This window comes from Dendrobates tinctorius, unplaced genomic scaffold, assembly GCF_039654945.1.
Source record: "Dendrobates tinctorius isolate UK_male_01 unplaced genomic scaffold, ASM3965494v1 ptg000039l, whole genome shotgun sequence".
Taxonomy (NCBI): domain Eukaryota; kingdom Metazoa; phylum Chordata; class Amphibia; order Anura; family Dendrobatidae; genus Dendrobates; species Dendrobates tinctorius.
The window spans coordinates 47,643,362-47,715,450 of NW_027361707.1; positions in this window are offsets into that span (position 1 = coordinate 47,643,362).

The following is a 72,089-nucleotide window of genomic DNA, read 5'->3' on the forward strand; positions in this document are numbered from 1 at the left end:
TTGCAAGAGATGACAAAAGCAATAATAAAGGATTTTGGGGATATGTCAAAAGTAAAAGAAAAGTCAAAGATGCTATAGGATTTTTACAGGATGAAAATGATGAAATGGTAAGACAGGATGTTGAGAAGGCTGAACTTTTAAATTCCTATTTTGCATCTGTTTTCTCTCAGAAAGGAAATGTAACATCAACTGTTATTCACTGTCCTATTAAGGGAATAGAAGAATCCAGGATATCTATAAACAGAAAGATAGTGAGGAAACACTTAGCTAACCTAAATGAATTCAAGTCTCCAGGTCCAGATGAATTACACCCCAGAGTACTGAAGGAGATAGCAGAAGAAATTTTTGAACCCCTCTCCATAATCTTTGAAAATTCTTGGAGAACAGGAGAAGTGCCAGAAGACTGGAGAAAAGCAAATGTTGTTCCTATCTTCAAAAAGGGCAAGAAGGTGGACCCAGGCAACTATAGGCCGGTGAGTCTGACTTCTATACCAGGAAAGATCTTTGAACAAATTATTAAACAACATGTATGTCAATACCTGGATAAGAATGAAGTGATTAAACAGAGTCAGCATGGGTTTGTAACTAATAAGTCATGTCAGACTAACTTAATTTCCTTCTATGACGGTATCACTGATTGGGTGGATCAAGGAAATGCTGTAGATATAGTATATCTTGACTTCAGCAAAGCATGTGACAAAGTCTCTCATACAATCCTTATTGAAAAAATGACTAAGTATGGAATGGACAAGGCAACTGTTAGGTGGATTCATAACTGGCTTAGTGATCGGACCCAAAGAGTGGTCGTAAATGGCTGCACATCCAGTTGGAAGAATGTCTCAAGTGGGGTACCACAGGGCTCTGTCCTGGGCCCTGTATTGTTCAACATCTTTATCAACGATTTAGATGAAGGAATTGAGGGTAAACTGATGACACAAAGCTAGGAGGGATAGCTAATACTAGAGAAGAGAGAGAGAGGATTCAAAAAGATTTAAATAAACTGGAGAAGTGGGCAGCAACTAACAGAATGGTTTTTAACAGGGAGAAATGCAAAGTACTACATCTGGGCAATAAAAATGAAAAAAGCATATATAGAATGGGAGGAATAGGGCTAAGTGACAGCACATGTGAAAAAGACTTGGGTATACTAATAGATCACAGACTGAATATGAGTCAACAGTGTGATGCAGCAGCAAAAAAGGCAAATGCAATTCTAGGATGTATTAACAGAAGCATACAGTCTAGATCACGTGAAGTCATTATTTCCCTCTACTCCTTTTTGGTCAGACCTCATCTGGAATATTGTGTCCAGTTTTGGGCACCACATTCTAAAAAAGCCATCAACAAACTAGAGCAAGTTCAGAAAAGAGTGACCAGAATGGTGACCGGTCTGTAAACCCTGTCTTATGAGGAAAGGATGCAGGATTTGGGATTGTTTAGTTTGCAAAAGAGAAGACTGAGAGGAGACTTAATAGCTGTCTACAAATATCTAAAGGGCTGTCACATTGTAGAAGGATCAACTTTATTCTCATTTGCACAAGGAAAGACTAGAAGCAATGGGATGAAACTGAATGGGAGGAGACACAGATTAGATATTAGAAAAAACTTTTTGACAGTTAGAGTGATCAATGAGTGGAACAGGCTGCCACAAGAAGTGGTGAGTTCTCCTTCAATGGAAGTCTTCAAACAGAGGCTGGACAGACATCTGACTGGGATGATTTAGCAAATCCTGCTTTGAGCAGGGGGTTGGACCAGATGGCCCAAGAGGTCCCTTCCAACTCTATGATTCTATGATTCTATGATTCTATGTATAATACATTGCAATGCTCCAGCATTGCAATGTATTATACCTATGGGGAAAGCTTCTGAGGCCATGCCAAAAGCCACACCAAAAGCAGAACCAGGAAAATTACTGGTAAATAGTGACATTTGCTTATCTCTGCATGCTTTGAGCCAGTCACCCAACTGCTAGATAAATATGCACTATTTATTTAACCAACAGAATTTTTTTTTACATAGCCTTTATGACACACATCAACAGCAGACTCAGGAAACTTAGATGAGATAGCACGACAGTACCAAAGGATTAGACAGAACGGATAGTCAGGACGAAGCAATAGATCAGAAAACCAGAGCGGGCAATAGACGGAACAATAGGGGCAAACGGTAACGGAGTAACGATAGCTGAGCCAGGAGGTCAGAACCGGAGAAGACAATGGTACCAAAACGTGAGACAGAGAACAGAGTGAGGGGTCAGACCGGGTCATACACGAGAAGCAAACAAGCATTGCAGTATACACGCACACCAGGGGGGTCAGACACACAGCCAGAATAACAGTATAGCTGACAGGGAATCCTAGTCTGGAGTGAGTATAAATACCCCTCCCAGATCCAAAGGGAGGCCAGCAAAAGTTAACCCTGCGAGAACAGGACATTAACCATGTCCTATACCATGACAGTACCCCCCCTTAATGGGGGGCCACTGGATCCCCAGGCTCCTCAGGGTATCTGGCTTGAAAAGTCCACACCAGTCGATCAGCGTGCGCCAAACTGGCCGGAACCCATGATCGATCCTCAGCGGAATATCCCTTCCAATGAATAAGGTACTGAAGTCTCCTACACACCCACCATGAATCAATGATGCACTCTACCTCGTACTCCAGTTGACCCTCTACCAATATTGGTGGAACCACGGTGAAGCACACACCCCACAAGTATTTACAAACCTTTTGATATCCATACCCATAGAGGGCCACCAAAAACCCTGGCCACTGCCCCTCGGGTAGCTGCAATAACAGGGTGTGCACTTAACACAGAATCATGAAATTCTTGAAGGAGTGTGTGCTCGCTCTAAAAGCTCTCAGGTCTGGCCAGCCGGGGAATTGGTGCCTTTGCCAATTCCGGATAAACTATGGACACACCTGTCCATGGACTTTATCACTAATCTTCCCCCCTTCCAAGGGCAACTCGGTGGTATGGGTAGTAGTTGATAGATTTTCTAAGCAAGCCCACTTTGTGCCATTACCTGCATTACCATCTGCTGAAACCTTGGCCCGCTTGTTTATACAGCACATAGTTCGGTTGCATGGAGTACCTGTGAACGTGGTGTCGGACAGGGGTGTGCAATTTGTGGCCAGGTTTTGGAGAGCATTTTGTAAGAAGTTGGGGGTCACGTTATCATTCTCCTCTGCCTATCACCCGGAATCCAACGGAAAGACTGAATGCACCAACCAGTCGTTGGAGCAGATTCTGAGATGCCTGGACTCCTCCAGACAGGTGTGAGGTATTACCCATGGCAGAATTTGCATTCAACTGTCGTATTAATCAGTCTACTGGAAAGTCTCCCTTTCAGGTCAATTATGGGTTTGTTCCGCTGTTTGGGGAATTTTCCCATATGGATTCGGGTTGCCCTGGTGCCGAGGGGATGGTACAACAGTTAAAAGACCTCTGGAGGGAGGTGCAGGGGAACATCTCCAAAGCCCAGAAGAAGTTCAAACATTTTGCGGACAGAAGGAGGGGGGAGGTTCCTGCTTTGACAGAGGGGGAAAAAGTCTGGTTGTCCACCCGTAACATCAAACTTAAGATACCCTCTATGAAGTTGGGCCCCAAATTTATTGGCCCATACAAGATTGTAGAGGTGATCAACCCAGTGGCATACAGATTACAGTTGCCCACCTCCATCAAAATATCTAACGTCTTCCACAGGTCCCTATTAAAACCTGTGGGGACAGTTAGAGAAGATCCCTCATCCGTGGTTCCACAAGTATTGGTAGAGGGTCAACTGGAGTACAAGGTAAGGCACATCATTGATTCACGGTGGGTGCGTCGGAGACTTCAGTACCTTATTCATTGGAAGGGATATTCCGTTGAGGATCGATCATGGGTTCCGGCCAGTTTGGTGCATGTTGATCGACTGGTGCAGGCTTTTCATGCCAGATACCCTGAGAAGCCTGGGGGTCCAGTGGCCCCCCATTAAGGGAGGGTACTGTCATGGTATAGGGCATGGTTAATGTCCTGTTCTCGCAGGGTTAACTTTTGCTGGCCTCCTTTTGGATCTGGGTGGGATATTTATACTCACTCCAGACTAGGATTCCCTGTCAGCTATCCTGTTAGGAACACCGCACTGTACTTGCTCACTGAGCCAGTGCGCGTGTCCTGAGTACAAAAACTGTGCCCAAAGATACCTGTGGAGCAGGGCAGCAGTGGTGACGATGCATGCTCCAGACTAACAGGACCTAGAGCACGTGACTGCGGAGGGCGCGGACTAAACTCCAGAGGGCTAGGAGCTGAAGGAAAACTCCTAAAAGGGTAACTACGGGACAATGATACCAAGGGGCATAGACAGACGTAAACCAGATCAAGCCGGGGTCAAAGCACGAGATAGCACGACAGTACCAAAGGGTTAGACAGAACGGATAGTCAGGACGAAGCAATAGATCAGAAAACCAGAGCGGACAATAGACGGTACAATAGGGGCAAACGGTAACGGAGTAACGATAGCCAAGCCAGGACGTCAGAACTGGAGAAGACAATGGTACCAAAATGTGAGACAGAGAACAGAGTGAGGGGACAGACCGGGTCATACACGAGAAGCAAACAAGCAATGCAGTATACACGCACACCAGGGAGGTCAGACACACAGCCAGAACAACAGTATAGCTGACAGGGAATCCTAGTCTGGAGTGAGTATAAATACCCCTCCCAGATCCAAAGGGAGGCAAGCAAAAGTTAACCCTGAGAGAACAGGACATTAACCATGTCCTATACCATGACAATGATGCTGTAAGGCCAGCCAATCACAGTAATGACACACCAATGATTGTGCCGGCATTACTGTGCTTGACATGCAAGCAAGCCCAGCATGTTCATTGGCAGCAAATAAAGCGCAAAACATGCTGGTGGGTCACTCGAATATACCGAGGCGGATAGATAATTACTCGCCGAGTAATGAATAGCCCGAATACCATACTATTCGTGCGAGTAACGAATAGTGCCGAATGTATTCGCTCATCACTAGTAAAACCCCTTTAATAATTTTCTGTCCCCATTCAATTGACCTCAGCTGCTATAAAATGGCCTTTAATCAAGTGCTAATCAAAACTTGAAGGGTAAACTGACCTATTTTGCCCCAAAGAAATATTTTAGTTTGTAGAAATTACATATTTCCATTTGTTGTAGAAACATCCTCATTAGAATTGAAATAACCATTTCTTGCTTCAATTTTATGCTATATCCATGGTAGCACTACTAGGTAGAAGTCTCATAAATCATCAGAAATTAGATACAATTTGGATTTGAGATGGCAAACTCTATACTGACCACCTGGTCACGCTTGTTGGTCCTCAGGGTCCTGGGTGAATTATGTAGTTAAAATTGGCATAAGTCTCCATTCTGTACTTTCTGCATTGTTTCTCCTTGGTTCCAGTTGATAAAGTGATGAAAAGGTTGATGAGAAAAAATTCATAGTCAAATCTACAACTGTCAGGGGTCAAAATATGAGAAATTTGCTATAAGGGGTATGTTGGCGTGCAATGATGAATTTGGAACAATTCTCACCAATCTTCTTATTTTGATTATTGTAAAGTACACTGGTCTTAGAAAACTTTGGCTATTATAATTTTCCTATAATATAGATATAGATAATATAGAGATCCCAATACTTACATTGCTGCCCTGCAATACCATGTACCTCAACTCCTTGGGCCCAAAATGGTGTAACAGACATGGAATGACTCAAAACCATTAGTTAGGGGCGGGCACTAAAATTTTTGGTCTGGTGGTCCAGAAAATTGCTGAAATGGATAGAAGCACCTATGAAATGGAATGGGAATAGCATGGGGAAACCCAGGGCCGGACTGGGACTAAAATTCAGCCCTGGCATTTGAAGTTACACAGGCCCACTAGTCACATTGTGACTATATAATATCTTTGTACACTTGTAGTTTACAAGAAGTGAGAGGAGATTAACACGACTATATAACATGTAGTCACAGCTGTGTCCAGTATTTCAGCTCAGTCCTATTTATTGCTTTTAGGTACAGTACTCCTCCCAAATCTCTGTCCCCTTTTGTATGCACGGTGACAGAATTCCTGGCAGAACTGCTCTCTATTGGGCAACCAGACCCCCTGGTCATAGCCGCCCCTATCATACCTCCCAACTTTTGAAGAAGGGAAAGATGGAGAAAGACTGTGGCGCACGCAGCGCGCCGCTGCAAATTTTGGCCACGCCCAGCCACACCCATTTCACAACTAGTCACACCCATGTCCACACCTAATCGCACCCATTTAGCACTGCTGATCACACTGACTGGTACTGAGGGCACAGTGGCTGGCATTATGGGCACACTGACTGGCACTAAGGAAGAGAGAAAACAGAGAGAGAGAGAAAAAAGAAAACAGAGAGAGCGAGAAAGAAAGGGGAAAGAAAGAACAGTGAGAGACAAAAAGAACAGTGAGAGACAGAGAAAGAACAGAGAGAGAAAGAAAGAGGGGAAAGAAAGAAAGAACAGAGAGAGACAGAGAAAGAACAGAGGGAGAAAGAAAGAGGGGAAAGAAAGAAAGAACAGAGAGAGACAGAGAAAGAACAGAGAGAGAAAGAAAGAAGTAAAGAAAAGAAAGAAAGAACAGAGAGAAAGAGAGGAAAGAAAAAGAAAGAAAGAAAGAGGGGAAGAAAGAACAGAGAGAGAAAAAAGAAAGATTAGAGAGAGAAAGAAAGAACAGAGAGAGAAAGAAAATGAGGGAAAGACAGAACAGAGAATGAAAGAACAGAGAAAGAGAGAAAGAAATAAAGAAAGATTCTATAAAGATACTATAGCAGCCCGGCTCCCATTGTAGTGCCCACCTGAGCCTCCCGGTGCAGGACATATCATGATCCGCTCACATGGCCGGCATCCCCGATTCCAAGGTGATCCTGCTGTCTGCGCTGTCGGAGGAGGACACGGTGATGGATCTGAAGCATTCCTGGTTCCGTCAGAATCTCCTCAAGAAATTATCTCATTTCCGGTCAGCTTCCAGCACATCACTTCAGGTGGAACGTCATGTGTGTGCTTTAAAATGCTCCTCGGGGCTCCGCCGTGTACTCCTGTGTCCGTGGGAAAAGCCCGCTTTGTATGCTTTGTACACACTTGGCTCCGCTCCGTACATCCCGTACACATATGGCTCCACTCCATACACACACGGCTCCACTCTGTCCACCTCGTACACGCGCGGCTCCACCTCGTACACGCACATGGCTCCGCTCCGTACACCTCGTACACACGGCTCCTCTCCGCACACGCGTGGCTCCGCTCCGTACACCTCATACACACGGCTCCTCTCCGTACACCTCGTACACACACGGCCCCGCTCCGTACACCTCGTACACACGCGGCTCCGCTCCGTACACCTCGTACACACGCGGCTCCGCTCCGTACACCTCGTACACACGCGGCCCCGCTTCGTACACACGCGGCTCCGCTCCGTACACCTTGTACACACGCGGCTCCGCTCCGTACACCTCGTACACACGCGGCTCCGCTCCGTACACCTCGTACACACGCGGCTCCGCTCCGTACACCTCGTACACACACGGCTCTGCTCCGTACATCTCATACACACACAGCTCTTCTACATCCACACTGTAAATCCTGACCCCACGCATACTTACCTCAACCAGCACCATGACAACAGCAAAGCAGAGTCTTGCAGACGGTAGAGGCAAGGCTGAGCGCACAGGACCTGTGATGAGGTCACAGGAGGGGCGGAGTCAGGGGCGACATGTCAGGGGTCTGGACAAAGGCTCCTGATCATGTGACCCCCTGACTCCTCCCCTCCTGTGACCTCATCACAGGTCCTGCGAACAGAGCGAGCAGGCAAGCGAGTGCGACACTGTGAGTGGCTGCGGGGGGGAGTCTCATCTCATGCTAAGGCGAGGATGGGGTGCGTGGGGGGGCGTGGCGGCTTATCTCCCTGCAGTGCAGGAGGAACTTGGAAACTATCACCGCCGTGCCCGCAGAGGGCCGGCGGCAGGAGCAACAGTGGCCGCAGCGGCCGGCAAGCGGCCAGATGATCGGGCGCTGCCGCCCGCGGCCCACGTGACAGCGGCCCAGCGGGAAAATGCCCGGTTGGTTATATTGCCAATCCGGGCCTGGGGAAACCCCTGGACACATCTCTGACTTCCAGGTCACTGCTGGGAACAATGTTATCAGAGTATTACACCATTTTTACGATGACACAGCCAGGCATGCTGCTCCGAGAGTCCGGCTGGCTATGAACTGATGTAACTTCAGTGACATCAGTGAGGTTACAACAGTTTTCAGCCACCTTGGTCTCACAGAGCACCGGGATCAGCAGTCTGGCAATCTGTGTGACCTGGTGGAATCACTGAAGTATGTCAGACTGCTCTCTGTATGACCCAGTGACTATGAGGCCTAGTAACCTTAAAGGAGCCTTTTAGGGAGTGTCAGGAACACTGCACTTGCTCACTGAGCCAATGCGCGTGTCCTGAGTAAGACAAACTATGCTCAGAGATACCTGTGGAGCGGGCAGCAGCAGAGAAGATGCGTGCTTCAGACTCACAGGACCTGAAGCACATGACTGCTGGGGGCATGGCCTAAACTCCAGAGCGCTAGGAGCTGCAGGAAAACTCCTAGAATGGTAACTACAGAACAAAGTTACTAATTGGCATAGACAGGGACTTAAACCAGATCAGGCCGGGGTCAAAGCACGAGATAACACAACAATTACCAAAGGGCAAGACAGAACGGATAGTCAAGACGTAGCCAAGAAGTCAGAAACCAGAGAAGCAGATATACAGTACAGAATCAACAGGCAAACTCACAACGGGGGACAGAACCGGATCAGAACCATATAACAAGCTATAAGACAATGAACAGGCACACAGGGGTCACAACACTTGGCCAAAGGCAAAAGTATAACTGACAGGGATTGGAGTTTCTCAGGGCTATAAAAAGCTCTGCCTGAACCAAAGAAAGGCCACAATAATTAACCCCACTTGTGCAGGTCAAAGCCTGCACTGAGCTCAAGACATTAAGCCCTGACGTGCAGGTCAAAACCTGCACTGGGATCATGACAGGGAGACTGGAGTTCCAGCTGGTGGAAAACTTGGAGGCTGTGAACTCTGGTAACCTTAGTTCACAGCCTCCAGATGTGACAGCAGCTGGGAAATCTAGTAACCTTAAAATCTCACAACTGCCTTAAGTTTACCAGATTTCACAGCCCCTGAGTCTCCTGGCAGCTGTGAAGCCCAAAAATCTTAAGGAAGCCTTTAAAGAAGACTGTAAGGTTACTAGGGTTCGCAGCTGGTGGAACACCTAAGGGCTGTGAACTCTAATAGGAATGTGGACTGCCTTGCCCTTTTCCTGTCCCTGACATCAACAAATGCACAATGTGAATGCTGTCATGCAGTTTTATATGTAATAGTAAAGTAGGTCTTTTGTAATGTATTATAGTAATGTACATCATGTAAAGTGTAAGGGTGTGTGCACACGCTGCGGATTCTGCTGCGGATTGATCCCCGTGGATTTAGCAAAATCTGCGGATTAGCCTGTGGTTTATCACCTCTACAATGGAGGAGATGGTAAACCGCAGCGGAATCCGCAGCGGAATCCGCAGAAAGTATTGACATGTCAATTCTTTCTGTGGATTTGAAACTGCAGGCAAAACCACGCGGAAAAATCCGCACCATGTGCACTGCGGTTTTCATTTTGCATAGGTTATAATGGTACTGTACACCGCAGCAAAAACTGCTGCGGATCCGCAGGACCAAAACCACTGCGGATCCGCAGCAGAATACGCAGCGTGTGCACACACCCTTAATGCATAATGTGAGTAATGTACAATGTAGGATAAGTATAATGTAGGATAAGTATAGGATTAGGCTTGACATAGCAAGATAGCATAAGTATGGTTTATACAGTGCTTGTAGATTGTAAGCTTGCGAGCAGGGACCTCACTCCTAATGTCACTGTTTGAATTGTCTTAACTTGTATTGAATTTATTGTCTGGACATGTCCCCGCTTAATTGTAAAGTGCTGCGGAATATGTTGGCGCTATATAAATAAAAATTATTATTATTATTATTATACAGTAAGTGGTTTAGCAACAGCATAGCCTATAAGATAGGAAGTAGTTTATGATAGAACTAGCCCAGTGGAAGGACACTTGTGTTAATATAAAGAGGGACACTTCCTGATATTAGTGATTATTGAGTAGTTAGAGAAGTGCATAATGAAGGTCAAGTTCAGGTATGCTGGGTTACTAGGGGCAGCATGTGTTGCTTGTTCCAGCCAGTGGGAGGCAATACTGGGATCCCGAGTGGTCGCTCCTGTCATGTCCGGGCCTCAGGTGTGGCATAGGGGCTGCCGGGACACATTGTGTCCTCTGATGTACAGTGGAAGATGGACAGGGACCCGCATAGGCAGGGGGTGATGGCCGGTCCCAGGTGCACTGCTGAGGTGGACGAGAAATCGCTGTGGTTGAAGAGGCTATTAAGCAGAGGGATAGTTCGGGATAGTTCAGGCTGAACAAACAGAGAATAGGAAAGTGTATTTTGTTATGGACTTAAGTGGAAAAGAAGGTTGTGCCCAATATTGCATGCATATTCTCTTCTATTGAACTTGGACTGTTAAGTACAGTTGAGCTAGTTAAGGCCTCTTTCACACATCAGGTTTTCGCCGTCAGGCGCGATCCGGCGCTTTTGACAGAAACCGGATCCGGCGAAATGCAATGCCGGATCCGGTTTCCCCCCCATTGACTTGCATTTGCGCCGGATCGCGCCGGATGGCCATGCGTTTCATCCGGTTATCGCCGGATCCGGCAATGTGTCGCAATGTGTCGCGATCCGGCGTCTGGAAAAAACGTCTACTGTAACGTTTTTTGTCTCCGGCGAAAAAGCCGGACACGCCGGATCCGGCGCGTCCGGCTTTTTCACACAATGAAAGCCTATGAGCGCCGCAATGCGCCGGATCCGGCGAAAGCCTGATCCGGCGGTCGGATCCGGTTTTTTGGTCTGAGCATGCTCAGTAGCTCTGCCCACAAGACATATATAAAAGCAAGACAGTGGGACCCACAGCCACACCCAACATGCCACCCAAGACAGCAACCAGGCGCAGGAGAAGGCAGGAGACCACTGCAGCACCATCCACACCACCACCACCCCAAATGGAGCAGCAAATAGAACATGCTGAGGAGGGGAGGCCAGCAGCAGAGGAGAGACGGTAATTATCAAATAACCCATTCCTCCAAACTAGGGCTATTGAATATCAAGATATTCATTGGCCCTTTGTTTCTCTTTATTCAACAGCCGCCCAATAGATGCAGCAGCAGCAGCAGCAATGGCAGCAGCTTCAACATCACCCACAGGCATGGAGTATGGCCACCAGGAAGACAGCACATCTTCTTCTGGGAGCCCTCCCTCGCATCGTCAGCGTTTGACGGTAAGTTTTTATTTCCAAAATCCATCTTCTCTGTAATATATGTCTATTCATGGCCTTTTATTTCAAAACAGGAATCACAAGATGAAGAGGAGCTCCCAGAAGAAGAAGGAAGGGGTGGACAGACACCTGGAGTGGGCTCACAATTGGTAAGTTTTTTGCATCAAATGCAGAAACACAACATCACACTACACACAACACATAGAAAACAATGTTCTGCAGACCACACACAGCAAACAAATGCCTACATCCAAAGACATAACTTTTTTTGTTTTCTTCTCTAGTCTTCCCAATCTGGTGCTTGGCCAAGAGGTGCTCGCAGTGCCTCCCAGGGTCGTCGGCGACAGCAACGCGGCGGTCACCAGCGTGTAAGTATAAATATTTTTGCTTTGTTTTTTTGCACTTTTTATTTCATTTCTTTTGTGGAGGCTAATTATGTTATTTTTGTCTTTTTCTTTAACAGCCTTCACAGCGTGCTCCCGACTCTGACGTTGAGGATGGAGGGATTGATATGGACCGCCTCATCGATCTTGTGAGAGAAAGGGAGCCGCTCTGGAATATGGCTGACCGCCGCCACGCTGACCTGATCGTTACCCGACGACTCTGGGAGGAAATCTGTTCGCTCCTTGTGGGCCGCTGGGAGGACCTCGATGTTCGGGCCCAGATTACAGAGCGTAAGTATATACAGTACCGGTTGCTTGATGTAAACCAGTGTTTCCCGAACTCCAGTCCTCGTGGTCCCCATGGATCATGTGTTCAGGATTTCTATTTACTATGGAAATCCTGAAAACATGACCCCTGGGGACCATGAGGACTGGAGTTTGGGAAACACTGATGTTGTATACTAACCACTCCTTTCTCGTTTCAGGGAACAGAATTGTGAATCGGTGGCGGTCTGTGAGGGATCGTTTCAAGAAGGAGTTCAATAAAGAGATGCGGGCCCCGAGTGGATCTGGAGGACGCAGGAGCAAGTACAAGTACGCAGAAGCCCTGTCGTTCCTCCGTGAAACAATGGTCACCAGAAGGTAAATATTACACACCACATGTGAAAAAAAATGTTAGATGTAAATTTTTTTTTCAGCCAGGGCCATACCATGTCAGTATTTTAATTGTTTTTTTTTCTCTTTATTCCACAGCACGGTGAGCAGCACTCGGGAGCCTGCACGATTGGACCCTTCTGAGGCGATCCCTGAGGAGACCGGCACCGAGGGACACTTCGACCGCCCCGGTACATCTGCACCTTCCCAGCCTTCCCACACATTCGACCCATCTGTCCCATCCACCAGCACAGGAGCATCGTGGCCGCCTACATTACATGAAGCTGCTGGTGAGGAGATCGCTTTCCCTTTACCCCACCCTTCTGCCCCTGCCACCTCTAGTACACCTGCGGGTACTGGGCGGCAGCGGCAGAGGGGTCAGGAAAAGACTTATGCGCCAGAGTTCTTGCATCTGAATGCATCTTTCCAGAACTGTCTAAAAGTCTTGTCAGAGCAAATCTCCGCAGGCTATCAGCAGATCAACTCCAGCATTCTGGAGGTGAAGACACTTCTGCAAACCATGCATTCAGAAGCAAGATCTTCGCCAAACCACACCTTTTTCAGGTCTGTTGTGGAGCGCATGGAAACGCTCTCTCCTGCCCAGCAGATGCATGTAATGCATTCATGCCACGCTGCTCTCCAGCAAGTTACCTCCCAACCTCCTCCTCCCACCACAGTAGTTCCTCCACCTGCACCCCCTCCAGCCACTTTCCATCCTCCCCCTCCTATTACATCTACACCCCCTCCAGCCACTTTCCATCCTCCCCCTCCTATTACATCTACACCCCCTCCAGCCACTTTCCATCCTCCCCCTCCTATTACATCTACACCCCCTCCAGCCACTTTCCATCCTCCCCCTCCTATTACATACCATCCACCTCCAGCCACTTTCCATCCTCCCCCTCCTATTACATACCATCCACCTCCCCAGCACCATCCACCTCCCCAGCACCATCCACCTCCCCAGCACCAGCCACCTCCCCAGCACCAGCCACCTCCCCAGCACCAGCAACCTCATCAGTACCAGCAACCTCCCCAGTACCAGCAACCTCCCCAGTACCAGACATCTCCCCACTTCCAGCAACCTGCCCCGTACCAGACATCTCCCCACTTCCAGCAACCTGCCCCGTACCAGACATCTCCCCACTTCCAGCAACCTGCCTCGTACCAGACATCGCCCCACTTCCAGCAACCTGCCCCGTACCAGACATCTCCCCACTTCCAGCAACCTGCCCCGTACCAAACTCCTTCCCCATACAACTTGCCATCAACATCATCTGCTCCTACAGTCCCTGCCCAACCCTCCACTCCACCACCCACCACCTCTTCTGCTTCCCACATGTCCACCCATTCTGTAGTTTTTTCCACACCTTCACCTCTAACTGTTCCTTCCCCACAACGATCCCAGTCCTCTCTCCACACTCCCAGTGTCGAAGTGTCCCGCAGCCCCTACAGCAGTATTTCCACCACACACTACACAGAATTATAATGTGTGTTTTTAAATAAAAATGACCAGTTTTATGGTTTCAGTTTTATAGTTTCAAATTTTTATTAAACATGTTTATTAAAATTTTAAAAAAGTTTACTAAAAAAAACATTTTTCAATAAAAGTTAAATTATTTTACACTGGTTGTCTGTCATTTCTTTCTGCGGCGAAAAAGGTTAAATACAGGGTATTTAAAAGGTGAAATGGTATTCAAAACTAGGTATATAACTGTGGGTAAATTTTAGCTTTTTGCCACAGTTGTGTTCCTGGTTGTGTTTGAAGCAAAGTATTTCACCTAAAAAGTTGTGTTTATTGTTGGTGATTTCCTAACAATGTACACAACTTTTGTTAAAAGGTGAAATACTTTGCATAAAACACAACCAGGTACACACCTGTGGCCTAAAGCTAAAAATAGAGACCATGACAAGATAGCCAACTTTGGTTGGCAAAGGTATATACTGTTGGTACAGAAGGTACACAAGTTTGGGGCACAAATCTTTCACACTCTGTCATCCTGCCAGTGTACTCTGCCTTGAGGTGACATAAAGTATAGTGCAAAATTGTCCCTCATTACTGAAACCGTCACAGAACTTCTAGTGGTAATGTCATGGTAATCTTGCAAGGTGGTTTCTTCAGAGGTGTCCTCAATGGAAATGGGTTCCTTGCATATAACAAAATTGTGGAGTACCACGCACGCTTTGATCACCTCGTCCACAGTTTCTGTCTTGAGGTTGATCGCAGTCAATAGGACCCGCCATTTGGCTGTCAGAATACCAAAGGTACATTCAACCATTCTTCTTGCTCTTGTGAGGCGGTAATTAAAAATGCATTTTGGTCTTGTCAATCCTCTGCTAGAGTACGGTTTCAAAAGGTGTTCTGACAGCTGGAAGGCTTCATCCCCTACACAGACAAATGGCATAGGTGGACCAGATGTTTGCGGCAGCGGTCTAGGTGGTAGGAACTGGAAGGTGTTTCCATACAGTTTACGCCCCATGGCAGACAGTTTGAAAACTTGAGAGTCATTGGAGCGGCCATAGGCCCCAATATCAACCGCAATAAATTTGTATTCCGCGTCAGCGATGGCCATGAGGACAATTGAAAAATATTTCTTGTAATTGAAATATTCCGATCCAGATCCAGCTGGCTTTACAATGCGGATATGTTTCCCGTCCACAGCGCCCAAGCAGTTTGGAAACTGACATATCTGTTGATACTTGTCAGCAATTTCAATCCACCTCTCTGTTGTGGGCTCTGGTAAAAACTCTTCAGCTAAGGAGTCCCACAGTGCACGGCATGTGTACTTCACAATTCCAGATATGGTGGAAATCCCGAGTCTGTACTGGAAATGCAGTGACGAAAGTGATTCTCCAGTTGCAAGAAATCTGTGGGGAATTAACAAACAATAAATTAGTTTTAAATCACAGCATTATACCAAAACTGACCTAACACTTGGAGATACAAATTACCACCAACAAGATTGCAGTGAAAGTGTGCTCTGATTCGATCATATCCAATAAATGTGGCTTACCTTCAAGTCACCATCAGACGCTCTGCGGGTGAAACGGAGAAGCGGCAATAGGTGTCCGCTTTTCTTATGAGGTGTGCAATGCGCTCCACCAAGTAATCAAAATTCTCCATTTTCATCCTAACATATCCAAAAAATTTATCCGGGTTTCGTCGAAGGTCCATGCATAGTGTAGAATAGACCCCACGCGTCATTCTCTTGGCTGTGATGGGGTGGATCCACAAACGTCGTCTACGATGCCTGATGCGCTGCTGTCTCGCTCTCTCCTTCTCCAGAACAATCACCCTCAAACGATTTGCCTCCGCTGTAAAATCCGCCAAATTCTTCAAAATATTTCCAATGACAACATCCATCTTCGCCAGTAAACTTGCTCTTCTCTCCAACCTGCACTTTCTCCTCTACAACCTGTCAAAGAAGGGCTGTAGGAACATGCTATATATAGTTTTCCAGTAGCCAATCCCGTTCGGAAGGCCACAAGGGTCAATTTTAAAAACCGGATCCGGCGTAATCCGTCGAAAAACGGATAGAAAAACGGATGAACCGGATGAGACGGATCCGGTTTTGTCTGTCAAGAAAAAGACGGATCCGGCAGAAAACCGGATCCGTCACATCCGGTTTTACTAAACATTTGCCGGATCCGGCGTTCCGGCACGACGCCGGATCGCGCCTGACGCCGAAAACCTGATGTGTGAAAGTAGCCTAAGCTGAACTGGGTGTCCTCCAATCTATGTGCAGTTTTTCCTGGATCCAGAGGCATGGAGTCAGTGGAGACCTAAGACTGAAACGTGATTGTTCTGCACCACACACACAGCACATATGAACTGGGGCACATTTTACTTGTAAGAAGCCAGGGTGACGTGAGGCAACCCCTCGACTATGACTACCATACTGTGTACATTGCACTAAGCAAGAAGAAAATGTGAGTTGCTGTGCCTTATCCCATCTGTCACCACCTGATGAACTTGGACTGTATATTAAAAATGTGCTAGTTGAAAATAACACTGACACTGCCAATAGTAATCCTGTAAGTAAAAAATTAATAAAAATCAATAAATACACACACAGAAAAGTCCTTTATTTAAAAAAAAGACACCCTCTTTAACCAATTTATTTCATAAAAATCCCACCCCGGGTCTGCCGTTGTCCAATGTCGTACAACGAATCTCATCAAAAATTCCAGCATATGAAACCCTGTTTAGAGAATGGGGCTTCATAGGCTGTCACACCAGTTCACACTGCCAGATATTGCAGTGCTCCACGATAGCCAGCAATGTTGTGACTGGCAGTAACCTTACTGAATTCAACGCTGGTCACAGCCGGCAATCGCAGAGCGCTCCGAGATTTGGCAGCGTGTGCTGGTGTGACAGCCTATGAATCAACGAGGGTCCATCTTCTGCAATTTCGGACGGGGCTTGTCGCGGGCCATCGGTGTTGATTACATGTTTATGTGGATTCTGTGTGTCAATATTGATTTTTACTTACAGGGTTAGTAATGGGGGTGTCAGAGGGCCGAGCATCGGGTTACTGGGTCTTAGGTAGACCTGAGGACGTGATGCGGCTGGCCAATCACAGTTAGGCCAGTAGCCAACATGGCTACCACGTTACTGTGTCTGGCAGAAAATACCTGCATGTTGATTGGCTGTCTAACAGCCATGAAACATGGGGGATTGGGACTTGAGCATTGCTCTCAAGCCCCTCGATACGCAGCCAAGTAACAAGAGTGCCAGAGCACCCTAATGCTCGACTGAGTAACGAGCAGTACCAAGCACGCTCATTCATCACTAATCACCACATCTCTGCCATTATCCTTCTTTCTGTCATGATACCAGTGCTGGTGGACCTGCACTTCTGGGGTTAATGTTTTGATCTCAGTGCCGACTCTTACCTGCACACCTGGGACTTATTATGGTGGCCTCTCATTGGTTCTGGGAAAGCTTCTTATAGCCTCAGGAAGCTCCCATCCCTGTCAGTTATACTTTTGCCCTTGGCATAGTGTGGTGACCCCTGAGTGTGTTTGTGCTGTGTTCTGGTTGCTTGATACTCTTTGTACGACTTGGTCTGTTCTCTGGATATTGCTTGTTGGATTCTGCTTGGTACCTTCTATGTCTGTTTGGTTTTGACCCCTGCTTGGCCCCGACTGTCCATCCTGTCTCATCCCTGTACTTTACTGCTATCTCTGTGTATGACCTCCATTTTGCCTGACTCTGAGTATTTCTGTTTAGTGTCCTGCCATCTCTGGAAGCAGGACGCTAAGCCCCGCCCCTTGCAGTCACATGACCGTAGGTCCTTCACTGCTTGCTAAACTTCAGCGTCCCCAGGTCCTGTTTATACTTTCCAGCTGTACCTGACCCCGGGCCCCCCTAAAGTGCGGGTGAGTCCCTGCTCAGCGGAGGCTGCACGCCGGCGCTGACAGGACCCTGACATCATAACTGACCATTACGTTTTTGGGGTTTTTTTGTGCAGAGAATTATGGATCCCATAGAGTCTCTGGCTGACCAGATGAAAAACCTGAGTCAGATGTTTGAGGGTTTATCCCTGGAGCAGCAAGCTCTTGCTCGTTCTCAGCAGCAGGTTTCTGAGACAGTGCAAGGGGCTTTATCTGTCACGCGGCGGCTGCCGCGGACCTCCTCTCTTACCTCCCTCCGGCCCCGGCTCACCCGCTCTCCGGGGGTCACCTCTCTGCCTCACCGGCCGCTGCGGGCCTCGGCGCGGTCTCTCCCGGTCCCCCGTCCACGGCCCACGCCTGCCTCTGTCCGGCCCCCTGGTGCGCGCTCCCGCTCCTCCTCCTCGGCGGGTGCGTCTCCTCACTATGGCCGGGCGCGCGCTCTCCCCCGCCTGAGGACGCGCGTCTCCTCCTCCAGCTGGAGGTCATGACCCGGCAGGCCTTCGCTCTCCCTATATCAGGCCGCCTCCTTCTGGAGGCGATGCCTGACTATCATTAGTATTTGCTAGTGACTCTGGCCGCTCTCCTAGCGCTCCCCTGCCTTTTCCGTGCATTTACCTTGCTCCTCTTGTGTTTCCTCTCCTAGGTTCTGTGGCTTCAGTCCTCGCCCGTTTCCCTCCTGTGTCTTCAAGCCTTGCCATTCCTCCTGTCTCGCCAAGACTTGCCGTCTCTCCTGTGTCTCCGAGCCGTGTCGTCTGTCCAGTGCCTGCCCTTCGGATCCACCTCTCTGACCGCCCTGACCTTCCCGGGTACCGGCTACCGTGGTGATAGTCCCCCGTGGGCCTGCCCCATACACTCCCTGTATAGGGGGTGGTCCACCTGGTCAGCTCGCCCTTGGGGGGTTCGTTGCCACGGTCTAGTGGGTCCACCCCAGGAGTACCTTACATTATCTGCTGGGTCTCCAGGGGCTGGGGCGAGGGATGTTGTTCTGGTGTCCCCGGAACCACCTGTTAAACTGCCTGACTTCTTTTCTGGGAGCAAAAAGGAGTTCAGGATCTTCATGCAGGGTTGCAAAACTTTTTTTAGTTTGAGACCACGTTCCTCTGGGGACGAAAACCAGAAGGTAGGGGTCATTATGTCCTTATTAAGAGGGTCCCCACAAGCTTGGGCTTTCTCCCTCCCACTGCCCCTGAGAGAGTGTCTGTGAATGCATTCTTTGAGGCCCTCGGGCACATTTATGACGAGCCTGACCGAGTGCGATTGGCAGAGGACATGGTGATGAGTGTCTGTCAGGGGAAACACTCGGCTGAGTGGTTTTGTACTGAATTCCGCCGCTGGGCTGCAGAGATCTCTTGGGGCAATGCTGTGCTTCGAGGTCTCTTTCGCAGAGGCTTGTCCGAGCGGCTGCAGGATGCCTTGGCATTACATCCCCCTCCTAACTCTCTCGAGGACGACATGACCCAGGCCGTCCGGATGGACCGCAGGCTGCGGGCCAGAGGGGTGATGCAGGTGGAGACTGCATTGTTCCCCAGTGGAAAAGAGACTGCCCCTGAGCTCATGGATGTAGGCGTCCTGTACCTGAAGGATACGGAGAGGAAACGCCGGAAGGACAAGCAGTTATGCTTTTACTGCGATAAAACAGGACATTGGAAAAGGGAGTGTCCTGATTGCCCGTCTTCGACCCGGTCGGCGGGAAACGACTAGGTCTGGGTAGTCAGCGGGGAGACTACTCAGACCCTCAGGTACCCTTTTCCTCGTTTTCTGAGGTTTTACTTCATGTGGAACTGTTTGTGGATGGTAGTTCTTTTCCCTCTACAGCCTTCGTGGACTGCGGATCATCGATTAATCTCATTGACTCCCAATTGGTCACACGCTGCAAGATAGGGACAGTTAGGCGCAAGGTTCCGATCAAGGTGGTGGCCATTGGCTCCTCTCCCCACACTAAGGAGGGAATTCTCTTTGTGTCTGACTTGTTTTCGCTCAGAGTGGGCGCTACTCATGTGGAAAACCTAAGTTGTTTTGTTCTGGACAATCTACCTGCAGGGTTGGTGTTGGGCATGCCCTGGTTACAACGCCATAACCCAGTTATTAACTGGAAAACGGGGGAGATTGTTCAATTGGGGTTTAATGATTTTAAGTTGTGTGATAAATCTGCACTGCTGGTTGAACCTGTGAAATCTGTGTCTGTATCATCTGTCGAGCTGGAAGGTATTCCAGAATGCCTGAAGGACTTCGAAGATGTATTCTCTGAAAGCGAGGCCAAGACGCTACCGCCACATAGACCCTTTGACTGTGCTATCAAGCTGGTCCCGGGGGCTAAATTACCTAAAGCCCGTCTGTTTAATTTATCTGGCCCTGAGTGCTTGGCTATGAAGGACTACATTGCTGAAAGTCTGCGCAAGGGACACATGCGTCCTTCAGTCTCACCTGTAGTGGCAGGTTTCATTTTTGTAAAGAAAAAAGATGGCGGGTTACGTCCCTGTCTCGATTTTCGGGAGCTTAATCAGATTACTGTACGGAATACGTACCCCCTTCCGTTGATTCCCGATTTGTGCAACCAACTATCAGGGGCAAAATGGTTCTCTAAACTGGATCTTCGGGGGGGCATATAATTTGATAAGAGTCCGAGAGGGGGATGAATGGAAAACTGCATTCCTAACGTCCGAGGGACTATTTGAAAATTTAGTCATGCTGTTTGGTCTTACCAATGCCCCCACCCTATTTCAGAATTTCATCAATGTGGTATTCTCGGATCTCATTGGTCATTTTGTTGTTATCTACTTAGATGATATTTTGATATACTCCTCCGACAGGCATTCTCATCTGGAACATGTACGAACTGTTCTCCAAAGACTGAGAGAAAATCATCTGTTTGCCAAATTGGAGAAATGTGTATTTTGTGTTCAAGAATTGTCTTTTTTGGGATTAATTGTATCCTCTGAGGGTTTTCGCATGGACCCCAAGAAGGCGCAGGCCATTGCGGATTGGGTGCAACCCCAAGATCTTAAGGGTCTTCAGCACTTCTTGGGGTTTGCCAATTATTACCGCAAATTTATCCGGGGGTTTTCGCAGGTGGTCAAACCACTCATGGATCTAACATGCAAAGGTGCGGATGTGAGAAATTGGTCCTCGCTCGCAAAAGAGGCCTTTGCGACTCTGAAAAAATGTTTTGTCTGCTCCTGTGTTGGTACAGCCAGATCTGTCCAAACCATTTGTGGTGGAGGTGGATGCCTCCGAGGTGGGGGTGTGTCAGTGTTGTCCCAAGGGCCTGCCACTCTTACCAACCTCAGGCCATGTGCTTTCTTTTACAGGAAGTTCTCTGCTGCTGAAAGAAATTATGATGTAGGCAATAGAGAGCTTCTTGCGGTCAAGTTGGCGTTTGAGGAGTGGAGGCACTTTTTGGAGGGGGCCAGTCACCCGGTTACTGTGATTACTGATCACAAAAATTTGTCATACATTGAGTCTGCTAAAAGACTAATGCCCAGACAGGCCCGTTGGTTGCTTTCTTTTTTCTCGTTTCCAGTTTACTATTACATTCCATCTAGGGTCAAGGAATGTCAAGGCTGATGCCTTATTTCGCAGTTTTCATCCTGTGTCTGCCCCTGAGCCACCATCCTCCATTCTGCACCCTGGGGTCGTGTTAGCAGGGATCTCGTCTGAATTGGAACGGGAAATTGAGGGGGCCCAGACGCTGGCTCCTGCGGCCAAGCCAGGGGGCAAGTTTGTCCCAGAGCAACTTCGCCTTAAACTCTTGCAAGAGTTCCATGAATCCAAGCTGTGTGCTCACCCTGGTATATCAGCCACGCTGGCGGTGGCTAGGATCTTCTGGTGGCCTACCATTGGTTCTGATATAAAGAAATTCATTTCTGGTTGTGGGGTCTGCGCTTGTTCTAAAAGCTCTCATAGCCAGCCGGTGGGGGAGCTGATGCCCTTGGCAGTTCCCGAAAGACCATGGACACACCTGTCCATGGATTTTATTACCAATCTTCCCTCTTCCAGGGGTAATACGGTGGTATGGGTAGTGGTGGACAGATTTTCAAAGCAGGCTCATTTTGTACCCCTGTCCGCATTACCTTCTGCTGAGACCTTATCCAGGTTGTTTGTGCAGCATGTGGTCTGCTTGCATGGGGCATCCCTGAATGTGGTGTCTGATCGTGGTGTGCAGTTTGTGGCTAAGTTTTGGCGTGCTTTCTGCAAAAAATTAGGGATATCTCTGTCCTTTTTGTCTGCATACCATCCCGAGAGTAATGGTCAGACGGAACGCACTAATCAGTCTCTGGAACAGATCCTCAGATGTCTGACTTCTGCTAGACAGAATGACTGGTGTGATATACTGCCGTTGGCTGAATTTGCCTTCAATAGTCGGGTGAGTCAATCCACTGGTATGTCCCCTTTCTTGATCAACTATGGGTTCAGTCCTCATTTTGGTGAGTTTTCTCATCTAGATTCGGGGTGTCTTGGGGCTGAGGACTCTGTTCAGCGGTTAAAAGATACATGGGCAGAAGTTCAGCGGCGTATATCTAGTTCTCAAAGCAGGTATAAGTTTTTCGCGGACAGGAAACGAACACCTGGTCCCATGTTTCAGGTTGGAGAGAAAGTTTGGCTCTCCACGCGAAACATTAAGTTAAAGATTCCTTCAGCCAAGTTGGGCCCCAAATTCATTGGCCCGTACAAGATTGTGGAAAAAATCAACCCAGTGGCGTACAGGCTGTGCCTTCCACCCTCTTTCAAGATCCCTAACGTCTTCCATAGATCTCTGCTGAAACCTTTTGAAGCAGTCCGGGGAGAATCCAAGTCCGCTGCTCCTCCGGTTTCGGTTGAGGGACATGTGGAATATAAGATTGGTCACATCGTAGATTCCAGGTTGGTACGGCGGTCAGTACAGTACCTAGTTCATTGGAAGAGGTATTGACCAGAGGACAGGTCCTGGGTGCCAGCCCGGTTGATGCATGCAGATCGCCTGGTTCGGGCTTTCCATGCTAGGTACCCGGGCAAGCCTGGGGGTCCAGAGGCCCCCCATTGAGAGGGGGGTACTGTCATGATACCAGTGCTGGTGGACCTGCACTTCTGGGGTTAATGTTTTGATCTCAGTGCCAACTCTTACCTGCACACCTGGGACTTATTATGGTGGCCTCTCATTGGTTCTGGAAAAGCTTCTTATAGCCTCAGGAAGCTCCCATTCCCGTCAGTTATACTTTCACCCTTGGCATAGTGTGGTGACCCCTGAGTGTGTTTGTGCTGTGTTCTGGTTGCTTGATACTCTGTGTACGACTTGGTCTGTTCTCTGGATATTGCTTGTTGGATTCTGCTTGGTACCGTCTATGTCTGTTTGATTTTGACCCCAGCTTGGCCCCGACTATCCATTCTGTCTCATCCCTGGTACTTTACTGTTATCTCTGTGTATGACCTCCATTTTGCCTGACTCTGAGTATTTCTGTTTAGTGTCCTGCCATCTCTGGAAGCAAGACACTAAGCCCCGCCCCTTGCAGTCACATGACCGTAGGTACTTCAGTGTCCCCAGGTCCTGTTTGTACTTTCCGGCTGTATCTGACCCCGGGCCTCCCTACAGTGCGGGTGAGTCCCTGTTCAGCGGAGGCTGCATGCCGGCGCTGACAGGACCCTGACACTTTCTATTTATTCTCTTTAGAAACTGAATAGCTTTGGTTTGCATATGGTTTGACAGCAGTTATTTTCATTTTTGCACAGTTGGGCCCATTTCACAATATTAATTTTTGGCCACATTGTAATTTTTACATTTTAGACATAACCTTTGTGGTTTCAACTTTCCAAAACATTGATGACTATATAATTTATAGTAATTTAAGTTCAGTTCAATATATTTGTGAAGGGTCCTGCCCTTGAGGCCTTAGTGATGATAAAATGCAACCCCAATATGACTGTGTGAAAAGGGCGTTAGTTATATTACACACGTTAATAAATGCATGGGAGTTCTGATTTATTATAGATTTTCTCAGCTGTAGCAAGTTATTGCAGCTTCCACTTCCTTCTTTTTTAAGTACCAAAATATTAAGCATCGCTTCAGGGGTAAAACAGATTATAAAGTACAAAGCTTCAAAGAAATTCCTTGTCAGATATCTAATCTGCCAAGTGATTGTCAAAAGAGCTGCTCAAGTCATATCTAAAGTGGGACTCTCACCTACTAAATATTGTCATTGATACTTTCTCTTTACTTCTATCTACATTGTCCACTTCCTTATCAAATAGTGTTTTATTACTTTTTACCTTCATTAACTACATACAACCATGTACAGGTGCAGTGAGTAGCTTGGATTATCTTGTGACAATGCAATCTGTCAAGGGAAGGGATACATTAGAAGGTAAGAAAACTGTCAGTTGGTAAAAATTGGCAAGAATCTATAAATATAATTGCCTGTCATCCATTTCCGTCTGGATGTCCCCAAATCCCACAATCCACTGTGCCACACCGGAAGTATGCCAACCACCATTTTGGAACACCCAAGTGATGCTGCTCAGATCCAGGCCACCACTGTGATCCCAACTGCCACTGGGATCCAGGTCACCGCTGCGATCCCAGCTGCAGTTTGGATCCAGGCCACTGCTGCAATCCCAACCACCACTCGGATTCACGCTGCCGCTATGATCTCAAATGCTGCCGTGATCCCAGCTGCTGTGAAAGGGGTGTAACGAGATGGGAGTAATGAGAGGGATGCTGCCGCCGGACCCCTGCCAGGACCCACCGCCTGATTCCACTGCTGCCTGCCCACCCACCTCCATGCAGTCACAGCCGGCAGGAAAGACCACATGTTTGGCATCGGATTTCTGTCGCTGTACAGCGAGAATGCCGAGCCTTACTTCCAGCGGTCTCCCATTCCTCTCCAGCTGCAGAGGAGGTTGCTCAGCAAACTCGTCAGTCCAGGCACTCTGCCCAGACCAGCTCTGTGGATTTGCTTGCTGCTGCCACCTCTGGCACAGCTATGGCAATACATGCTGCTCAGCAACAAGATTCTCCAGGGACTAAGTCATCATGTCAGGCCACTAAGCATGCCCGTGGAGTGATCTCCCATTGGAGATCGAAGGTCACATGCTCAGGTCCTGCTCCTTTTCGGATTGGCCCATCCGAGAACCCAGGAAGGTCCCGGATGCTCGCGGCTATAAAAGGTTCGCATGGCCGAGCGGCCATGCGCTAGGATAGCCTGTATTTTCAGTCTATAAGGAGTGAGTGGTGTATGCACGTATGAATGTCTCTGGTGACTGACTCATTATGAAACCCCTACCATTGGTACGCATTTGTTGTGCAGCCTAGCCTGCTAACGCCCAGGCTTAGGCGTAGGTAGGTCAGAGATTGAGTCAGGCATTAGCCATCATCAGTGACTCGGCACACCTCAGTGCCCCGTGCTCCGCACGCCATTGTCAGCGTCTATAGCGGCGCTCGTGGCAGCGACGCCATGCGCTCAGTGGGCCTAGAAGGACTCTAACCCTGTGTCCTTGGGGTTGCTGTGCGCTCTTTGGCCACTTGCTGTGCGCTCTTTGGCCGGGCTCAGTGAGTTAAACAGGCTCCGGCATCCACGTTCAGCGGCTGTGCGGCTCTGTGAATTAACAGAGTCTGCTCCTGTTCACATTGGGTGACGTAACCCACGTGTGACTGTTTTTACGCCGCTCTATTCTTCTGCCATTACCTAGCAGCAGTGTACCACCTCTGCACGGTGGACCCTGGGCTGCGAACGCACCTACTATTATTTTATAATTTGGTGCGTTCCGCCAGTCCTAACATTATCCTAGTGCCAGGGTCTGGCTAGCAATGGCGGACGAACAGCGACTGCTGCAGTACATCTGGCAGCTGCAGGGCAGGTTGGCGGCTCTTGAGCGTCCAGCCTCAGCTGCGGATGTTACTGCGGTCGCTGTTCAGGCAGCCGCAGAGGCTGTCTCCCGTGTGACCACTGCCATCCCTGCCCTGACTTTGTCCCGCCTCCCACTGCCCGAGAAGTTCTCGGGTGATAGTGCCTCTTGTAGGGGTTTCGTGAGCAAGTGCTCGATACAGCTGGAGCTGCCGGTGGCACGATTCTCCTCCGAGCGGGCCAAAGTGGGATTTATTATTTCCCTCTTGTCAGGCAGGGCTTTGGAGTGGGCCACACCACTGTGGGAGCGTGGTGATCATGTGATGCAGAGTGCCTCTCGGTTCTTGGACACTCTGAAGTATGTCTTCCTGGGACCGCGAGTCACCCATGACACCGCGCTCCGGCTGCTGGCATTGTCACAGGGTTCATCCATGGTCAGCCACTTTGCCATGCAGTTCCGGACGCTGGCCTCGGAGTTAGAGTGGCCAGATAAGGTCCTCATTCCGGCATTCTGGAAAGGTTTGGCTGGCCATGTGAAGGACGCTCTGACCACCAGGGAGATTCCTGCTACACTGGAGGAGCTTATCACCGTCTCCACCCGTATAAACCTTCGCTTTGCCGAGCGAAGGTTGGAGCGGACCCAGTGTAGGCAGAGGTTTAGGTTGGCACCCAGTTTTGCTAAACCTTTGGAATCTCCCGATCGGGCGTCCAAGCGTCAGGGGGCTTCCCGCGAGGGATCCAGGCCCCGGCCCGCTTGAGCCCCTGTGATCTGTCATGGTTGCTGGCAGTCCGGTCAGTTTGCCAACCAGTGCCCACAGCGGCTGGGAAGACGCTCGTCCCTAGTGGCCGTAGGAGGCGGCTCACTAGAATCCGTGGCGTTTTCCTCCAAGTTGTCCTTTAAGGGGACACTTGGGTTTGGTTCTTCCACTCTGGAGGTGGAGGTTTGCGTGGATTCTGGAGCGGAGGGCTATTTTATGTCATCTGCCTTCGCTCAACGGCACGCGATACCACTGCTTATGATGACCAAGCCAGTCACCGTCAGAGTAGTGAATGGCGCGACTCTGCCCTCACAGATTACTCAACAAACCGCTCCACTGTTACTCTCGGTGTCTCCATCTCATCAGGAGACGATATCCCTCCTCGTCATGTCCGAGGGTATTGACCAGGTCCTTCTAGGGGTCCCCTGGTTGTGGTATCACTCTCCCCATATAGAGTGGTCCTCGGGGAGAATTCTTGGTTGGAGTAAGTCGTGTGAGGGTAGATGTCTGAGGGAATGCGTCCAGGTTGCCTCCACCGAGGTCCCCGCAGATCTTTCCTTGCTTCCCAAACACTATCGACAGTATGTGGACGTGTTCTCCAAAAAGGCGGCGGAGACACTTCCACCGCATCGCCCCTATGACTGTCCTATTGACCTCTTGCCTGGTGCTGAGCCTCCCCGGGGTCGAGTCTATCCCCTATCTCTCCCGGAGACAGAGGCCATGTCTCAATACATCAGGGAGAATCTGGCAAGAGAATTCATTAGGAAGTCAGTGTCACCAGCGGGGGCGGGATTCTTCTTCGTCCAGAAGAAGAGTGGGGAACTACGTCCTTGCATCGATTACAGGGGTCTTAACGCCGTCACCGTTAAGAATAAGTATCCTCTACCCCTGATATCGGAGCTGTTTGTTAGGCTACGGGGAGCGAGAGTGTTTACCAAACTTTATCTGCGGGGGGCTTACAACCTGATTCGCATCTGTGATGGGGACGAATAGAAGAAGGCATTTAACACCAGAGACGGGCACTATGAATATCTGGTGATGCCCTTCGGGCTCTGTAATGCCCCAGCCGTCTTGCAAGACTTTGTGAATGATATCTTCCGGGATATGCTTACCACCTCGGTAGTAGTCTGTCTGGATGATATTCTCATCTACACTCCAGATATTGACTCTCACCGGAGAGATGTTTGCAAAGTTTTCGACCTCCTGCTGGCAAACTCCCTCTATGCCAAGTTGGAGAAGTGTGTGTTTGAGCAGGAGTCCTTGCCTTTCTTGGGCTATATCATCTCAGCCCAGGGTTTGGCCATGGATCTGGCCAAGCTACAGGCGGTGATGGATCTGCAGGAACCCCATTCTCTCAAAGCGGTGCAGCGCTATCGCTATCGCCAATTCATTCCCCACTTCTCAACTTTGGTAGCGCCCTTGGTAGCCCTCACCAAGAAGGGTGCAAACCCCAAGTTGTGGTCAGAACCTGTCTCCAAGGCCTTCTCCTCTATTAAATCCCATTTCGCTAATGCTCCAATTCTACATCGCCCCGATGTGGATAAACCCTTCATTCTGGAAGTGGATGCCTCTTCCGTCGGTGCTGGAACGGTCCTGTTCCAGAAGGACTCGCAAGGTCGGAAGCACCCATGCTTCTTCTTCTCCAAGACCTTCACACCGGCGGAGAGGAATTACTCCATCGGGGACAGGGAGTTGCTAGCAATGAAGTTGGCCTTCTCAGAGTGGAGACACCTCCTGGAGGGGGCTCGCCACCCTTTCCAGGTGTTCACCGACCACAAGAATTTGGTCTATTTACAAACAGCCCAGCGGCTGAATTCTCACCAGTCCAGATGGTCCTTGTTCTTCTCCCGATTCCACTTCACCCTGCATTTTCTCTCCGGGGAGAAGAACGTCCGGGTCGATGCTCTCTCCCGCTCCGTGGTGTCATCGGAGGAGGAGGAGCCTCGGCTGATAGTCCCGTCTGAGAGCCTGAGGACCATGGCTCCGGTCGCCCTCAAGTCTGTACCTCCGGGCAAGACTTTCGTCCCTGCCCATCTCTTGGGCTCATTCGTCCAGGCTGGGTGGACATTTTGGGACCAAACGGACCTCTGAGCTTCTGGCGAGGACGTACTGGTGGCTGCATATGGCCCGTGATGTCAAGGACTATATACGGGCGTGCGTCTCTTGCGCCCAGAATCGGCCCTCTTGGCAGCAGCCCGCTGGGTTACTCTATCCTCTGCCGGTTGCTGACAGGCCCTGGGAGATGGTCGGTATGGACTTTGTGGTGGGTCTGCCCAAGTCCAGTGGCAGCACCGTTATTTGGGTGGTCACCGATCATTTCTCCAAGATGGTGCATCTGGTACCACTCTCTCGGCTACCTTCGGCACGGAGCCTGGCAGCGTTGTTTATTAAACATGTTTTCTGCCTGCACGGCATGCCGGATAAGATTGTCAGCGACCGGGGTCCTCAGTTTGCATCTCGGTTCTGGAAAGAGCTCTGTTCTCTGCTCAGCATAGAGCTAAATCTCTCCTCGGCCTATCATCCTGAGACGAACGGGTTGGTTGAGAGAGCCAACCAGACCCTGGTGACATATCTGCAACATTTTGTCTCGGCCAGGCAGGATGATTGGGCACCCTTGCTGCCGTGGGCGGAGTTCGCCTTGAACAACGCTGTGGCTGACTCCATCGGCCAGACCCCATTCCTCCTAAATTACGGCCAGCATCCACGCGCCCCCATGCCCATGCCCGTGTCGTCCACCGACTCTAGGGTGGCAGACTGGGCGGTGGAGGCACGTGACATTTGGGATCGCACGCAGGATGCTATCCGGGCCTCCAAGGAGAGAATGAGGTCCGCCGCTGACACTCGCCGGCTCTCCGCTTGAAACATCAGGTGTGCGGGTGGAATCCGCAAAGTTTGCACAGCGCTATATTGGCCCTTTCAATGTCCTTGAGCAGATCAACCCTGTGGTCTACCGCCTGCCTCTTCCACCACACTTGGCTATCTCGGATACATTTCATGTGTCTCTCCTTAAGCCGGTGCACATGTCCCGGTTTTCTGAGCCATCTGCTGGGACAATGCCATCGTGGGATGCAATATGATGCGGGGCAAAAAGTTTTACTTGGTGGATTGAAAGGGTCATGGTCCAGAGGCTCGGACCTGGGAGCCAATGGAGAACATTCACGCTCCTCTTCTAATTGCAGAATTTGAGCAGAGTGAGGGTAATGTTAGGCATCTGATTTCTGTTGCTGCACAGCGAGAATCCCGAGCCTTACTTCCAGCGGTCTCCCATTCCTCTCCAGCCGCAGAGGAGGTTGCTCAGCAAACTCGTTGGTCCAGGCACTCTGCCCAGACCATCTCCGTGGATTTGCTTGCTGCTGCCATCTCTGGCACAGCTATGGCAATACATGCTGCTCAGCAGCAAGATTCTCCAGGGACTAAGTCCTCATGTCAGGCCACTGAGCATGCCCGTGGAGTGATCTCCCATTGGAGATCGAAGGTCACATGCTCAGGTCCTGCTCCTGTTCGGATTGGCCCATCCGAGAAGCCAGGAAAGTCCGGACGCTCGTGGCTATAAAAGGTTCGCATGGCCGCTCGGCCATGCGCTAGGATAGCCTGTATTTTCAGTCTATAAGGAGTGAGTGGTGTATGCACGTATGAATGTCTCTGGTGACTGACTCATTATGAAACCCCTACCCTTGGTACGCATGTGTTGTGCAGCCTAGCCTGCTAACGCCCAGGCTTAGGCGTAGGTAGAAGGACTCTAACCCCGTGTCCTTGGGGTTGCTGTGCGCTCTTTGGTCGCTTGCTGTGCACTCTTTGGCCGGGCTCTGTGAGTTAAACAGGCTCCGGCATCCACCTTCAGCGGCTGTGCGGCTCTGTGAATTAACAGAGTCTGCTCCTGTTCACATTGGGTGACGTAACCCACGTGTGACTGTTTTTACGCTGCTCTATTCTTCCGCCATTACCTAGCAGCAGTGTACCACCTCTGCACGGTGGACCCCGGGCTGCGAACGCACCTACTATTATTTTCTAATTTGGTGCATTCCGCCAGTCCTAACACCGTGGCTTGAGACCTGTGCTGGATATTGGGTGCGGCCACCCTCTGGTGGCGCCGCACACCATCTCCAGCACAGGCCGCAAAACACAGTCTTTACTGCCGGTTGTGACTGCATGGAAGTGGGTGGGCCGCCACCTCCAGAGCCACAAAGCTGCCCTCATCGTGATGTTACTGCCCTCCTGATGCGTTAGCATCGGGCACACATCTAGTTATAATATAAATGCTAACTGCCAAATTATGATGGCTAGATGACTAGGTGGGAGCATGTCCAAAATGACCTCTAGGTCTTGTAGAGTGCAGTATGTGGTGGTTAGTATCTACAAAAAGTGATTGAAAGTAGGGGCAACTGGGGAACTGGCAAACAGGAACATTGGCAACTGGTAATCATTGATACACTCAGGCAGAGGAAATGGAGGCTAGATGTTGGGTATATGTCAACACTCATAGCAACTAATTGTACAGGATAGAATCGATTTGCAGGAACCTTGTTCAGTGACCACTTCAGTAGTCCAAGGTCGTCAGGAGGTACCCAAGCAAACTGCCTGCTACCTACTAGAACCCCCAATACATTTTTTGATTCGGTGTAATGTAGTGATGACCTTGTGTCTACAAATCAGAAATCAGTGATTTTCCCTGGTAGAAGGTGGCTTGCATGGCTTAAGGTACTGTCACACTTAGCGATGCACCAGCGATCCCGACAACGATATGGATCGCTGGTGCATCGCTAAGTGGTCGCTAGTGAGCTGCTACACAGGCAGATCTCACCAGCGATATAGCAGCGGTCGGGGGTTGCTACTTACCTGTCAGATGAGGCGATCCTGATGTCCTCCCGCCCGCGTCCACGCGTCGCTCGTCTCCACAGCAGGAAGCCCAGCAAGAAGCAGATGACAAGAAACGTCCCAGGCCGTTCTCGCGTGATCAGTGATAACCAGCGGGGGAGCCAGTCGGAGGTAAGTATCACACATAGCGATATCGTTAGCAATATCGCTGCTGCGTCACAAAACCAGTGACGTTATAGCTATACTGCTAGCGATATCGCTTAGTGTGACGGGGCCTTTACACCTAGAGGTCACAAACTACTAAGCAGGGGTCCTGGGTATCAATTTGCTCATTTTAACTTTTAATCATTCACGTAGAGACATTCCATGCAGCTAGGAAAGAGGAAGGGCATTCCATGTAGGTGTCCTCCATATTTTAACCCTTACACCCTTACCCTATATATATACACTGGAAAGGTGCTGGCTGGAATATTGCAGTAGATAGTATAAGTGATCAAATGATAAGTGAAATGCATAAAAAAAATCTAAAAATTCAAAAAATCTAAAAGTTATAATCACCCTTATTTCTTCATCCAAAAGTAAAGAAATAAAAAAAATAAACATATTTGGTGTCACTTTATTTCTAAAACTTCAGTCTATGAAAAGATAAAATTAATTAAACCATATGGTTAACAGTATAAAATAAAAATCTAAACTCCAGAATTACTGTTTTTTGGCTAGGACACCTTCTCCAACAAATTCAATCCAAAGTGATCAAAATGTTCCATGTACCCCACAATAGTACAGTAAAGTAAATCTAAAATATAAAGCTCAAGTGTGTGTATGTACAGTATGTATGTATGTATGTGTGTATGTCCGGCATTGGCATCCGCACCGTTGCAGGTACAGCCATAAAATTTGGCACAGTCACACGTCTGGACCCCGAGAGCGTCCTAGGCTATGTTATGAGGTGAAATTTTAACCCCGCGCATTCCAATTCATCAAACAATTTTGCCCCTATCTACATAATGGGGAAAAAGTGTGTGTGTATCAAGCCCCGCCCCTCATTATGATGTCATAATGGTTGCCATGGCGTCGCTGAAGGCATCATAGGTTGCCAGCCCCGCTGCTCATTATGATGTCATAATGGTTGACTATGGGATGGAGGATGTGTGATGGGTAGATGGGCACTGGACTATGGGATGGAGGATATGTATGACGGGTATCTGGGCATGGGACTATGGGATCGTGGATATGTATGATGGGTATATGGGCACGGGACTATGGGATCGTGGATATGTATGATGGGTATATGGGCACGGGACTATGAGATGGCGAATATGTATGATGGGTATCTGGGCATGGGACTATGGGATCGTGGATATGTGTGATGGGTATATGGGCACGGGACTATGAGATGGCGAATATGTATGATGGGTATCTGGGCATGGTACTATGGGATCGTGGATATGTATGATGGGTATATGGGCACGGGACTATGAGATGGCGAATATGTATGATGGGTATCTGGGCATGGGACTATGGGATCGTGGATATGTATGATGGGTATATGGGCACGGGACTATGGGATGGAGGATAATTATAAGTTGCTATAACCACACTTAGTTACTATGCCCGGGCAGCGCCGGGCTCTTCAGCTAGTAGTACTATAAAACAGCTCGCCATGCAGAATCTCACACTTCTTCTTGTCCTATTCCAATCCTGCCACTGATACTCTAGTTGGGTATATCTTACAACTACATAAAATCCCCCAAACCTTGTCCCCTAGTTTTCTCACCAGTGACCTTTTTAATTTTACTTTAAGTAGGTGCCAAACAAATGCCACAAATGATCAGCATCGATCCGGAGTCACATGCTCCAAGCAGGTTACGGCTTAGAGTAAAGACGCGCTGACTTTTGAGATTCTCGGCGGTGGCCGCATCGGTGGAGGTGAAGAATTTGACCCGTTTGTTTGCTATGTTTACTTTAAATGCACTGAATGGCGGCGGCATTGTAACCAAGGTATAATACCACTAAACATATCTGCCTCCATTCTTCTACGTCTAGCTTGCTAACATGAACACTTCTGCTCGGTGACAGCTTCCTTTTGTTGAATCTCCTTAGAAACACAAATCTCGTTCCTTGGCAGCGCTTGCAGTAAGTACTGTACCACATGCCCAGACTAGTTCTCACTCGCAGCTTAAATTCACAGTAAGTGGCAAGAAACGAGGTCACCACTTCTCAGACACACTTTTCACTTTTATTCGGCTTCAGGAGTCATTGTTCCCATAATTATTACCATATTCTGCCGCATTCTTCCTGCCCCCATATATCCCTATTCTTCTAAAAGCTTATGCGCTGCTCTCTTAACTTGTGTTGTGTTATCTGATACTCTCATTGTGGTGCGGCGAGGCCAGAGAATGGCTGCAGAATAAAGGAATCCTTCCTGCAATTAAAAAGGTCTGAGAGGCACAAAACAAACCCACCGGAATATACATACATGAAAGCAAAAAGGCAAAACCCACTACATACACACACAATAAGCAACAAGATCTTATGTAAAAATCACAAATGGCAAACTCATCTCCCCTTCCTGTGTAACATCCTTTATTTTATTTATTTATTTAATTAATATAATTGCTGGGAATTTACTAAGACTGATCTTCTGCATACCGGCATTAGAGAAGCTCTCTGCAGCATAATTACCAATATTACCATATCGCTAAGAAAAGTATGGTGCTTGTATCTTTGTACCAACTAGCAAGCTGCTAAAATTGATGAAAAGGCGAGCACGTCACATACTCTGGGTACAAAAAGTATTCGCACCCCTTTAAATTTTTCACTCTTTGTTTCATTGCAGCCATTTGTTAAATTCAAAAAAGTTCATTTTTTTCCTCATTAATGTACACTCTGCACCCCATCTTGACTGAAAAAAACAGAAGTGTAGAAAATTTATTAAAAAAGAAAAACTGAAATATCACATGGTCATAAGTATTCAGACCCTTTGCTCAGTATTGAGTAGAAGCACCTTTTTGACCTAGTGCAGCCATGAATCTTCTTGGGAATGATGCAACAAGTTTTTCACGCCTGGATTTGGGGATGGGGGATTACCTGTAGCAATGGCACCTTTTTGAACTTGTTATCAGTATAAAAGACACTTGTCCACAACCTCAAACAGTCTGACTCCAAACTCCACTATGGTAAAGACCAAAGAGCTGTCGAAGGACACCAGAAACAAAATTGTAGCCCTGCACCAGGCTGGGAAGACTGAATCTGCCATAGGCAAGCAGCTTGGTGTGATGAAATCAACTGTGGGAGCAATAATAAGAAAATGGAAGACATACAAGACCACTGATAATCTACCTCGATCTGGGGCTCCATGCAAAATCTCACCCCGTGGGGTCAAAATGATCACAAGAACGGTGAGCAAAAATCACACTGGGGGACCTAGTGAATGACCTGCATAGAGCTTGGGCTACCATCAGTAATACACTACGACACCAAAAACTCAGATCCTGCAGTGCCAGACGTGTACCCCTGCTTAAGCCAATACATGTCCGGGCCCGTCTGAAGTTTGCTAGAGAGCATTTGGATTATCCAGAAGAGCATTGGGAGAATGTCATATGGTCTGATGAAACCAAAGTAGAACTGTTTGGTAGAAACAAAACTTGTCATGTTTGGAAGAGACAGAATGCTGAGTTGCATCCAAAGAACATCATACCCACTGTGAAGCATGGGGGTGGCAACATCATGCTTTGGGGCTGTTTCTCTGCAAAAGGAACAGGACAACTGATCCATGTACATGAAAGAATGAATGGGGCCATGTATCGTGAGATTTTGAGTACAAACTTCCTCTTATCAGCAAGGGCATTGAAGATGAAATGTGGATGGGTCTTTCAGCATGATAATGATCTCAAGCACACCACCACGGCAACAAGGGAGTGGCTTTATAAGAAGCATATGCAGGTCCTGGAGTGGCCTAGTCAGTCTCCAGATCTCAACCCCATAGAAAACCTTTGGAGGGAATTGAAAGTCTGTGTTGCCCAGCGACAGGCCCGAAACATCACTGCTCTAGAGGAGATCTGCATGGAGGAATGGGCCAACATACCACCAACAGTGTGTGTCAACCTTGTGAAGACTTACAGAAAATGAGCTCTGTCATTGCCAACAAAGGATATATGACAAAATATTGAGATGAACTTTTGATAATGACCAAATACTTATTTTCCACCATAATTTGCAAAATAAATATTGCCAAATCAGACAAGGTGATTTTCTGGATTTGTTTTCTCATTTTGCCTCTCATAGTTGTGGTCTACCTATGATGTCAATTACAGGCCTCTCTCATCTTTTTAAGTGGGAGAACTGACTAAATACTTTTTTCCCCCACTGTACATGTAAAATATACTTTCTTACAGATAAACACATTTTACATAAAAATATGAAAATCTATTATAGAATTTAACAAGCTGTATACCTAAAATAATAGTACCACAGAATACCTAAAAAATACTTCCATATAGTATCTAAATAAAAATATCAATAATAACACTGTCACTAGTGATGAGCGAACGTGCTCGGATAAAGTGTTATCTGAGTATGCTCGTGTGCTATCTGAGTGTCCTTAACGTGCTTGAATACTATGTTCGAGTCCCCACGGCTGCATATCTCGAGACTGTTCGACAGCCGCAACACATGCAGGGATTGCCTAACAAACAGGTAATCCCTGCATGTGTTATAGCTTTTGAATAGCTGTGAGACATGCAGGCGTGGGGTCTCGAACATATGACTCAAGCACGTTGAGGACACTCAGATAGCACACGAGCATGCTAGGACAACACCTTACCCGACCGAGCGTGTTCGGTCATCACTAACTGTCACAGTTAAATAATATCGCCATGTGATGCCTGTATAATACTCCCACATAAAACTGCATACAAGCGCACATAATACCGTACTATAAATCAGTGCACAGTAGAATACCGTTCTTTCTTTTCGATGACCATTCAAAGAGATACACTCAAAAAGAAACATGATATTTTCCCGCTTCACTCTTAGCTTGTTCCTTGGGGTCTCATGAATGGGATTGTCCAATTAAAACAACTCTTTCTACAATTTCAATTCATTTAGATTTTTTTTGGTAGTCCTCTCACCGATGGCCAGCACCTAGATGAAGTCATTTCTATCTCTGCCATGAAAAAGCTGAGATGGGAATAACCTTATAAAATTTACACTAGAGATACAATTGATTAAATTTAAAGCAGACCTTTCAACGGATGTTACATTGCAGACTTCATACATTAATAAATAGAGCTATTGGACCTGATGAGGCTGGCAGCTTATTGTGAAAATCTGTGTCCGAATGGCTGTATACAGTAGTCCTGAATCCTGATATGAAAATTAGAATTTTTATGAGTCAGCAAAATAATTAAAACACTAATGAATCCAAGTGTATTCAGCCTCCGTCAACCCAGCCTGACTGACCGCTGAAGCTTGTACTGAGCAGTGTGAGATCTCTGCAGCAGGGAGGAGGGACAGTGAGGAGCATGTTAGATGAGATTGAGGATAAACTTAAAAAAAAAAAATTTACATTTCATGATAAAAAGGTCTATTTACCTTCGTATTAATGTATGAAGTTCATATTGTGGATTACAAAGCTGCTTAAATGGCAATTAGCAATATATGTCCATAACATGTTATTGGCTCTGTATTCTGAAGGCATTTGAATGGTATTGGTGTTTATTCTTCAACTGAGCTAAAACCTCTTCAATAGTGATGAGTGATGCTGCCAAAATTCTAATTCCTTAGCTTACTCAAATGTAGTGAAGAAATTAAAGTGAATTTTTCAGCCGGTTTTTGCTATGTAATCTAAAGACAGCAGACGATAGAAGCTGAGACACAGAATTCAGGGATGTGTCTCTTGTCAACATACGAGCTGTTGGCCAGTTATTCAGGATTGATCACTGAGATATTAACATTGCTGAACTACACTAGTCTGTGATAATCACCTCACTGTCTCTGGACTTTGCATATTCAGAGCCTGGTGTGGGCAGGGTTAGCAGTGGTGCGGGTGGGGCTAGCTTTCTCGGCTCTGCTTCATTCTAAATCTAAATGCTCTGATTGTGTCAGACCTGCTGCACCCAGTAAAATAAGTGATACATCATTGGATTCAGCTTCTCTTTCCCTACATTACACTGCTCTCAGATGAGGTTGTAAAAACCTGCCAAGAGATTCCCTTTAAATTGTCATTGAATTTATTTAATGCAAATAAAATTTACAATATTATATTATGAGGTCTCTCTAGACTCTAGACGAAACATAAACATTTATTAAAAAAAATACTGACTCAATTGACACCCGTGCACAATCCGGTCTGTGCCCAGCTCTGATCCAGACTGGTGACCTCATTTGGTCACTTGTACAATCTTCACTGGATCATCTTCGGTGTCCTCTGGTGCCTAGCATCTTCACCAGATTTTCAGTAGTGTCAACCTCATGGCATCTTTGGTGTCTCCCACACCTAGTAGGCCATGATGTTATGACACTGCGACACATGTAATTGCAACCTATTCGCAGGACTCAGGATGCTGAGTGCAAGAAGACACCAAATGCCCAGAATTAAGAAAAGTATGGGATGAGTAAGTATCACTTATTGAGCTTTTTTGTAACCCCTTCTCAAACCTTTTAAATCTACAAAGTAATATCTAGTAGATACCAATTTGCTAGATTTTTACAAATTGAATCACAAAAGATTTGGCTGCTGGTGAGTGCAAATTTTTTGTAACATTAAGGCTATGTGCACACAATGCGTTTTTGATGTGTTTTCGTGGCTTTTTGACCCGTGGAAATGGTCCAAAAACGTAATGGAATCCTAAGGCCGGGGTCACACTGGCGAGGAATACGGGAGAGTGAGAGGCGCTAAAAGCACGCATTAGACACGGACAAATGATTTTCTATGGGGTCACTCGCACCAGCTGTATATTTCTCCTCAGTATCCTACGCTCTGTGCCACTCGCAGCATGCTGCGATTGTAAGCGTACTACGCCCGTAGTACGCCAATGCAAGTCTATGGGTGTGCAAAAAATACGGATTACACACGGACCACACATGTGACTTGCGAGAAATACGCACCCGGTGTCTTTTAGAAAACCTGTCATAGGGCTCCATTATATGTCCATTTTGCAAGCCTGGGAGAAAATCTCGCCATACGGGTGCCATACGGATTACATACGGATGCTGACATGCGCAAAATACGCAACCACACCTTGATTACGGATGACATACAGAGCACTATTTAGGGGTTTGTCATCCGTATTACGCATGTAAAATACTGACCGTATTTTGCGCAGGTTAGTGTGACTCCAGCCTTATGCAAGGTAATTCAATGACAATCCTGAAGTGTTTTGCACATGATCAGTAAATTTACGTCCATATTTGCAGAGGTTTATTGTATGCAGCATGTCAATTCTTTTTGCATTGCTGCAGCGTTTTTGACTCATTGACTTCAATTGAGTCAGTCAAATCTGCAGCAAAAATTCAAGTGTAATAAGGTTTGTGTCTTTGCTGCATATTTGCTGCCATAAATGCTGCGGATTGTCAAAGGAAATGATGTCAGAAGGAGGAAGAGTGTGTGGGCGGAGAATATGTGTGTGAGCGGAGAATGTGTGTGTGAGCGGAGAATATGTGTGTGAGCGGAGAATATGTGTGTGAGCGGAGAATATGCGTGTGAGCGGAGAATGTGTGTGAGCGGATAATATGTGTGTGAGCGCAGAATATGTGTGTGAGCGGAGAATGTGTGTGTGAGCGGAGAATATGTGTGTGAGCGGAGAATATGTGTGTGAGCGGAGAATGTGTGTGTGAGCGGAGAATGTGTGTGTGAGCGGAGAATGTGTGTGTGAGCGGAGAATGTGTGTGTGAGCGGAGAATATGTGTGTGAGCGGAGAATGTGTGTGTGAGCGGAGAATATGTGTGTGAGCGGAGAATGTGTGTGTGAGCGGAGAATGTGTGTGTGAGCGGAGAATATGTCTGTGAGCGGAGAATATGTGTGTGAGCGGAGAATGTGTGTGTGAGCAGAGAATGTGTGTGTGAGCGGAGAATATGTGTGTGAGCGGAGAATGTGTGTGTGAGCGGAGAATATGTGTGTGAGCGGAGAATGTGTGTGTGAGCGGAGAATGTGTGTGTGAGCGGAGAATATGTGTGTGTGAGCGGAGAATGTGTGTGTGAGCGGAGAATGTGTGTGTGAGCGGAGAATGTGTGTGTGAGCGGAGAATGTGTGTGTGAGCGGAGAATATGTCTGTGAGCGGAGAATGTGTGTGTGAGCGGAGAATATGTCTGTGAGCGGAGAATATGTGTGTGAGCGGAGAATGTGTGTGTGAGCGGAGAATGTGTGTGTGAGCGGAGAATATGTGTGTGAGCGGAGAATGTGTGTGTGAGCGGAGAATATGTGTGTGAGCGGAGAATGTGTGTGTGAGCGGAGAATGTGTGTGTGAGCGGAGAATATGTCTGTGAGCGGAGAATATGTGTGTGAGCGGAGAATGTGTGTGTGAGCGGAGAATATGTGTGTGAGCGGAGAATGTGTGTGTGAGCGGAGAATATGTTTGTGAGCGGAGAATGTGTGTGTGAGCGGAGAATGTGTGTGTGAGCGGAGAATATGTGTGTGAGCGGAGAATGTGTGTGTGAGCGGAGAATATGTTTGTGAGCGGAGAATGTGTGTGTGAGCGGAGAATGTGTGTGTGAGCGGAGAATGTGTGTGTGAGCGGAGAATATGTGTGTGAGCGGAGAATGTGTGTGTGAGCGGAGAATGTGTGTGTGAGCAGAGAATATGTGTGTGAGTGGAGAATGTGTGTGTGAGCGGAGAATATGTGTGTGAGCGGAGAATATGTGTGTGAGCGGAGAATATGTGTGTGAGCGGAGAATGTGTGTGTGAGCGGAGAATATGTGTGTTTGCGGAGAATGTGTGTGTGAGCGGAGAATATGTGTGTGAGCAGAGAATATGTGTGTGAGCGGAGAATGTGTGTGTGAGCGGAGAATATGGGTGTGAGCGGAGAATATGTGTGTGAGCGGAGAATATGTGTGTGAGCGGAGAATATGTGTGTGAGCGGAGAATGTGTGTGTGAGCGGAGAATATGTCTGTGAGCGGAGAATATGTGTGTGAGCGGAGAATGTGTGTGTGAGCGGAGAATATGTGTGTGAGCGGAGAATGTGTGTGTGAGCGGAGAATATGTGTGTGAGCGGAGAATATGTGTGTGAGCGGAGAATGTGTGTGTGAGCGGAGAATGTGTGTGTGAGCAGAGAATATGTGTGTGAGTGGAGAATGTGTGTGTGAGCGGAGAATATGTGTGTGAGCGGAGAATGTGTGTGTGAGCGGAGAATATGTGTGTGAGCGGAGAATATGTGTGTGAGCGGAGAATGTGTGTGTGAGCGGAGAATGTGTGTGTGAGCGGAGAATATGTGTGTGAGGGGAGAATGTGTGTGTGAGCGGAGAATATGTGTGTGAGCGGAGAATATGTGTGTGAGCGGAGAATGTGTGTGTGAGCGGAGAATGTGTGTGTGAGCGGAGAATATGTGTGTGAGCGGAGAATGTGTGTGTGAGCGGAGAATATGTGTGTGAGCGGAGAATGTGTGTGAGCGGAGAATATGTGTGTGAGCGGAGAATATGTGTGTGAGCGGAGAATATGTGTGTGAGCGGAGAATGTGTGTGTGAGCGGAGAATGTGTGTGTGAGCGGAGAATGTGTGTGTGAGCGGAGAATGTGTGTGTGAGCGGAGAATGTGTGTGTGAGTGGAGAATGTGTGTGTGAGTGGAGAATGTGTGTGTGAGCGGAGAATATGTGTGTGAGCGGAGAATATGTGTGTGAGAGGAGAATATGTGTGTGAGCGGAGAATTGTGTGTGTCTGTCTTGGTGTGTCTGTCTGTGTGTGTCTGTCTGTGTGTACCCATGCAACAAACAGCCCATAGTAATTGTACTTAGGCGTTGTCTGATGTGACTGCTACTCCTATCCAGCTACGTCTTTTGTCACATATAACAGTGGCCGCATGAGCCGATGATGGGAGAGTTTGTATGTTCTCCCCGTGTTTGTGTGGGTTTCCTCTGGGTACTCAGGTTTCCTCCCACATTCCAAAGACATACTGATTTTAGATTGTGAACACCAATGGGGGCAGTGCCGATAATGTATGTAAAGCGCAGTGGAATGAATGGCTCAATATAAATTGAGACCCAGGTAACTATAGGCCGGTGAGTCTGACTTCTATACCAGGAAAGATCTTTGAACAAATTATTAAACAACATGTATGTCAATACCTGGATAAGAATGAAGTGATTAAACAGAGTCAGCATGGGTTTGTAACTAATAAGTCATGTCAGACTAACTTAATTTCCTTCTATGACGGTATCACTGATTGGGTGGATCAAGGAAATGCTGTAGATATAGTATATCTTGACTTCAGCAAAGCATTTGACAAAGTCTCTCATACAATCCTTATTGAAAAAATGATTAAGTATGGAATGGACAAGGCAACTGTTAGGTGGATTCATAACTGGCTTAGTGATCGGACCCAAAGAGTGGTCGTAAATGGCTGCACATCCAGTTGGAAGAATGTCTCAAGTGGGGTACCACAGGGCTCTGTCCTGGGCCCTGTATTGTTCAACATCTTTATCAACGATTTAGATGAAGGAATTGAGGGTAAACTGATTAAATTTGCTGATGACACAAAGCTAGGAGGGATAGCTAATACTAGAGAAGAGAGAGAGAGGATTCAAAAAGATTTAAATAAACTGGAGAAGTGGGCAGCAACTAACAGAATGGTTTTTAACAGGGAGAAATGCAAAGTACTACATCTGGGCAATAAAAATGGAAAAAGCATATATAGAATGGGAGGAATAGGGCTAAGTGACAGCACATGTGAAAAAGACTTGGGTATACTAATAGATCACAGACTGAATATGAGTCAACAGTGTGATGCAGCAGCAAAAAAGGCAAATGCAATTCTAGGATGTATTAACAGAAGCATACAGTCTAGATCACGTGAAGTCATTATTTCCCTCTACTCCTCTTTGGTCAGACCTCATCTGGAATATTGTGTCCAGTTTTGGGCACCACATTTTAAAAAAGACATCAACAAACTGGAGCAAGTTCAGAAAAGAGCGACCAGAATGGTGACCGGTCTGCAAACCCTGTCTTATGAGGAAAGGTTGCAGGATTTGGGAATGTTTAGTTTGCAAAAGAGAAGACTGAGAGGAGACTTAATAGCTGTCTACAAATATCTAAAGGGCTGTCACATTGTAGAAGGATCAACTTTATTCTCATTTGCACAAGGAAAGACTAGAAGCAATGGGATGAAACTGAATGGGAGGAGACACAGATTAGATATTAGAAAAAACTTTTTGACAGTTAGAGTGATCAATGAGTGGAACAGGCTGCCACGAGAAGTGGTGAGTTCTCCTTCAATGGAAGTCTTCAAACAGAGGCTGGACAGACATCTGACTGGGATGATTTAGCGAATCCTGCTTTGAGCAGGGGGTTGGACCAGATGGCCCAGGAGGTCCCTTCCAACTCTACGATTCTATGATTCTATGATTCTATGATTCTAAATGAGTACAATAAATAAATAAATAAAAAATAGCCTCATCATCCAGCGCCTGTGTTCAATTGTAAAAAAATCAAAACATTTACATAATTACATACATACAGTCATGGCCAAAAGTATTGACACCCCTGCAATTCTGTCAGATAATATTCAGTTACTTCCTGAAAATGATTGCAAACACAAATTCTTTGGTATTATTATCTTCATTTAATTTGTCTTAAATGAAAAAACGCAAAAGAGAATGAAGCAAAAAGCAAAACATTGATCATTTCACACAAAACTACAAAAATGGGCCGGACAAAAGTATTGGCACCCTCAGCCTAATACTTGGTTGCACAACCTTTAGCCAAAATAACTGCGACCAACCGCTTCCGGTAACCATCAATGAGTTTCTTATAATGCTCTGCTGGAATTTTAGACCATTCTACTTTGGCAAACAACTCCAGGTCCCTGATATTTGAAGGGTGCCTTCTCCAAACTGCCATTTTTAGATCTCTCCACAGGTGTTCTATGGGATTCAGGTCTGGACTCATTGCTGGCCACCTTAGAAGTCTCCAGTGCTTTCTCTCAAACCATTTTCTAGTGCTTTTTGAAGTGTGTTTTGGGTTATTGTCCTGCTGGAAGACCCATGACCTCTGAGGTAGACCCAGCTTTCTCACACTGGGCCCTAAATTATGCTGCAAAATTTGTTGGTAGTCTTCTGACTTCATAATGCCATGCACACGGTCAAGCAGTCCATTGCCAGAGGCAGCAAAGCAACCCCAAAACATCAGGGAACCTCCACCATGTTTGACTGTAGGGACCGTGTACTTTTCTTTGAATTCCTCTTTTTTCTCCTGTAAACTCTATGTTGATGCTTTTGCCCTAAAAGCTCTACTTTTGTCTCATCTGACCAGAGAACATTCTTCCAAAATGTTTTAGGCTTTTTCAGGTAAGTTTTGGCAAACTCCAGCCTGGCTTTTTTATGTCTCGGGGTAAGAAGTGGAGTCTTCCTGGGTCTCCTACCATACAGTCCCTTTTCATTCAGACACCGACGGATAGTACGGGTTGACACCGTTGTACCCTTGGACTGCAGGGCAGCTTGAACTTGTTTGGATGTTAGTGGAGGTTCTTTATCCAACATCCGCACAATCTTGCGTTGAAATCTCTTGTCAATTTTTCTTTTCCGGCCACATCTAGGGAGGTTAGCCACAGTGCCATGGGCTTTAAACTTCTTGATGACACTGCGCACGGTAGACACAGGAACATTCAGGTCTTTGGAGATGGACTTATAGCCTTGAGATTGCTCATGCTTCCTCACAATTTGGTTTCTCAAGTCCTCAGACAGTTCTTTGGTCTTCTTTCTTTTCCCCATGCTCAATGTGGTACACACAAGGACACAGGACAGAGGTTGAGTCAACTTTAATCCATGTCAACTGGCTGCAAGTGTGATTTAGTTATTGCCAACACCTGTTAGGTGCCACAGGTAAGTTATAGGTGCTGTTAATTACACAAATTAGAGAAGCATCAAATGTTTTTTCAAACAGTGCCAATACTTTTGTCCACCCTCTTTGTTATGTTTGGTGTGGAATTCTATCCAATTTGGCTTTAGGACAATTCTTTTTGTGTTTTTTCATTTAAGACAAATTAAATGAAGATAATAATACCAAAGAATTTGTGTTTGCAATCATTTTCAGGAAGAAACTGAGTATTATCTGACAGAATTGCAGGGGTGTCAATACTTTTGGCCATGACTGTATTTACATACAAAATACATACTCACTGAACGCCTAATTCCCGATGCCCGCGTCTCCTGCCAACAATCAAAAGTAATAAACCAACATATACTCACCTTTCCATCGTAGTCCATTTAATACGGAGTGTCCCTCTGTGATCTCACGTGTAGAACAATCACATCTGGAGATGTGACCGCTCTACTCGGCCACCGGCTACAACACTGACAGGAGGTGATCGCTCCTGCAGTGTATCACTGCGCTTTCGTGAGAGTTCACCGGAGTTCATCAGATGATCAGCTCCAGTTCTCGTGCAGCGGTGCCATAAGTGAGAGCACCGGAGCTGATGAACTCCAGTGAACTCTCATGGCAGTGCAGTGATACACTACGGGAGTCATTACCTGCTTTCAGTGTATCGCCAGAGGCTGGGTAGAGCAGTCACATCTCCTAGTGTGACTGTTCTACACATGAAATCGCCATGGGACACTCGGTATTAAATGAACTACGTCGAACAGGATAGTATTATATGCTGGTTTATTATTTTTTTATTGTTTGCAGGAGATGAGGGCATCAGGGATTATGAATTCAGTGTATGGTAAATTTAAATTCAATAAAGGAGTCTGCGTAATTATTTCAAATAAAGTACTTTATTCTGGGGTTAGTAATGGATAGCTGTCTTATAGATGCCTCTTCATTACTAACCTGTGGGCTTGATATCACCTGACAATACAAAGGTGACATCAACCAAACAAATATGAACCCAACTTGCCACCGTTACAGGGCAAGTGGGAAGAGTGAGGCTAAGTGCCAGAATTGGCTCATCTACAGTATAAGATGCCCCATTTCTGGGTCGGCTGAGAGCTGATGTTTTTAGCCTGGGGGATGCCAATATCCATGGCCTCTTCCCAGGCTATTAATTTCAGCCTGCAGCAATCTGCCTAGCCTTTGCTGGTTCCATTTTATAGAGAGACCCCATGTCAATTTTTTTCTGGGGATCCCCTGTAAACTAGCCAGTAATGGAAGAAAAACAGCTGTGAACTGATAATAATAGCCTAGGAACCTTTATGGCTATCGGCTCCTTCCCAGAAATATAACATCAGCCCTCAGCGTGAAATCGCATGAAAAAACGCATACAAAAACGTATCAAAAATGCATAAAAACAAGTGTATTTTCTGCTGTGTTTTTCTGCCAAGAGATGCAGGAACCTTTCAGAAATTTGTGCAAGCAAACTCGCAACGTACGCACATAGACTAAAGGTAAATTTGATACACCTTGAAAAGATTTACTCATCTCTACACTGTGAGCAGAATTTTTAGGCAATTTGTGTTTTAATGCTTAATTTTACTACAACTACAGTGAATATTTAAGAAAATAAAATTAAGGCTCTCACTTTTTTTAGGAGATTAATCTGTTGCTGATGATCTTCTGGGCAGCACCAACTACAGCCTCCATACACTGATCAGAGAGGTGACTGTTTTCCTTAATTGTTTAAAAAGGAATCACAAGTTCTCAATAGGATAACGAAGGAGCCATGTCATTATTCTTTCATCTTTAAGGCATTTACTGGCAGCTAAGCAGTAGAGACTCCGATGTTGTGATGGAGCATTGTCCTGCCTAAAAATCATGGTTTTTTTGAATGATGCAGACTTTTTCCTCTTCCACTGTTTGTAGAAAGTCTCTTTTAAAAACTGGAAGTAGGTTTGGGAATTGATTTTGAGCCCATCTTCAACTTGAAGAGGTCCAACAAGCTCATCCTTAATAATACCAGCCCATAGCAGTACCCCACCTCCACCTTGCTGTAGTCAATATAGAGTCATGTAAGCCTTACTGATTTAATCACATCATCCATCTGATCCATCAAGAGTCGCTCTCATCTCAACAGTCTACAAAACCTTTGAAAAATCTGTCTTCAGATATATCTTGGCCCAGTCTTGATGTTTCCACTTCTGTGTCTTGTTCAGTGGTGGTTGGCTTGAGCCTCCCTTACTTCGGCCATGTCTCTGAGCACTGAACACCTTCTACTTCTAGGCCTCTAGTACTGGAGGGTAATGGCTTCCTGGTCGTTTCATGTTTGATTCTTCTCAAATCTTTGGCAGTTAATGTGCATCTTTAATCTCAACATATTTGCAACAAAACTTTTGATGTCTCTCTGATTGCGCACTAATGTCTTAGCAATCTCAAGAGGTGCTGCATCCCTCTGTAAGACTTGTAACAATTTTTCACTTTTCACTCTTTTTTAGCCCATTTAGCTTGAGGAAAACAAGTTGCCTAATAATTATTCACACCATGAAAAAGCGTTGTATCCTTAGGCCTCACCCGCCTCTTAACACAGATAAACATCACCTGATCAGCTTCAGCCAATAAGCATTCAGGTTTATACAGTTTGGAGGTGGAAAATTTGCATAGAAATAATGATATGGTCAAAATGTGCACTGCCTAATAATTGTGCACACAGTGCACTCTTCTCTCTTGTGATTTGTGGGCATGTCAGTGATTGTTACAAAATAATGTTAAAAATCTATTGATAATGACTTAAATCATTATTACTAATCAATGTGCTCCCTGGTAACCATAATGGGGCTGGATATCGGATGAATTATTTCTGGTGATGGACACTATGGTGATACACTAATTAGTATTTTTCTCCTATTAGTCTCTAGGTGTGCATTGCATGTAATGCATTCTGAATGTATTCATTGTGTATGCATCATGTATTATGAACAGTTGAAGCCAGACGTTTACATACACTATATAAAAAACACATCTGCATGTTTTTCTCAATATCTGACATGAAATCAGAATAAACCTTTCCCATTTTAGGTCACTTAGGATTATCATAATTATTAATATTTGCCAAATACCAGAATAATGAGAGAGAATGGTTTAAGGCATTTTTATTACTGCAAAGTCAAAAGTTTACATACATTTCATTAGAGTTTGGTACCATTGCCCTTAAACTGAATGACTTGGGTGAAATGTTTTGGATATCCTTCCACAAGCTTCTCACAATAGTTGGTCGGAATTTGGAACCATTCCTCCTGACAAAACTGATGTAACTGATCCAGGTTTGTAGGTCACCTTGCTCACACCGGCCTTTTCAGCTTTGCTCATAAATTTACAATAGGATTGAGATAAGGGCTTTGTGATGGTCACTCCAAAACATTGACTTTGTTATCCTTAAGCCACTTTGTTGCCATTTTGGCAATATGCTTTGGGTCATTGCCCACTTGGAAGACCCATTTCCGCCCAAGCTTTAACTTCCTGGCTGATGTCTTGAGGTATTGTGTCAGTATTGCCACATAATCTTCTTTTCTTGTGATGTCAGCTATATTTTGTGAAGTGCACCAATCCAGTTGGGATGGTGTTCTTAGGCTTTCAAGCTTCTCCCTTTACCTCCAAAAGTAATGATGGTCATTATGCCCAAAAAGTTCAATTTTAGTTTCACTAGACCACAGGACATGTCTACAAAAATTAAGGTTATTGTTCCTGTGCACATTTTGCAAACCTTTATCTGGCTTTTTATGTTTTTTGGAGTAATGGCTTCTTCCTGGCAGAGTGGCCTTTCAGCCCATGTTGATACAGTACTTGTTTCACTGTGGATATTGACAAAATCTTGCCAGCTTCCGTCATCACCTTCACAAGGTCTTTTGTTTTTGTCCTTGGGTTGATGTGTACATGTCGGACCAAAACACGTTCATCTCTGGGACACAGAACCTGTCTCCTTCCTGAGCAGTATGATGGCTGGACATTCCCATTTTGTTCGTATTTGCATATAATTGTTTGTACAGATGAGCGAGGCTCCTTCAGGTAACTTGAAATTGTACCCAAGGATGAGCCAGACTTGTGCAGGTCCACAATCCTCTTCCTGATATCTTGGCTTATTTCTTTAGACTTTCCCATGATGCTACTCAAAGAAGCAGTGTGTTTCAGGTGTGCATTAAAATACATCCACAGGTGTGTCTCTAATTAACTCAGAAGCTTCCAAACACATGACATCATCATATGGGCAATCCAGAATTCTTTAAGGGCATAGTAATCTTAGTGTATGTAAACTTTTGGCTTTGCAGTAAGTAATAAAAATGCCTTAAAACATATTCTCTCTCTCTCTCTCATTATTCTGACATTTGGCAAATATTAAAGGGAATCTGTCATCAATTTCAGCTGTGGCCACCGGCATCAGGAGCTTTTATACAGCATTCTGTAATGCTGTAGATAAGCCCCTGATGTAACCTGAAAGATAAGAAAAAGAGTTAGATTATACTCACCCAGGTGCGTTCCAGGTCCGGTTCGGGTCTGGAGGGAGTTGCTGGCCGGTCCGGCACCTCCCATCTTGCAGCGATGATGTCCTCTTTATTCCTGGCCGTCGTGGCTCCAGCACAGGAACATTGCTCTGCCCTGTTGAGGGCAGAGCAGAGTCCTGCAGTGTGCAGGCGCAGGACCTCTTCCTCAAAAAGGCAGAGCAATGCGCCTGAGCCAGAGCCGCATAGGCCAGGAATGAAGAAGACGTCATCGCTGCAAGATGGGAGGTGCCAGACTGGACCACGACTCCCTCCGGACCTGAACCGGACCCGGAACGCCCCTGGGTAAGTATAATCTATAGGGCCCCATCACACACAGCGAGATCACTAGCAAGATCGCTGATTTTGTGATGCAACAGCGATCTCTCCAGCGATATCGCTGTGTGTTATGGGGATCAGCGAACGGCACCCCTGCCGGGTATCGCTGATCATGCACGATGGTCCTAGGCCATTTTTTGAACTTTGGTCTCCCGCTGGACAGCACGCATCGCTGCGTGTAGCAGCGAGAGACCAGTGATCAGCGACGCTGGACCCTGGTTTCTAACGTAAACATCGGGTAACTAAGAGCCGCGCGGCTCTTGGATACCCGCTGTTTACCCTAGATACCAGCGCACACTGGTATCTAGGGTAAACAGCGGGTATCCAAGAGCCGCGCAGCTCTTAGTTACTAGAGTTGAGCGATACCGTCCGATACTTCAAAGTATCGGATCGGAATGGATCGGCCGATCTTAAAAAAAAGTATCTGTATCGCCGATTCCGATACCGGAAGTCCCATTCAAGTCTATGGGACTTCCGGTATCGGAATAAGAAAAATCCTGTTTTTCCCTTGTACAGCCTCTCTGGGGTCTGTACGGGCCTTTCGGGGGGCTGTGCCGGCCTGCCAGGGGGTCTGTGCAGGCTCCGGTGGTCTGTGCCGGCCTGCCGGGGGTCTGTGCAGGCTCCGGTGGGCTGTGCCGGCCTGCCGGGGGGCTGTGCCGGCCTGCTGGGGGGCTGTGCAGGCTCCGGGGGGCTGTGCCGGCCTGCCGGGGGGCTGTGCCGGCCTGCCGGGGGGCTGTGCAGGCTCCGGGGGGCTGTGCCGGCTTCGGGGGTCTGTGCAGGCATCGTCCGATGGGACTACAAGTCCCATCGGGCGATGCCTGCTACCATGACAGTGATTGACACATTAGCCAATGATGGGACAGTAGTAGTCCCATCATCCGGCTAATGTGTTGAATGTAAAAAAAAAAAAAAAATTACATGCTACATACATGCTACATACATACAACATGCATACTACATACATGCTACATTCATACTACATACTACATACATGCTACATTCATACTACATATATACTACATGCAACATACATACTACATATATACTACGTGCATGCAACATGCATACTACATATATACTACATGCAACATACATACTACATATATACTACATGCAACATACATACTACATATATACTACATGCATGCAACATGCATACTACATATATACTACATGCTACATACATACTACATATATACTACATACATACTGCATGCTACATACATACTACATGCTACATACATACCACATACATACTACATACATACTACATGCTACATATATACTACATATATACTACATGCTACATACATACTACATATATGCTACATACATACTACATACATACTACATGCTACATACATACTACATATATACTACATACATACTACATACATACTACATGCATGCTACATACATACTACATGCTACATACATACCACATACATACTACATACATACTACATGCTACATATATACTACATATATGCTACATGCATGCTACATACATACTGCATGCTACATACATACCACATACATACTACATACATACTACATGCATGCTACATACATACTACATGCTACATACGTACTACATATATACTACATGCATGCTACATACATACTACATGCTACATACTACATATATACTACATGCATGCTACATACATACTACATGCTACATACATACTACATATATACTACATACATACTACATACATACTACATGCATGCTACATACATACTACATGCTACATACATACCACATACATACTACATACATACTACATGCTACATACATACTACATATATACTACATGCATGCTACATACATACTGCATGCTACATGCATGCTACATACATACTACATACATACTACATGCTACATACATACCACATATATACTACATACATACTACATACAATACATTCATACAATACATACATAGACATACAGTACATATAACATAGAGTAACATACTTACCAATACTTGTCACATTGTTCCCCGAAGCCATTGTCTTTTACGGAATAAATATTAACATAACAAACCAGAAAAATACTCACCCACGATCCGAAGCAGTCCACGAGTGTGTCCCACGACGATCTTGGGTAGAGAACTGCAGCATCAGCTGTTGCTGCCGTTCTCTACGGGCTGCAGGAATCCAATGACGGAAGGTAGGTATCCTTCCGCATAAGTGGCGGAGGAATACAGTGCGGAAGGATACCTACCTTCCGTCATTGGATTCCTGCAGCCTGTAGAGAACGGCAGCAACAGCTGATGCTGCAGTTCTCTACCCAAGATCGTCGTGGGACACACTCGTGGACTGCTTCGGATCGTGGGTGAGTATTTTTGTGGTTTGTTATGTTAATATTTATTCCGTAAAAGACAATGGCTTCGGGGAACAATGTGACAAGTATTGGTAAGTATGTTACTCTATGTTATATGTACTGTATGTCTATGTATGTATTGTACGAATGTATTGTATGTAGTATGTATGTAGTATATATGTGGTATGTATGTAGCATGTAGTATGTATGTAGTATGTATGTAGCATGCATGTAGCATGCAGTATGTATGTAGCATGCATGTAGTATATATGTAGTATGTATGTAGCATGTAGTATGTATGTAGTATGTATGTGGTATGTATGTAGCATGTAGTATGTATGTAGCATGCATGTAGTATGTATGTAGTATGTATGTAGTATATATGTAGTATGTATGTAGCATGCATGTAGTATATATGTAGTATGTATGTAGCATGTAGTATGTATGTAGCATGCATGTAGTATATATGTAGTATGTATGTAGCATGTAGTATGTATGTAGCATGCATGTAGTATGTATGTAGTATGTATGTAGTATGTATGTGGTATGTATGTAGCATGTAGTATGTATGTAGCATGCATGTAGTATGTATGTAGTATGTATGTAGTATATATGTAGTATGTATGTAGCATGTAGTATGTATGTAGCATGCATGTAGTATATATGTAGTATGTATGTATGTAGTATGTATGTAGTATATATGTAGCATGTAGTATGTATGTAGCATGCATGTAGTATGTATGTAGTATGTATGTAGTATATATGTAGTATGTATGTAGCATGTAGTATGTATGTAGCATGCATGTAGTATATATGTAGTATGTATGTATGTAGTATGTATGTAGTATATATGTAGCATGTAGTATGTATGTAGCATGCATGTAGTATATATGTGTTATGTATGTAGTATGTATGTAGTATGTATGTAGTATGTATGTAGTATGTATGTGGTATATATGTGGTATGTATGTGGTATGTATGTAGTATGTATGTAGTATGTATGTGGTATGTATGTAGTATGTATGTAGCATGTAGTATGTATGTAGCATGCATGTAGTATGTATGTAGTATTTTTTTTTTTAACATTTAACACATTAGCCGGATGATGGGACTACTACTGTCCCATCATTGGCTAATGTGTCAATCACTGTCATGGTAGCAGGCATCGCCAGATGGGACTTGTAGTCCCATCGGACGATGCTTGCACAGACCCCCGGACATCAGCACAGCCCCCCGGCAGGCCGGCACAGCCCCCCGGCAGGCCGGTACAGACCCCCACAGGGTGCACAGACCACCGGCAGGCCGGCACAGCCCCCCGGCAGGCCGGTACAGACCCCCACAGGGTGCACAGACCACCGGCAGGCCGGCACAGCCCCCCGGCAGGCCGGTACAGACCCCCACAGGGTGCACAGACCACCGGCAGGCCGGCACAGCCCCCCGGCAGGCCGGTACAGACCCCGGGCAGTCCACACAGCCCCCCGGCAGGCCGGCAGAGACCCCCAGAAGGCCCGAAATGACGGCGCATCATGATGCGCACACACCGCGCATCATGATGACGTCAGGCTGTCAATCAACTTTGAACTTCCGATTCCGATGCCGACTTCCGATATTGAAAAAATATCGGAAGTCAGTATCGGAATTCCGATACAGCAAGTATCGGCCGATACCCGATACTTGCGGTATCGGAATGCTCAACACTATTAGTTACCCATTGTTTACGTTGGATGCCAACTTGCTTGCTGGTCCTGATCGCTGAAGGGGCTGTCTATGTGACAGCTCACCAGCGATCAGCCCAACGATGTCCCAGCAATCCCATCCATGTGTCATGATCCATGCTGGATCATGACAGATAGAAGCACATGTAACCTTTTTTTTTCCTTAAGCTTGTGCTTAAGTTTTGGTTTTGCTCCTGGTGGCCATTAGGATTACTGCACAGTGGTGTCTTTTGTTCTAGTTTGCCCCCGGTGGTGGTGAGCATCATTGCACTCTGGTTTCTTTAGTTTAGTGCATGTGATTATAAAACAGATGTGATTGCTCTGGCTCTGCTATAAAAGAGTGTCAGGTGTTGCAATCACTGTTGGTGAAAATGTTCATTTCAACCATCCTTGGTGGAGGAAGGATTTAGAGAGAGGTCCTGGCAGCTCAGTCAGAGCCCTGTTGTGGAAGGAGTCAGAGGGGATTTCCTTGCAGCTCTGACAGAGCTTGGTGGCAGCTATTCAGGAGGAAAGCTGCATTCTGGTGGTGGACTCTGTTGCTGGGAGCAAGAGCAACAGAGCAAAGCTAAGCTGTGTTTCCCTGTGTGTATTTTTCCCTGGTGTGTATTAGTACACCGATATGGCCAGTGCCTGCACCACCCAGCTCCCTAGCAAGGGATAGGTGTAGGGTGTGCTAGGGTGACAGGTATCCTGATCGGCGCCCAGTGCGGAACCGGCCTAGGGAACGTTAGGAGTGTGAGGGACACTGACTCAGGGGAGTGCAGGAGGTCTCCACGTCCCCACTCCTTATCGCAGGGTCCACCATTGTAACTGTTTCCCCTTCCCCCGTGTCTTGGTGTCTTGTTGTTTTAGTTACCGGACTGCGGGCAGTGTCACACAGGACAGTTTCACGTGCCGTGTCTTGTTGTTTCAGTTACCGGCCTGCTGGTCACGTCACACAGGACAGGTCCACGTGACACCATGTCGGATCGTTGGTGGGATCGCTGGGACATCGTTATGTGTAACGGGGCCTTAACTCTTTTTTCTTATTTTTCAGGTTACATCGGGGCTTACATACAGCATTACAGAATGCTGTAGATAAGCCCCTGATGCCGATGGCAGCAGCTGATAGACAAAAAAATTGATGACAGATTCTCTTTTTATTAATTATGGTAATCTTAATTGACCTAAAACAGGAAATGTTTATTCTGATTTCATGTTAGATATTGAAAAAAACTTGCAATATGTGTCTTTTTATATATTGTATGGAAATTTCTAGTCTTAATTGTATGTATTCATTGTGTATGTATTAATTTTGTGCATGTATTGCGTATTGTGTATGTATTGTGCATTGTGTATGTATTGTGTATGTATTCATTGTGTATATATTGTGCATTGTGTATGTATTGTGTGTGTATTGTTCATTGTGTATTTATTGTGTATGTATTATGTATGTATTCATTGTGCAAGTATTGTGCATTGTGTATGTATTGTGTGTTGTGTATGTATTGTGTATGTATTCACTGAGTATGTATTATGTGTTGTGTATGCATTGTGTATATATTCATTGAGTATGTATTTGGGTGTTGTGTATGCATTGTGTATTATGTATGTATTGCGTATGTATTCATTGTGTATGTATTATGTGTTGTGTATGTATTGTGTATGTATTTATTGAGTATGTATTGGGTGTTGTGTATGTATTGGGTGTTGTGTATGTATTGTGTATTATGTATGTATTGTGTATGTATTCATTGTGTATGTATTTGAATACTTTCCATTATACTCCAGTTTAAGTGTTAAAGGTTCTGGTATAAATAAAACTTACTATCAAAAATAGTCTCTCTCGCCTTTTACCTTTTTACATTATTCTCAGCTCATCACTGTTTTGGGTGTGTGTTTAATTATGTGTTGCTAAATACAATAATAATTTTAATATTCAAAGCAAAACATGGCAATCTGAGCCAAAACATCAGTGAATCATGAATATATTGTTCTACAGGTCATAGAGGACTATTGAGTAATAGTAGCTGAATAGTAGTAGTATAATAGTGAATATATATAGTACACATTGTGTTTCCTTCTGGCCACACACGTAACACTACAGTTGGATTTTTCGGTGGGACTGTCATTTCTTGAGTCCTGAATTTTTTCAGATGCAAATATCGGGTGATAGAAGGATCAAGCTGATGGATTTGTCACCACAACCTACATACTGTATAATAATAGATCTCTTAAGTCCAGTGAGGTTGGTGTACTTTGAAAATCCATAATTCTTTTTGAAAGTTGTCCTTTTTGGTGTTAGAACGAGTATTCTGTGAGTCCAACTGAACTTTATCTTAATAATTATAAAGCCATTTTGGCGAGGTTTTTAAAGTAAGTTCACCAGCCTCAAAAGGTCTAAGAGACCTATTTTCATTCTTTTGTTTGACAATCACTTTTCTCTCTCAAGTTTTGAACACATTCGTGTTTGGACTGTTGGACATAACTGTAGATCATCACAGCTGAACACAGTCCTGTGGACCTATAAGGGAACATTACATTATAAAGAAGTAAATAGGAGCTTACATTACTTCTGTAACATACAGTAGAGCCTGTATAATATTAAGGCTTTGCATACAGAACATTTTTCGATGGGCTTGAGTTCAGGTCTTGCATTGGAGCTTTCCCTGTTGATAGTGTTAATCTTACATTCTCGATTTTGGCAGCATGGTGACTTAGTGATTGGTACTATAACCTTGCAGTACTGGGGTTCAAACCAACAATAGGTAACTTCTATATTGAATTTCAATGGTGTGTTTGTGTGGGTTTCCTACCTTGCTGAAAAGGTATAAAGTTGTAGATAGTTACTATTTAATAGGTGATAAAGTATGTATGTTCAACCATAGGCTTGATAAGGTATACACTTTCTCTGACTATTTTATAAAGGGTAATATTTTGTCAGATATACGGTCTATAGCCATCCCACCTTGACAAGGTGTACCCCAATCGGGATGGTCCTATCCTTTAATATTAAAACCTCACCTTGTGTCAGATCTATCTATTATGGTAAATGGCATCATGCTCTCTACCGCACCTGAAATCCGCTGCCTTGGAGTAACTCTCGACTCTGCCCTGTCCATCAAACTGCACCTCCAATCTCTTGCCTCCTCCTGTCGCCTCCAACTCAAAAATATTTCCAGAATCCGTCCCTTCCTCAATCCTCAATCTACTAAAACTCTTGTACATGCCCTCAATATCTCCCGCCTTGACTACTGCAACACTCTCCTCTGTGGCCTCCCTGCTAACTCTCTTGCACCACTCCAGTCTGTCCTCAATTCTGCTGCCCGACTAATCCACCTCTCTCCTCACTACTCCCCTGTCTCTCCCCTCTGCAAATCCCTCCATTGGCTTCCAATTCCACAATGAATCCAGTTCAAACTACTAACACTGACCTACAAAGCCATCCACAGCCTTTCCCCTCCCTATATCTCTGAACTAATCTCCCAATATCTTCCCCCACGTACTCTTCGATCCTCCCAAGACCTCCTACTCTCCTCCACACTTATTCGTTCCTCACACAACCGCCTCCAAGATTTCTCCCGAATATCTCCTATCCTCTGGAATGCCATGCCTCAACACGTCCGATTATCCACCACCCTCGGATCCTTCAAACGGAACGTGAAAACCCATCTTTTCAGGAAAGCTTACAGGCTGCAATAACCATTCTGCCGCCTCACCACCGTCTGAGCTGCCGCCTCATCATCACCAGAGCTGCTGCACCCCTGACCTTCTGTCTTTTCCCCGCTATCCTGTAGAATGTAAGTCCACAAGGACAAGGTCCTCTCCCCTCTGTACCAGTCTGTTATTGTAAATTTGTTGTGGAAACTTGTTTACTGTTAACGATATCTATAACTTTGTATGTAACCCACCTTCTCATGTACAGCACCATGGAATTAATGGCGCTATATAAATAAATAATAATAATAATAATAATGAAGGTTGGGGACAGAACAGGATCGGAGCCCGATTGCTTCAGACTACTGCCCATGAGAAGCTATATAAATGAAATGCCTGGCTCAAAAAAGGGGAAACCACACAAGGTACAAGAAACTACAGCAATACCAAAGAAATGAGTCGGAGCAAAAGTTATAATATTAGAGAATTAGACCATCTTGATTGGCTACACCTTGCCCAGCTGACAGGCTTTCAGTCACCCCAACTATACGGGGTAAACAAGTGGAGGTTCTTCGGCTGGAGACCTGTGTGACAACACTTGCCATGGTGAGGGAGGAGGAAGAATCAGAAGATGGGGTTGATGGAGTGGACATTGGTTGACGAGGCCCACTAGTCTGCATTTTAGTATAGTCTCCAAGCTCCTCTCTTCTTCTCGTCTGACTACATGCACTACTGACCCTATTCCCTCACATCTCCTCCAGTCCCTCTCTCCAGTCGTCACAACTCACCTAACTACAATCTTTAATCTCTTTTCTGGGACATTTTACCCTCCTACTTCAAACACTCTATCATTACTCAATTATTAAAGAAACCCGCTCTCAACCTATCAAGCACAAACAACTACAGATCAGTCTTCAATCTCCCCTTCATCTTTAAATTCTTGGAGCGCTTGATCTACCCATTAACGCTCCACTCACTCCCTCCTAGACCCTTCAAAGTCTGTGTTCTGTCTCCAACATAATTCACAACCTTTAACTGTCTATTTTGATAATATATATATAATCATTTGCTGTGAATATCCATAGTATTCAGTTTCAGCCATAGATTTAATATTTTCATTGCTTTTGGCTCCATCTACTGACCAAAGTCATAACTGCATGTTATTATGCATTGTACTTTCTGAATTCTATTTCCCTCTCTTCACAATGCATTTTGGGAAGGTTTGCAAAGCAACCTGGTAAGTTGCAAAGCATCACGGTTAAGTCCAGCCCCCATTTTCCCTCCAGTTCTCCATTTTCTATCAAGCCTGCATTTTGTGAACATCTCATTTCTCTACTCCCCTTGCGTCAGCATCACTGGTAGGTAGTCACGCTTCCTATATCTAATTCAATCTCATACTAGCCTGCTTAGATAGCTCCCTTGGTCAGCTAGTAGTGCAGATATGTATGTTATGTAAATATGTATTCCTATGAACCCAGTACTGATTGTATTTATATGTTTCTGTTTGTAGTTTCAATAAAGCACAGATTCAACTACAGTCTCCCTTATTAGACCCTGGTATAGCGGTTTAGCTTCTTGTTAAGCTATTTGAATCCCGGTTCATTTAGTGAGGACATGACAGTCTGGCTTCCTCCCCTTACATTCAACAGAAACTGCACTCATCAAAGTGATCAATGACTTTCTGACAGCAAAATGTAATGGTGACCACTCTCTGCTCATTCTTCTCGACCTTTCTGCAGCTTTTGACACTGTTGACCATCATCTCCTACTCACTAGGCTCCAGTCACTAGGCATTCACGTTTGTCTTCTGGTTCTCTTTCTGTCTTTCTGACCACTCCTTCAGTGTTTTGTTCGCTGGCTCCACTACATCTCCTCTTCCTCTCACTGTTGGGTACCTTAGGGTTCAGTCCTTGGCCCCCTTCTCTTCTCTCTCTAAATGGTCCCAATTGGAGAGAGCATCAGCAGACTTGGGATTCAGTACCAACTTTATGCTGATGACACACAACTATACACGCCATCCCCTGACCATACCCCCACTGTACTACAGAACGCCAGTGACTGTCCGCAGTCTCCAACATCATATCCGCTCTCTATCTGAAACTCAAACTTTCCAAAACTGAACTTCTTTTGCTCCCGCTGTCAACTAACCTCCCTAAATGTGAGATTTCCTTCTCCATGGGTGGCACCATAATTACACCCCGGCACCTTCACCGACTGCTTCACCTCCCATATATAATCTCTTGCCCGCTCTTGCTGCTTACACCTAAAGAACATCTCTAGAATCCGCCCTTTTCCCACCATGGAGACAGCAAAAACCCTCACTGTTGCCCTTATCCACTCCCACCTGGACTACTGTAACATTCTATTAATTGGCCTCCCCTGTTATGAATGGGTCATCGAGGAGGATGGAAAGAACAGGCTAAGCCACCAGAAGACCAGAGAGATTGGCAACAAAGCAGATTGTAGACCCCTGATCCCATCCGCACAACTAGCAGTAGCCGTGGAGCACTCCCACGATGCCCTAGACGCTTCATCACAGCCGGAGGACTAACTAAGCCTAAAGACAGAAAGATGAAATCTAAACTGCCCTGGAGCAGATCCCCAAAGGAATAGACAGCCCCCAAACATATATTGTTGGTGAGACAAGATGAGACACAAACACAGGCAGAGAACAGACTGAGCAAACGGTGGGGCCCAAGCTGTCTAGACAGGACAGGACAGAAAAAGATACTGTCTGCAATCACGCACAAAACCCTGAAAAAGTCCAACACTTCTAATATACAAAAAACCTGAGATCACACGATCTCACCCCCGCTAGATCAGCACTCTGGTATAAACTGGCAGCAAGCCAAAAGATACTAACGTAACAGGGGACTGAGCAAGCTGCAACAAATGAAGCAGGGCCCAGCGCTGCCCCCAGCAGGGAGCACGCTGAACCCTAACAGCAAAAAAAGACAAAACCAGATTAGATGCAAAGGATTAGCAAAAGAATCACTTAGCTGAACATGAAGATCAGGCAGGGGACAAAAGAGCTGCAAATGCACACAGAGGAAAAAATCACCAGCAACTTTCAAGAGCAGCCAGCTCCATTATATGCTCCCAGCCAGCAATCCCATATTCAAAATTATCATCGTCAGGTGGAGAACCTCTATCCACCTGGCCAGCTCCACTACTCTCAGTAACCACCAGAGGGAGCTCCGGCTCAGAAATCCGAGCAAGGGAGTTCACAACACTCCCCCTCACTTGACTTTTCCCTCTCCAGTCCATCCTTAATGCAGCAGCCAGTTTCGTCCATCTGGCTAATCGGTACTTGGATGCGTCTGCTCTTTGCCAGTCGTTACACTGGCTGCCCATTCATTATGGGATCTAATTCAAAGTACTTGTTCTCACCCACAAAGCTCTCCACAGTGCGGCACCCCCCTACATCTCCTCCCTCATTTCTGTCTATCGGACTGGCCGATCGCTGTGCTCTGCAAATGACTTTCGACTAACCTCTGCACTAATCCATACCTCCCACTCCCGACTCCAAGACTTCTCCCGCATTGCGCCAATTCTCTGGAATGGTCTACCCCAAGAAATTAGGATCAGACACAACTTGCACAGTTTTAGGTGCTCCCTCAAAACACATTTGTTCACAGCGGCCTATCACATTCCCTAATCAAAGTCATTTTATGTGTAAGTGTGTGTGTGTAGCCCATTCACTATCTCTGTCTATCCCCCACTCCCTCAAGATGGCTGGACCATCATTGTAAATACACCATTGTAAATACACACCTGTAGTTTGTATCTCCCCCACCTCATTGTAGATTGTAAGCTCTCACGAGCAGGGTCGTCTTATTTCGTCTTATTTTGCTTTAATTATTGTATTATTGTTAACGTTGTTACCTCTGACTGCTGTGTTTGAAGCTGTTAAACTGTAAAGTGCTGTGGAATATGTTGGCGCTATATAAATAAAGATGATTATTATTATCATTATTATTATTATTAACATTCCCAGAGTAACACAAGTTGATTGCGTATGTGCCAGGTCATGCATGTAGTACTGAAATGATGTCATTTTTTTTTTTACTCTGCTAGGTCTTTTTTTTTTTAAATGGAGGATAAATTTTACACTTTTTTGATCAAAAACAGAGTTTACTAAGTGCCTAATGTTTTTTACATGTAATATTACTAATTATGTTCTGCACGGTGTTTACTCATCTTGTTTCTAACTTAGGTTTTGTCTGTTAAATAGCCACAGTGTGAATATGTTTCTACACATTGCATAAATACGAATTATGCTCTGGCTCATTTCCTTTTTTTTTTATTGATGATGGAGCTTTGTACTCCAGTCTTAATGAAGGTAGCACTGGAATACAAGGCGTCAAATCTATTATGAGGCATGAGGCGCTAAATTAATTTGCTGCATCTTACAACGGCCAGAAATATTATCACAGGACCACACTTGTATCAGGGAGCTCTTTACCATGAGCAACTCTTTCACAAATGTTAGTAGAGGCAGATGCCATGGCGAGGGGCTCTATGTTTTACACCCGAGGGCGGAATGAAAAACCTGAATTCAATGATTAAGTTGTGTGTCCTAATACTCTTCCCCATATAGAATGTATGTAACTTTTATGTTGTTCTAAGTTATAAAATATAGTTAATGGTTGTCAATGTCAGTGATGCTAAAAGTGAGTGTTTTGTTCTCCACCATAGTGCTTAAATGTAGAGATTTACATTCATGCGAGTTATACGTATATTTAAAGGTTTAAAGGGTTAAAGCAAATCCCAGCCGAATGACATAATCCAGACATGTACTGGCACAATCAAAGGTTCTTAAACGTACATGTCTTTAGCTGCTGGATAATGAACATTTTGGTGCCTCCTGTCAATCATGACAGTGCCAAGTTTAGAAAAGTTTCTGGAGATAGCATACGCTGTGCCCCGGGGGACCTGCGCCATGTTTCATTTTTGGAAACCTTCCAGAATGCTTCTCTCTGCTCCACATTGTAAGAGACGTGTCCTATTCAGAGGCTTCAATTTCTCTTTATACCAAATTAGCATCTGGCAAGGAGGAGTGAAAGTGAAAGGCAGCCTGTATTCTGTGGCCCTGCGTCTCCAAACTGAATCATCCATTACGTCTATATATAAAGGGCAAGCGCGAGCCAACCTATAGGAACTAGTTAATTTTATTATCGGTTCTGTAATAAATTGTTTCCATCTCGTGGTTAATTGCCTGGGGAGGCATACTGCAAGGTGATATAGTTTAGGAAGTAATAATAGATTAACAATATGAAGGGCCATTTATACTAGTTTTATATTAAACTGTGATGGATAAAAGAGTCATAGACATAGACATCAGCTTTAAGTAGATCGGGGTATATGCCTAGAACTATGTTAACCCTCTGATCACCAAATGTCCATGCTAAACATCCTCATATTTTTATTTGGATATATTTATAGTGTTCATCTATATTTCCTACCAGTGCATACATAGAAATCACAGAGGACCATAGCCAAAGTCCTAGTTGCACCCCCACACCCTCAATCACAGTCCCCCACAAAGTATGAGGACCCACACACAGTATGATTTCCCTTCAGAGATCCCACAGGCAGTAAAAGTGCACCAACTGTCCTCCTTATAGTATGAGGGCCCCACATACAGTATAATGTCCCCCACAAATACCATATTAAGGGATTAGGGTGCCCATACACAATATAATGTCACCCATTGCCCCCGCACAAAGTATGAGGGTGTAAACACAACATGATGTCCCCCACAGATCCCACAGACAATGTGTGGGTCCCACACACAGCATTATGTCATCCACAGCATCAACTGCAGTATGAGGGCCCTGTCAGCCTTCTACTTAGTATGAAGGAATAACCGCTGATCCCAACGATTGGCTGCAGCAATCATTTGGTGTAGTCGTGATGACACCTCTGCAGTCTAGTCAATCAATGTTGAATGTTAGCAATGGCAGCGAGGCAGCAGTGAGTATAGATGGGGTTGAGTAAGGCTGCTTTTGCTACATTTTTAGTCTTTTTTTTGTGAACTCCGAATCGAATATCAAAATGTTTGGATTCGCAAATTTCAGAAAATGCAACTTGAACTCGATCGTCCGCGTATCGATCTGCTCACTTCTAACCAGCACTCATAATGTCATGCATATTTTTCATTATCTCGATACTGCATACTTTAAGGGTCATTCAAAAGCCAGAAAGTGTGCAGCTCATCACTATCCTGCTATTGCTACCCATTTAGTTAGCTTGGATGAAATAGTTTCAACCCAAAAGATTGATTACATACTGTATTAATTAACTGGCTGATCACAATAAATTTCAAAAGGAGAAAGAAAATCATCTATAATTTATCTACTACCCTACAGTATATTGGTGATATTTCTATTATCAAGGAACCAACCCAACTGAAACTACAGTCACCGGCTGGAACTTCAAAGTGTTTTTGTGTGTGAGTTGTGCAGTCAGGCCGCACTTCATACTATATGCAGTTTGGGAACCTTGAATTGACTGACAGGTTCCCTTTAGGAACTCACAAGACGGAATGATACCAATGGTACCTCCAAAATACTGTATAATCAAATTATTGTCAGTAGACCTTTCTATCTAAAGAAATTGGAGCAAAATGTATATCTAAAACTTAGCAGAGGGCTACATGTGTGAATGACTGGTCCAAAAAGCTGATGACAGGCATGGTCTACCCATCACAACCAGAGGGTGACACATACAGCATGAACATCTCCTATCAGAATATTGCAGAACATGTTTTTTGTTTAAGGTTTCTAATCTCATGATACTCATCACGGGAATTGTGGAGCTAAGGATTTATATGTAGCTCAAAGCCCTCATAGGTTTGTAAAAATGGGTTTTGTGATTCATATTATTCTTTAGGCTTCATTTGCACATACTTTTTTGGCTTGGAACAATGCCACACATTTTCTGACTTTTTTTCACAAGCATGTTTTTTGTGGCATTTATTTTATTCAGATACGGCTAGCATACATTGTTTTTTGCCATTTTCATCTCCTATGAAAGAAGCTGATAGTAAAACAGCAAAGAAAAAAAAATTATATCACAATTACAGCATTGTGAAAAACAAAAAGCCACCAACAAAATACATTGTACTGCATGTTATAGTAACATAGTTTTGAAGGCTGAAGGAAGACCTTATGGCCATCTAGTTCAGCCTATTTTTAGTGCAGCTGTTCTGCATTGCTGATCCTGGGGAAGGCAAAAAACCCACAGAGTAGAAGCCAATTTTCTCCATAGGGAAAAAAATTCCTTCCCCTAAGCTGGGTCAACCATCTACCTATAATATTCTGTTATTCGTAACCTTCTATACTGTTACTCACAAGAAAATCATCCATTCCTTTCTTAAATTCATTCAGTAAGTTGGCCATCACCACTTCCTCAGGAAGAGAATTCCAGAGCCTCACTGCTCTTACCGTGAAGAACCCTCTTCTATGCTGGTGCAGAAATTGTCTTTCCTCCAAACGAAGAGAATGCCCCCTTGTTCTTGTCACAGTCCTTGGTATAAACAGTTAATTTTAGAGGTCTCTGTATTGCCCTCTGATATACTTGTACATATATGTTAGGTCTCCACTAAGTCTTCTCTTTTCTAGAGTAAATAGACCTAATTTTGATAACCTTTCTTGGTATTGTAGTGAACCAACTCCATTTATCACTTTAGTAGCCCGCCTTTGAACCCTTTCAAGTTCAGTAATGTCTTTCTTGAGCACCGGCGTCCAAAATTGAACACAATACTCCAGGTGTGGTCTGACGAGTGATTCGTACAGAGGGAGAATTATGTTTTCATCTCGTGTCCCCAGACCTCTTCTAATGCATCCCATGACCCTATTTGCTTTGGTGGCAGCTGCCTGACACTGGACACTCCAATTTAGCTTTTTATTGACTAAGATGCCTAAGTCTTTTTCCATGTCTGATTTCCCCAGCAGTTTCCCATTTAGTAAGTAATTGTAGCATCTGTTTCTCCTTCCCATGTGTATAACCTTACACTTATCTGTGTTAAACCTCATTTGCCATTTTTCAGCCCAATTCTCCAATTTACTCAAATCTGTTTGTAGTTGCAAACTGTCCTCCTTTGTGTTAACTACCTTGCGTAGTTTTGTATCATCTGCAAATACTGATATTTTACTGTGTAAGCCATCCACTAGATCATTAATAAATATATTAAATAGTAGAGGGCCCAATACAGAACCCTGTGGTCCCCCACTAGTAACCCTGGCCCAATCTGAGTATGCCCCATTAATAACCACTCTTTGTTTTCTATCACTAAGCCAGCTACCTACCCATCTACACACATTTTCCCCTAGCCCAAGCTTTCTCATCTTACTTACCAATCTTTTATGTGGGACAGTGTCAAATGCTTTAGAGAAGTCGAGATACATGACATCCAATGATTCTCCTTGGTCCATTTGAGAGCTTACTTCATAATATGTATTTAGAAAAGATTTGACAGCAACATTTTGTTTAAAAAAAAGAAGCAGAAAAAGGCAAGGAAAATAGTTCAAATATTGTTTTTGCTAAAATTCTACATTTGGGTATGTGGTTCTTCTAACCACTTCAGAGTTCAGAAACCTTGAAATGGTTAAAAGAAATAACGTGCTCATTGTTCAAGTGGCTTCCGCTTGTCATCGCCTGCTCTCATCTCTATGCTTAAAAGTACAGTGTCAGAAATGCCGGCAGTGGATACGGTAGAAGAACAACAGAGAAGTCAAGTCAGGAACACAATCTCTGGCTTCACCAAGAAAAAACTCAATGGCAGCGCCAGCGTCTAAATGTCACCATGTGCACACTCTCTTTGGAAGTACTTTGAAATTCTACTTTAAAGAGAGCTTGTCAGGTCAGTTATCAACCTGCAAATATAGAGTTAATCTACATTTTAAAAGGGCTGGAAGTTGCCTGGTCACCTTATTGAAAGTGTGGCTCCCAGGAGAAAACAAACATTATTTCTCCCTGGACCTTCTGACTTTCAGTCATACAGGCATGCCAATGTAGCTATAGTCACCGCTCAGTGACCACTCATCGGTGGCTGTATGCACACCCTGGCACTTTGACTGACAGCCACCTCTGCACTGATGCACCAAGGAGCCAACTGTCAAAGCATTGGCCTTGCTTACAGCCAGCACTCTCAGTGATGTAATTGGTTGTTGTAACCTTGGTGATTGCAGTGACTTGGGCATGCCTTCATGACTGAAAGCCGGCGGCTCCTCGGAGGAATGATGTTCATTTTCTTCCAGATGTCACGCTTTCATAACGGCGATGGTGCAGCTTCCTAATACTATTAAACTGCAAATTTATCCAGTATCTGCAGGTTAATATGGTTATCTAACCTGGCAAGCTCCAGTTAAGGCTAAAAAATAATTTCTTTATGTAGTCATATAAAGTCACTGTAATAAAATCCAGCTTTAATGCTCATCCTTACATAAGAGTCTGATGTTGACTTGCCAAACTAGCATTCCAAGAATTGGTTAGCAGTTCCTGTCTCAAGACAAAACACTTCACAAAGGGGAGCACAATTCTAAGAAAGTACTACGTGTTCTTCTGGTTAATATTAAACATGATAAATGGATAGGAAATCACAACACATTGTGAACACCAAGATTCAGCGACATAGTGTGGGTTGCCAGCACCCAAAGCAAGGCTACTGTAGTACCCCATAAGTCAGCAATGATGCTCCCTGAACTCTAAGACTCTTGAAAAGTAAAGATGCTCTATACAAAAGTAATAGTGCCACCTTTGTGGTATCCTCACAACAAAAAAAGTAAGTTTATACTCATTTGATCTAATTACCCAAATGTTCTCCCCTGTACTCAGGGCAGGTCAGAACAAGAGATGCAATGAATGACATCATCGCATTGCCTGTGCTGGTAAGTTAATGTCTTGTAGACTTTAGGTATACCGCATTCTGTGAATTACAGGATGGAGAGTGGTGGTGCAGGGAGCCTTTGGTTCACTTCTCTACCACAGGATGCAACTGAATTGGCATCATGTTGTCACTGATACAGTTAAAAGTGGTGCTCACCTAGAAATCCGAGGTTCCCAGCCAGAAATCTTCGGTGCTAACGATCTCATTTCTATCTTTTTTTTACTGTTTTTCCCAAAGCATTTTGCACTTGAATATTTTATTTTTACCCCAAAATACCTAAAAATACTGTACTTGAAGTAAACTGAAACCTCTTTGAATTGGCCACCTGAAAATGCATACAGTGGGTACAGAAAGTATTCAGATCCCTTTAAATTTTTCACTCTTGGTTTCATTGCAGTCATTTGGTAAATTCAAAAACGTTCATTTTTTTCTCATTAATGTACACTCTGCTCCCCATCTTGACTGAAAAAACAGAAATGTAGAAATTTTTGTTTATTAAGAAAGAAAATCTGAAATATCACATGGTCATAAGTATTCAGACCCTTTGGTCAGACACTCATATTTAAGTCACATGCTGTCCATTTCCTTGTGATCCTACTTGAGGTGGTTTTACTCCTTCATTGGAGTCCAGCTGTGATAGGACTTGATTTGTAAAGGCACACAAATGTCTATATAAGACCTCACAGCTCACAATGCATGTCAGACCAAATGAGAATCATGAGGTCAAAGGAAGTGGCCAATGAGCTCAGAGACAGAATTGTGGCAAGTCACACATCTGGCCAAGGTTACAAAAGAATTTCTGCAGTACTCAAGGTTCCTAAGAGCACAGTGGCCTCCATAATCCTTAAATGGAATAAATTTCAGAAGTCTTCCTAGACCTGACTGTCCAGCCAAAATGAGCAATCATGGTGAGAGAGGTAGAACAAAACACCAATATCACTGTGGCTGAGCTCCACAGATGCAGTAGGGAGATGGGATAAAGTTCCACAAAGTCAAGTATCACTGCAGCCCTCCACCAATCAGACCTTTATGGCAGAGTGGCCAGACGGAAGCATTTCCTCAGTGCCAGACATATGAAAGCCCATATAGAGTTTGCTAAAAAACTTATGAAGGACTCCCAGACTATAAGAAATAAGATTCTCTGGTCTATTGAGGCAAACTTTTTGGTGATAATTCTAAGCGGTATGTGTGGAGAAAACCAGGCACTGCTCATCACCTGCCCTATACAATACCAACAGTCCAACATGGTGATGGCATCATCATGCTATGGGGATGTTTTTCAGCACGACTGGTTGCAATGGATGGAAATATGAATGTGGCCAAGTACAGAGATATCCTGGATGAAAACCTCTTCCAGATTGCTCTGGACCTCAGGCATCTTCCAACAAGACAATGACCCTAAGCACACAGCTAAAATAACAAAGGAGTGGCTTCAGAACAACTCTGTGACCATTCTTGACTGGCCCAGCCAGAGCCCTGACCTAAACCCAATTGAGCATCTCTGGAGAGACCTGAAAATGGCTGTCCACCAATGTTCACCATCCAACCTGACGCAACTGCAGAGGATCTGCAAGGAAGAATGGCAGAGGATCCCCAAATCCAGGTGTGAAAAACTTGTTGCATCATTCTCAAGAAGACTAATGGCTGTACTAGCTCAAAATGGTGCTTCTACTCAATACTGAGCAAAGGATCTGAATACTTATGACCATGTGATATTTCAGTTTTTCTTTAATAAATTTGCAAACATTTCTACATTTCTGTTTTTTTTCAGTCAAGATAGGGTGCAGAGTGTACATTAATGAGAAAAAAAATGAACTTTTTTGGATTTACCAAATGGCTGCAATGAATCAGAGTGAAGCATTTAAAGGGGTCTGAATACTTTCCATACCCACTGTAGTTGCTCTTTTAAAATCATGATGGTCGTCTCAAAGAGGAGACTTCACTATAAATGACATAAGATCTAACTTCACTTTACATCAGTCTAGATGTGAATGTTTAATAAAAGGTAATTTTTCAGCTTTGGCTAAATTTGCTATTCAGCATTTTATTCCTATTAAGAAATTATCCCTTTCATGTCCAGTAATCTTCATTTCAAAATCTGAAATCTGTTTATTATATTTCTCAAACCCATATTTTATATTCGGGAAATGATAGGGATTTTGTTTCACCAATGTGGTAAGGACAACACATTATGATCAAAATGATTTGTAATGATAGACTGGCACCAGCACCTCTGGTTCCCTTCTCCCAACAAGCAATATCGTTGTGAAGAAGAATTCAATTATTTATAATACTAAACTAGTTTAGGAGAAGCCATGAATAATAAAATTGCAAATGGCATTTCACAACGCAGGTGACTGCATTAATATCCCAGGCTGACTTTATATACCTAATTAATTGATTAAGTCCACAGCTCCGTGTAGCTCTCAGAAGGTTACGGCTTCTCCTAGAATTTTGCTGTGCCTCTACTGAATCAGGCTGGAAATTCTTTCAATAATAAGAATTTAAATAAGTAAAGGGTTGTTCAGGCTCCATTTACAAATTATCAGTTAATATTGCTGTATGCCGTCCCATCATTGGCAATGGTGGACCTTCTGCTTCGAAGTGCTAATGCTCAAGGCGGCACATAAACTTTTTCCTCCATTGGGTCCCGTCTGATAACCTGCAGGTATAATTTACCCTATTAATATTGTATACACTTAATATTCCAAGAATGCTTTAATATTTGGCCAGCAACAATAGGTAACAGCCACAAAACCCAGTCCTTTCGTTTCCAGACAATAAGCAGTGCATTTATCCAAATCAAGCTTTTTTCCTATTTTATGGTCCAACTTTTCAGACCAGGCTCTTTATGATTGGCCCACAACAGAACATCTATTGAAAAAAAAATTAAAGACGGGGTTCAGTGGGAGTCTGTCAGCACAAAATGACTGCACAAACCAAGATTGGTGCACTCCTTTCATAACCAAACAGTTCAATATACCTTCTCACCTACTTGTTTTCTGATGGCACTGCTGGAAATCATGCGATTTTGAAGGGATGAAGGGAAGTAAGCATATCTCTTTCATCTACTACACTAAGCTTCCTTGGCTGACCACTGTGTATACGGTCCTCAGCGTTGCCAATTTCTTGGTGCTTCTTCAAAGGGGCTTAAACAGCACATCTAAAAACCCTTGTCTGCTTTGAAATCTTTGCCTGAGAGAAACCTTAATGATGCAATACAACTACCTTGCACCTTGTTACTGTGCACAGAATTGCCATGGTCTTCTATAACTTCACCTTTGTAGTAAAGTTTGGATGTTCCTCTTCCCAGTTTTAACTCTTGTACACACCTGTTCACAGTGGTTTTTGGACTAAACTTGGCTATTGCTGCACTCAAGAAAAAAAGCAAGATCCATCACTGAAGTGGCTAGACCTCTCTTTCAGCCTTGATTGCTCCATTTCAGCCTATGGTCTACATACGGGTGCCATGTTGACAACTTGAGATGGAATCATAGTTCACCACATGATTATTTCTTCAACAGTTTATCAACCTTCTCTTTATGTGTTTGGCCACCTTTTGGCCAATCCCACATACCTTAGTAACATACATACATACTTGGCCTTTTCTCACAATGATAATGAGCAAGCCATAAGCCTAACAGGCTGACTAATGTCTGAAACTTTCTTCAAAGTTATCTGAGCACCCAAATCTGCAAGGGTGCGCATTTTCCTTTTTGTAATTTTTAAAATTGAAAAAAAAAAAGACTATATATATATATATATATAGTATATACATATATATACAGCCTCTGGGAAAAATTAAGAGACCGCTTCCAAATGTTCAGTTTGTCTGATTTTTCTCTTTATAGGTATATTTTTGAGTAAAATGTAAATTGTTCTTTTAGTCTATAAACTTCTGACAACATGTCTCCGAATTTCCAAGCAATAAATTTTGTTTTTTTTTCTGAAAAGGAGAAATGGTCAAAATGGTTTGGAGTTCTGTAACCTAAACCCCTCCCCTCTTCCCTTCCATCACCCCTTCCCCAATGACCCTTTTCATTTCCCTTCTACTTAAAACACCTCAGAGAACAGATGTAAAGAGAAAACGTCAATATGCTCTGTAAAGTTAATTTGTTAATTTGTTAACTGTTAAAATATACAAAATGTTAATAAAAATGTTGGTAAAAGATAAAAAAAAAACGCAGTGCTTTCAGACCTCAAATAATGCAAAGAAAACAAGTTCATAATTATTTAGAAATAACAATGCTACTGTTTTAACTCAGGAAGAGTTAAGAAATCAATATTTTGTGGAATAACCATGATTGTTAATCACAGCTTTCATGCGTCTTGGCATGCTTTCCACCAGTCTTTCACACTGCTTCTGGCTCAAAAATGTAAGCAGTTCTTCTTTGTTTGATGGCTTGTGACTATCCATCATCCTCTTGATCACATTCCAGAGGTTTTCAATGGGGTTCAGGTCTGGAGAATGGGCTGGCCATGACAGGGTTTTGATGTGGTGCTCGCTTAATTTTTGTCAGAGCTGTATACCCTGCTCAAAAAATAAAAGGAACATTTAAACAACAAAATGTAACTCCAAGTCAGTCACACTTCTGTAAAATCAACACTGATTGTGATTCAATTTCTCCTGCTTTTGTGCCAATGAAATAAACAGCAGGTAGAAATGATAGGAAGGTCACTAACATCCATGTGTCGGCTCAGTAAGAGTGTCCATTGTTCCCTTTATCTTTTTGAGCAGCATATATATACTGTATATATATATATATATATATATATATGCCTAAAATACAATGGAAGTGTGTCATCTTTAACTTTAGCTCTTTTATAGATTATTTCATCTTCAACTTGCTTAAAGTGAACCTGTCAGCAGGAAGTAAACTACAGGCATTGTCAAGTTGCCTCTGTTATTCCTGGGGTGAAGAAATCTGTCCTGTTCTTCTTGTGTAATCCATGTTTAAAGTTTTCAGTTTATGAGATGCCCGTGCTCCGGGGCGGGACTGTAGGCAGAGTCTGTCTCTGTCTATCTCTATGATGAGGAACATGTTTGAGCTTCGAGGCGGCCTGTGGGCAGGTCTTTCCTTGGCTTCTCTGGCTTAAAGCAGGAAGATAAGACTCTGCTAACACTGATTACCCAAGAACCACAAGACGGACTTCTTCACCTCAGGTATCATTTTAATTAGTAGAACACTGCCAACCTAACAATAACTGAAGTTTACTTAGCAAAATCCTGCTAACAGGTTCGCTTTACCTGTTCATAATAACAATAATTTTGACAAGGGGTGCACAAACTTTTACATGCCACTGTATGCCCTTACTTGAAGGATGTTAGGAACATCTTTATTGACTGTTCATTGGTAGTAAGTTTTAACCAA